The sequence below is a fragment of the Nycticebus coucang genome, chromosome 22 (assembly GCF_027406575.1).
Source record: "Nycticebus coucang isolate mNycCou1 chromosome 22, mNycCou1.pri, whole genome shotgun sequence".
NCBI lineage: Eukaryota > Metazoa > Chordata > Mammalia > Primates > Lorisidae > Nycticebus > Nycticebus coucang.
In genome coordinates, this window is record NC_069801.1 from 28557052 (window position 1) to 28629140 (window position 72089).

Consider the following 72089-nt stretch of genomic DNA (forward strand, 5'->3'; position numbering starts at 1 on the left):
GGTGCCCTGCTTGTCCATTTTAGCTTTGAAAACTGTTGCTGCAGCAAGTGTGGGCTCTGGACTGAATCAGGCCTTAGTTCTAGTTTGGTCTGACAGGCCCTTAAGCTCTCCAAATCCATTTATCCTCCATAGAACAAACTGAAAGACATAAATATATGTTTTTTTAAACTGATATTTAATAATGGCTAGTTTTTACTGATCACATATTATGGGTCAGGCCATGAAATAGTCACCATTATTATCCACATTTTGCAAATAAGCTAGTGGCAGAAACTACTATCTACCCTCCCCTTTTTCCTTGCTGACTAGGCTAAGTCCATCATGAGAATCCTTGCTAGTACTTAATGTAGGAATGGAAATAGGACATAATTCTGGTCAGTGAGAGGTGAGAGGAAAGCTAAGGTCTTTTAAGCCAACTTTCCTCTCTTCAACTGTGGAAGTTGTGTGCAAATTGTGCTGTCGAGCTGCTGTAGCTATTTTGCAGCAGTCAATAAATCATAAGCAGCAGGGCAAAAAGCTGAAAGAATGATGACCCTTGATAATAACCATCTTAAACAGCCAAATAAACCAACATTGAAACCAAAGCTATGTTATCACTGGACCTCTTATGGGAGAGAAGTAATTTCCTTATCCCTTTGAAACTACCACAAGTATTTATGTGGTATCCACCTATCCTTGCTGTAGGTTGGTCACATCACTGTGCTTTCAGACATAAGAAGAAAAAAAAATCCAACTAAGAGCGTCAGCTTGCGGGGAATTAGTATTCTGTGGTGAACACGAAATGGAGTAATACGCAGACTTCTTTCGCTCTTGTGGACTCCCAAAGTCACTGTCCTGTCCCTACCCTCAAAACAATTAGTAGGCCGCTAGCTATAATATTTGCATACATAGAATTCTTTTCCACGATTTTCCGTCAGAGGAGGGACACCACTTCCCAAAAGGCTGCCCACTGGGCAAAGGTGAAATGGTAGGTGACGTGACAGCGGGCATCCTGACATGTTGTGCCTCAAGTGCTGTCATTCACACGCACCTTCCTTAGCCCCAAAGACCTCCGAGCTTCCTCCCAGGCTTTGGGCCCTGCTGTGCTATTTAGTCTCTCATGGAGTTGGCTGACCTCCATCTCCAGGCAGGTGTCAAAGTGCACTGGACTGGGGGCCACATGTCACTACCAGAAATTGGCGTTCTGGTAGAATGACTCACTGCTCACCTTTGTTAGCTCTGCAAATCAAGTATGAGAGAGAAGGGCCAGGCACAGTGGCCCTTCTCATGCCTGTAATCCCACCACTGGGAGGCTGAGGAGGGTGGATCGCTTGAGCTCAGGAACTCAGACCAGTCGGAGCAAGAACAAGACTAAGACTCCATCTCTAAAGAAAAAAATAAATAAATAAAAATAGCCAGGCATTGTGGCAGGCACCTACAGGCCCAGCTACCTGGGAGGCTGAGGAATAGGATCACTTGAGCCCAAGAGTTTGAGGTTGCTGTGAGCTATGATGCCACGGCACTCTACCCAGGGCAACTGAGTGAAACTGTCTCAAAAAAAAAAAAGTGTGATAGAGAAAAAGGAATGGGGGGGAATCTCTCATGTGGTTTGGAGGGGCATAAGCAGTAGCAGGTACTTAAAACTGCCACTAGACTTGGCGCCTATAGCTCAAGTGGCTGGGATGCCAACCACATGCACCCAAGCTGACGGGTTCAAATCCAGCCTGGGTCTGCCAAACAGTAATGACAACTACAACCAAAAAAAATAGCCAGGCATTGTAGCAGGCACCTATAGTCCCAGCTATATGGGAGGCTGAGGCAAGAGAATCTCTTAAGCCTAGGAGTTGAAGGTTGCTGTGAGCTGTGATGCCACAGCACTCTATCCAGGGTGACAGCTTGAGGTTCTGTCTCAAAAAAAAAAAGCAGTTAACTGATGACTTCATACTGAACCTCAGAGTCAAAGCATTCTATAATAGACATACTCTTATCTGACAATGTGAATGTTACTTTCTTTGCACTATTATTATTGCTTAATATTCCAATGCAGCAAAATAGCCGGGTGTTGTGGCAGACGCCTGTAGTCCCAGCTACTCGGGAGGCTGAGGCAAGAGAATCGCCTAAGCCCTGGAGTTGGAGGTTGCTGTGAGCTGTGTGACGCCACAGCACTCTACCAAGGTCGATAAAGTGAGACTCTGCCTCTACAAAAAAAAAATATATATATATATATTTTTTTTTTTATATATAAAAATGCAGCAATCGTCTGATTTCTTTTCTGAATGTATTTATTGTTGTTCATTCTTTACGAGGCTTTTGTTTCTAGTACTTATCTTAAACATTGTTATTGTTATTAAATTTGAAGCCTTTTTAATTCTGTGAAGGCAAAAGTGGAAACCTAATAAACACATGTAAAAAACAAAAAAAGTTAAGTAGGCAAAAGGTGGTTTACTATGAGGTTTACCACAACAAATAATTAAGAACCACCCAAATGTTTCTAATGGGTGGCTGAGCATCCTTACAATAGAATACTATGCAGCCATTAACATCAATGAGGTAAAACAGTCATGGAATGGTGTTCCAGTATATTAGGTTTGAAAAGTAGGTAATAAAGTAGGACATACAGTCTCGTTTTCATTTAAAAAAAAGTATCTGGGGGCGGTGCCTGTGGCTCAGTCAGTAAGGCGCCGGCCCCATATACCGAGGGTGGCGGGTTCAAACCTGGCCCCGGCCGAACTACAAAAAAATAGCCGGGTGTTGTGGCGGGCACCTGTAGTCTCAGCTACTCGGGAGGCTGAGGCAAGAGAATCGCTTAAGCCCAGGAGTTGGAGGTTGCTGTGAGCTGTGTGATGCCATGGCACTCTACCGAGGGCCATAAAGTGAAACTCTGTCTCAAAAAAAAAAAAAGTATCTGCACAGAAAAAAAGTTGAGAGGTAGTTATACAAAGGCATTAAAAGTGGTTCTTTTTGGGCATTAGAATTTTGGTTGATTCAAATTTCCTTTTTGCTTATTTTCTATTTTCATATAAGATGAGGAATGTTAATATGTATAACATGTACCCCTCAAAAAAGACCAGTAAAGCTAAAGAGAGAGAGAGCAGGGCCAGGTAGATGTCTCCTTCAACACTGGACGGCCCTGAATGTATCAGTAACAAGGTGGTAGATTCTGTGTGTTCTACCACGTTCCTGCTGTCATAGCTGCATGGTATGATGGGCAGAGTCTCTCTACTCCCACGATTCTTTGAATGTACTTGGAGTCTTCTTCCTAATGAGTCTGATCACCTTCTTAGTTTAGTCTAAGAACTGGCAGACATCCAGCAGCAGCAGGAACCCCAGGCAGGTAATAGCTGGGATACAGGTGCTTAGTGATTCTTCCAGAGACACCAAGGTGAAGAGAGCCCCTGGAATAGAAAGTGAGGCCCCTGAGGTTCCCTGGGAGAACAAAGGAGATCTAGGAGCTCAGGACTGTCCAGCCTGGGCTGACCCACTCCAACCCAAGCCCTGCCATTAATCGCCTCCCCCCTACACACACATACACACCACTAGTTGCACTTATCACTCATCTCTCTGGTCTCCAAGAGAAAGCAGGACCAGGAATTAGAAGGCTCTTGAACTAATGTAGCTCCACTCAGGTCAAGAGACAAACAATCTAGCAAAACAGAAAAGGGGCTAAAGCGGGCAGATTGGGCTTCTCTGTAATCCTCCTTTCTTAATCCTATGCCTACTGGAGTGAAGGAGGCCCAGGGGTTGGTGATGAAGGTGTGGGAAAGATCTGAAGATGAGAGACGCTCCAAGAATGGGAAGAAAGCCTAGGGGGCAGGCTGGTAGTGGTGCCAGCGATGGTGAACAGGCCAGAGGACACAGAAGACCCTGAAGATGTCTGCCTTTGAAGCAGCAGCAGCTGTCCTCAGATATCAGCAATTCCTGTGGGTGGAGCAGGTGGGCGGGGGACTCTCTGGGGGAAATTCTCTGCCTTCCTGTTTGAGGGCCCCAGCTTCCCTGCTCTCCACACCAAGCTGCCGGACACATAAGTCAAGTGGTAGCTGCTGCTCCATCCCCCTTCCAGGAGTGGCTGTGGAGAGAGGAACAGGAGCCCCAAGGCTACAAAACATTCTCACATTGGAGTACTATGCAGCCGTAGAACTGAGGAGGTACAAGGACTATTTGACATGGGATAGTCTTACAATATATTAAGTTGAAAAAGTATCTGTGCTAGTCTGAAGACTATGGAAACTGCAGTAGAGCAGGAAAGTACTCCTATGCCAGAGAAAAAGGAAGGGTGGCATCTGTAAAGGGAACAGCCAGGGCTTTCCATTGTCCTCCCCCAGAAGACCCCATTTGCTCAGGCCTGGTGGCCCCTTACCCATCATGAGCAGGATCAAGAACAAGTTACTGATCTTTTGCAGCATCGGTGGGCCGGTGACCAGCAGCACCCCAGCCAGCAGTTCCAGCCAGCCCACAGCTGTTTGGTAGCTCACTGGATCTGGCTGGTAGCCAAACACTTTCAACGGGAACACCTCAGCAAACTGCACGAACAGGGCTTTCTAGAGGCAGCAGGGAAAGGCCAGTCAGCCATACTCACGGAGGCATTCTGTGCCTGAACCCTCAACTCCCCAGACATAGGAACAACTACCATTCTAGGTTAGATGTGGGTCTGAGGTCAGCAAGGAGAGGAGAGGGGCTGCCCCGAAGGACTGAGCTTTGGAATCAGGAAAATGCTGTAGGCTCCCAGGGAGAAGGGCTCAGTGGTGGTACAGACTGACTGATGTTCTACCAGACCACTCAACAGATGACAACCCAGTTCCAGTTCCCAAGAGAAGGAGCTGAGCATGGCTCTCTACAGCCAAAGCCTGGGGAACTTTGCAGCTTCTTTTTTTGGGCCTGGCCTGGTTCTTCTTCAGGCTGCTATGCAGGGAATATTTAGAGGAGGGGACAGAGGTGGAAGGACTCATTAAACAGATTCCATCTTGAATCTTCCAGGTTGGGTCCTGGATGCCAGGACACAAGGGCAGGGCTCAAAGTGATTCTTCTGGCTGAGTCAGGTCCTGGGCCAAATGACAACTTTCCCCAGACCCTCAAGGCTATTTTTCCTGCTTCCCACTCCTCAGCTCTGCAGTGGAGGCAGCTCTAAGCTGTGTAGCTGTGGGGATGTACTTCCCAAAATCACCCACCCCCTGAACCCGGAGCAAAGGACTGCCCAAGCCTGGGAGAGGGAATCCAGCAGACGTCTCCAAATCTGGCTTCTTGTGGGGCTGAGAGATTGGTGGGCAGGACATGGACGTCTTCCTGTGAGTGGTGAAACTAGTCAGGCAGCTTCTAGGCTACACTCTGGGTTTTGAGTTAAGAAAGTGTCTTTTGTCCTGCTTGCGTTTAACTGTGCAACCTCAAGCAGGTACACTTCACCTTCAGGGCCGGGTTCAGTTCCAAGAAGTTAATCAATAGAGGGAGGAGGGCGGGGAGGGTTACTTTTCCACTGCACCCTCCTCCTCTATCTCTAAATTTGCCTGTTCCTTTCCCGGCCCTCTAGGGAAGCTCCGAAGGGCTGGAAAAACTCCCCAGGAAGAGGCCCGCGCCTCCGCTGAGGGGCAGGCGCGTCCCCCAGCCGCAGCTGAGCCTCGGAAGCCCGAGGGCAGGCAGGGCCGGGCCCCGCCCACGCCGCACCGCTCACCATCTGCTCCGACGCAGGAGTTGAGATCTGCTCCGAGAGCTTGACCGCCCCCGTGAGCGCGAAGAAGCCTCCCAGCAGGACGCGCAGCGCCGAGAGCAGGAGCGCCATGGCCGCGCTCGTCCGGCGGGACGTGCTGGGGTTGGCCCGGCGAAAACCCGCCCCTGCCTTCCGTTCATTTCCTCCCTTCCCGGAGGCCGGAACACCCGCGCCAGAGCCTCTTCTCCCCTCGCCCGCCAGGGGGTCGCCACCCTGTTCTGGCCCCGGCCCTGACCCTGACTCACTGAACCAGCCCCTTTGAATCAGGGAGTCTTTGTTTCCCAGCCCATACGAGGCTAACACTAACACCCATGGGTATCTGGATGTGATTCGGTAAACTATCAAAAGACATTGGGCTTGGTTCTTGCCTGGGTCACACAGGCTGTGAGATCTGAGCTGTGGCCCAACCCAGTGGGGCCTCAGGGTCTGCATCAGTATATGGGGATAGCACCTTAACAGTTTTCTGGAGTTTGTGAAAGGCCTAGCACAAAACTTGCACAAATAAGAGCTCAGAAAGTTATTTATAGACTAGTAAATTATCAATAACCATAATTACTAAGTTGCTCTTTTCTATCTCTGCCAGGAATATCTCTTCCCTCTAATTTCTCTTCGTTGAAAATGAAATGTGAAAGGTGTTTGAAAATTCAGGTATTTGCAGCCCTGGAAAGAGCACCTTTCACTGAGCAAGTCTACATGCCACTCCTGGCCCATATGCTCTTACCTGGAAATCTGTGCAGAGCTGGGATGGGCAAACTAGGGGCCAAATCTGGCCATTTTTCTGGTATTTTCCACTCTCCTTTGCCCCCCAAGCTAATAGTTTATTTTGGATAATAGATTTTTAAAGAAGCTTGCGCCACACATCAAAACTATATGAAATTCTTATTTCAGTGTTCACAAAAGTTTTATTGAAACAGAGCCACATTCATTTGCATACTGCCTATGGCTGCTGCAACCGCAGAGTTGAGTAGTTGTGATGACATGGCCCTGCAGAGCCTAAATTATTTGCTATTTGGCCCTTTTTGAAAAAAGTTTGCCAAGCCCTGGTCTAGTGAGCCAGACAGGCCCCAAGGAGTTCTCTCAAACTCCCGGCTGCTTCCATTTCTTGTTAGCCAAGCTGCTTAGATTTTGCTTTACCACCTACTCACAACTTTGCTGGTGTAGGGAGCTGGCTGGCTAAAGACTAAAATGTCCCATGTGCTTCTAAAGCCAAACTGTATCAATATCCAGGTTGTGCTATCACCTTATACACTGGGTGGGCCTTTTACTACCTGCTATCTCTGTCACTAGTCCAAATTTATGGATTGATATAATAATTAAATTCTCTATCCTGGATTACAAAATGTATACATAATTATGTACAAATGCATAATTATTAAATTCTTCAATAAAAAAGGAAAAATTAAAACATTATTTAACCACTGAAAACAAATCCACATTAGGAAAATTATATTTTAGGACACTTATACAAAACTGAACACAAAATTATTGACTTTGATGATGAGCAATATACATATTGCTAGTCTTTGTCCTTTACTAATTTTTCTATCCTTGGAATTAAAGATGTGACTGCAAGTCTTACAGCAGGGCCAGAAACCAATAGATTTCTTTGTTTTGACTCAATCAAAGCTGAAAAGGCAGCATCACATAAATAAACAGTTGAAAAAGGTAATAAAAAGTTCATTGCCTTTTCATGGAGTCCTGGGTAACTTCTCTTTGCATTTATCCAAAAATGAGTTACAGACATTGATTTAAATTCCAATTGTAATCCTAAATCTGAAGATAACTGTGTTAGTTTTTCTTCTTCAAACTTGGTGAGATTATTATTTTGGTGATTCTTAAAAGGATTAATTATCCAGAAATTTCCAGAACGCAAGTCTTCATCTGGTGGAAAACAGTCATCAAACATTTGAGAAAGTCCTTCTAGATGTTCAAAGATAATGTTCGTGATGCTGCTCATGTTTACATCTGATGAGTTTGAGAATTCAGAAAATGAAGGAAACATGTTATAATCATTCTCTCGTGTGCACTTCAACCACATTTCTAACTTTTTCTTAAATGCATCGATTTTACTGTGCAAGTTGAAGAAAGTAGTCAAAGTTCCTTGCAGACTTAAATTTAACTCACTTATAAGTGAAAATATATCTGATAAATAGGCCAACTTTGCAACCCATTCCTCATCATGAAAATACTTGGCCAAATCTGAATGTGTTTGATTCAAAAAGATTTTAATCTCATGTCGTAATTCATATAATCTTGTTAAAATTCTCCCTCTTGATATCCAACGTACTTCAGCATGAAGTGGGAGATCCACATGCTCAGATCCCATCTCTTCACACAATATTGTTAACAGACGTGAATTCAATGCATTGCTCTTTATAAAACTTAAAATTTGTGCTGCCTGCAAAAGAATTTTATGTAAGCAGGGAGACAACTTTTCTGCCACTAAATGTTCCCGATGAATAAAACAATGTGTAAATGCCACTGTATTCGTGGCAACTTCTCGAATTTTTGCCCTTAAACCAGAATACCTGCCAGTCATACTTGCAGCCCCATCGGTACAGAGACCAACACAGTGTTTCCAATTCAGAGATTTACTATCAATATATTTATTTATTAGTTCAAATATTTCAAAACCAGATATATCAGAAGGTATTTCAATGCAAAATAATAATTCTTCTTTTATATCACTACAATCATAATCGATGAACCGAATATAGCACAAAAGAAGAGTGATATTTGAGATTTCTGATGACTCATCTATCTGAAGGGCAAACCACTTTGACTCTCTGACCTTTTGAATTAGCTGGTCCTCAATGTCTGCAGATAGTTCATCAATCCTGTGTCCAATCATGTTATTAGAAAGGGGAATGGTTTTCATTTTGTCTCCAGCACTTGAACCTAAAACTTCTGAACACATTTCTACTAAATACGGTTTAATAAATTCATCGGCAATGGAGAATGGCTTCTTGCTGGCAGCAATTTGGAAAGCAATTAAATAAGAAGCTTTCACAAGTGACTTTTCAACCAGTAAACACTTTTTTAAAGAACTATTTTGACATTCCATTTCAAGAGATTTTTGTTCAAAAAACTCTAATGGTTTGTTTCCTAATTCTGAATGTTTTGTCTTCAAATGATGAGAAAGACTTGCCAGCTTCATGTTTTCACTGGCTAAGATCTCTCCACAAATGACACACTGAGGCCTTGGTGAACTTTCTTTCGATCCAGGACAGATAATAAAACCAACTTTTAAATATTCCGCAGCGTAAGTGTGGAAAAAACCCATTCTCTTTTTCTTTGCAGGTGGAGAATCAAGTTCTGTATCATTTTTCTCATTAGACATTGGTAAATCTGAATGAAATATTTGAATCACTGTTATTTTCAAGAACTTACAAATAAGCAATATTCTTTAGGTTTCTCTCCACACATTTAAAATTTATATTTTGTTACTATTTATATTTATCAAAAGAATATACCAATTAAAGTTTAAACACAAACCATATTACCTCCAACAATGCCACTGAAAACTGTATCTCTCCTTTACCCAAGGATTAGTACAGACTGTAATAAAACTGTAGGCTATGGTACACGTACAGTTAATTCCAAGAATCTAATAGATTACTGGAATTAGGCTAAAGTTCACAGAATACATCAAATTAAGAATAAATTAAAATAAATTACTTTCAAAGAGTTTAGAAAAAAAATTAAAGAGTAAACATCTGACAAATCTAGATGAATGATATATTGGTGTTCACTGTACTGTATTTTCTTTTATTTTTGAGACAGTGTCTCACCAGGTCGCCCTCAATAGAGTACCATGGCATCACACCTCACAGCAACCTCAAACTCTTGGGCTTAAGCAATTCTCCTGCTTTTAGCCCCCCAAGTAGCTGGGACCACAGGTGCCCGCCACAATGCCTGGCCATTTCCTGTTACAGTTGTCATTGCTGTTTGAGCTGGCCTAGGCAGGGTTCTAACCCACCAGCCTCAGTGTATGTGGCTGGTGCCATAACCACTATACTACGGGCACTGAGCTGACTGTACTAGATTTTCAACCCTTCTGAATTTTGAATTTTTTCAGAATTGAAGTTGCAAAAATACATAAGGGAAATTATTAATTTTAATAATTAAACATTGTACAGAGAGGTTGTACAGAAATGGATCCACTCAAAACACTACTGGCTGGAGCATAAATTCATGCAACTTTTCAGGAGAGTGAAAATTTTTAAAGCCTTAAAAATCTATGATAACCTTTCTATCAGTAATTCTGCTTAGGATTTATCCTAAGGACATAATTAGACAAGCAGACAAAGATCCATTAAAACTCTTCAAATTGCTTATTTAAAAAATCCAAATCTTCAATTTAGGGAGTTGGTTATATTAATTACATTGAAATCTATGTCTGTTAAGAATCTCAAAATTTTAATATTAATGTGTAATGATGTTTCCAATGCAATGTCGAATGACAAAGCGGTTTACAACAGCATTAGAAAACAATCTAATATTTAATCTAGAGTTCAAAAAAATGTATAAGGCACACACATATAGATGTCCACAGATCTATATGGACATGTGTGTATATAAATTCATGTGCACAGATTATATCATTTTAACAGGAATATAAAATAATCAAATTTCCTGAGGAAGGAAAACAGGATTCTCTTTGACTTTTATTAAAAGAAAGGCACCCTATATAAAAACTCATGATTACATGTTGACAGACTGAGCTTTTAAATATATTACAACGTATGAAGTAAAATTAATTAAAAACAAAAAATAAAAACTGTTTTAGGCACAGTAACTATTAAAATAATTAAGAGCCTAAAGGTAGTAGGATTACAAGTAGCTAACATGGATTGGGACAATATTTCACAACTTTTTCAAGTATAAATTCAAACAGTTTTTCCTGATCACCAACAGCTCAGACTTATTAGTTGTATTTTTTTGGCAACTGATAACTGAATTCGCAATGTTTAAAAAAAAAAAAGGCCAGTAAGGTGGCTCATGCCTGTAATCTTAGCATTCTGGGAGGGTAAGGCAGGTGGATTGCTTGAGCTTGAGGAGTTCAAGACCAGCTGAACAAAAGTGAGACCCCATCCCTACCAAAAATATAAAAAAATCAGGTGGGCATTGTGGCAGGTGCCTGTAGTCCTAGCCAGGAAGGTTAAGGCTGGAAGATCACTTGCGCCCAAGAGTTTAAGGTTGCTGTGAGTTATGATGATGCCACAACACTCCAAACAGGGTGACAGAGTGAGACTCTATCTCAAAAAAGGTGGGGGGGGAAGGTCAGAAGGTCAGGTGTGGTGGCTCATCCCTGTAACTCCAATACTTCAGGAGGCTGAAACCAGAGATCAATGCAGGAGTTCCTGACTGGACAACATAGGGAAACCTCATCTCTACAAAAAATTAGCCAGGTGTGGTGGTGCACAGTATTCCCACCTATTTGGGAGGTTGAGACAGGAGGATCACTTGAGCCCAGGAGCTCAATGTGACAGTGAGCTATGATCATGCCATTGCACTCCAGCTTGGGTAACAGACTGAGACCCTGTCTCTAAAAATATTTAAAGGAAAAGACACAAAGAAAGAACTGAGGTTAAATTGGTAGTGATTTTAATCTTAGTAACTATAATAGTTTGTCTATAATTGAAAAACAGCAGTGCACATGTCTAAGAAATGCCTGTCTATATGTTTTGTGTACACACCGATTCAATTTAATAGTTACAAGTGTCAATAATTATAAAAGGAATAAATTAGGTATTCAGAGCATGTGATCCAAGATAATTTTTGTTTGTTTGTTTTTTGAGACAGAATCTCACTATGTCACACTTGGTACAGTGCTATGGCATCACAGCTCACAGCAACCTCAAACATTTAAGCTGAAGCAACTCTCTTGCTTCAGCCTCCCAAGCAGCTGGGACTACAGGTGCCCACCACAATGCCCGGCTATTTTGTTGTTGTTGTTGTTATAGTTGTCATTGTTGTTTGGCAGGCCCTGGCTGGGTTTGAACCCACCAGTCCCAGTGTATGTGGCCAGCCCAAGACAATGTCTTCACATTCAAAAAACTGTCATTTATTTTCTTTTCCTTTCTTAAAAAAAAAAAAAAAGAAACAACGAATAAACCAGAAAATAAACTTTGACATGGGAAAGAAAGCACAAGGCACATACCTGTCTGACATTCCTTGTGCTGTGTATGTGGTTTGCAAGAAGTGGCCTTGGTCTGGGTGACAGGCTTGCATAATAATGCTTTGTTCTTTAAAAGCCTAGGAGGCTGGCAAGCCTGGGAAGACAGAAGTTTCATGACATCTGCCCGTGTGTTTTCCTAGGTAAAAACAAATTCAGAAACCAAAGAGAGATTTTTTTTAGTATATTTTATCACTTGTTATAATTGCTATCAATTGAAAGGTGATATATATCCAGGGAAATATAATTCCTTTGAAAGAGTGGTGGCAAAAATGATTGGTTGTAATTAAAAAGTCACTTGGGAAAATATATACTAATTTCTAATTCTCCCAGTCAGTATCAGTTCCATTTATTGATTTAGAAAAATATTCTCCCCATAGTTAAAATCAAAACAGTGAAAACAATTCTTGCTGATTAGGACAAAGGGCTAATCAGAAAAATCAGATCCAACCTTAGGACATATGCAAAAGTATATTCTATCTCAATTAAAGACCTCAGTATGAGAAAAAAAAAACAAAACTTAAAATCACTGGAGAACTTTCAAATGACCAGAGCACAGAGAAAATAATCTTAAATAAGACACAAAAGAATAAAAACAAAGTAAAACATATTGATATATTTGATTACCTCAAAACTTAAAACTTTTATAAACTTTATAAAACAAAGTTATAAGATAAACAACAAAATGAGAGGATATACTTTAAACATGTTTATTCACTCAAATATTTATTTACTGAATGTTTCGTAAAAGCTAGGCACTGTTCTAAGCCCTGGGGATACTGCAGAAAACAAGACAAAGTCTTGCTCTTATTGGCCTTACATTTTAGAGGGAAACACAGAAAATAACAAAGTAAAACAAACACGTAATGTATAATTCCAGGTGTAAACCATGGTAAGGGAAAGGAGTGTAACGGCAAGGAGGATGTTCTGGAGTAAACATCTCAGCAGAGATCTTCTGCATTATCCAGAAGAGTAAGCCAAGCCATGCAAAGGCAAAGGTCAGAAGAGTCCAGGTAGAGGGATGGCAGGTGCAAAAACCTTGCAGTGGGAGAAAGCTTGCCATGCTTTAGGAACATCGACAAGAACACGACTGAAACAGAGTAAGCAGGGGAAGAATGGAGAGGTAGGCAGAAGCCAAACTGTGTAGGATCTGGAAGGTCTTAGCAAAATTAGGATTGTATTTTTAATGTGATGGGCAGCAGTTGGAAGTTAAACTTACTTTTACAGTTTTTGGCTGGGGCTGGGTTTGAACCTGCCACCTCTGGCATATGGGGCTGGCGCCCCACTCCTTTGAGCCACAGGAGCCGCCCTAAATGTACTTTTACAGTAAGTAACACATATATGCTCATTGTGAAATTCAAAAGGTATGAAAAGTGTAAACATGAATGACTGCCATCTATCCAGGCTCACCCTTGAACATAACCACTATTCCCAGGACCCCTGGAGGACACATTCCAAGACTCCCAGTGGATGCCCCAAACCATGGGTAGTACCAAAGCCTAGTAACCTATTATGTTTTTCCTATATATACATATGATAAAGTTTAATTTATAAATTAGTCAATAACAAAATAGAACAACTGTAACAATATACTGTAATAAAAGTTATGTGAATGTGGAGTGTGCCTGTCTAACTACCTTATTGTACTGTACTCACCCTTCTTTCTTGGGATCTGTTGATCTCAGAGATGGCTCCTAGACACTAACAGGTGGGTAGCACATACAATGTAGATATGGGGGACAAAGAGATAATTCACATCCCAGATGAGATGGAGTGAGATTTCATTGTGCTACTCTGAATGGTGCACTTTTTTTTTTTTTTTTTTTATAGCTTTTGGCCAGGTTTTAACCCACCACCTCCAGTATATGGGGCCAGCGCCCTACTCCCTTGAGCCACAGGCACCATCCGCATGGTGCGCATTTTTAAAACTCATTAATTGCTTATTTCTGGAATTGTCTATTTAATATTTTTGGACCACAGTTGACTGTGGGTAACTGAAATCTTGGAAAGTGAAACCATGGAAAACAGAGGACTACTGTATATTCTTCTAGAGATGGGCTGTTATTAAGCTACTTCTGACTACTCATGGTAGCCTGTTATTAGCAATATTCAGCATCTTGCTTCTGTCACTTAGCAAACTCTCTTGAAGACACACAGTATTTACTAACTGTGTAAAGCTGCCTAATCACAGCTGCATAGTATTCCACACATTTGTAAGTAATTTGAAGAATCCCTGCTGATAAACATTTAGGATGTTATAAATCCCTTGCTATTAAAACAGAGCTGCAATCTTTACACATAAATTAATTCTACCTGTGCTAGTACAGCCACAGAATAAAGTCTCAGAAGTATTGTTGGGGGGGGGGGTCACAGGGTTCACAGTTTTAATTCTGATGGCACTGCTAAATTGGTCTCCACATAAAGTATGTGACCATCAGCAATATATACACAAGCGATCCTGGCCAACACAGTATTACTGCACTTTCTACTATCTCCACCTTACTGCAGTGTGGTTAGGTATCTTTTCATGTGAAAGCATTATTTGCATTTCCTCTTCCACGAACTCTCTATTCATATCCTTGCCCTGTTTTCCTTTATCTTTAAAAAAAATCCAGGCATATTTTTGAATGGGTAGTGTGATATAATAATAAACAATGAAAAAATAATTTTCCCTCTTATTCTTTTTTTATAATTTTCCTTCTTAAAATTCTTCTTTAGTCATTTAGTTCTCCTCAGAGACAACCACAATTACCCATGTACTGGTTGCCCTCTAGGGATAATCTCTACGTATACACAAGTTATGTGTGTGTGTTTGTGTGTTTAAAGTACAAATGGCAGTATGCCATACATTATTTTCTGTCTTCTCTTCTTTGTTTTTATGCATGAAACTGCTCTATGCCTCTAAATATTGAGCTGCCACATTCTTTTTAAAAGCTGCATAGTATTCCCCTGTATGGATACACCACATTTAATTTAACTACAGCCCCTACAAGGTCACTCTTTATGCTTGTGCAGGGGAGTCCATTTGCCAGGCCATGTAAATAGGGGTGGGATTACAAAGAGGTGCATTTCAGAATCTGCCCATGCAGGGCTACTTTTTTCTAATTCATGTAGTAACTCAAGAATGAACATATCATGCCCCTGACCACTGATGAAACAATCAGGTTGTTTCCAAGTTCCTGCTACTACAAACCATGCTGCAATTAATCCCTGTACATATTTCACTTTGTAAATGTGCAAAATGTATCTGAAGGATAAACTCTGAAAAATAGAGGTCTTAGATAAATGGTGTTTGCATTTTAAGTTTTTTTTTTTTTTTTTTGTAGAGACAGAGTCTCACTGTATCGCCCTCGGGTAGAGTGCCGTGGCGTCACACGGCTCACAGCAACCTCTAACTCTTGGGCTTACGCGATTCTCTTGCCTCAGCCTCCCGAGCAGCTGGGACTACAGGCGCCCGCCACAGCACCCGGCTATTTTTTTGTTATTGTTGCTGTTTGGCCGGGGCTGGGTTTGAACCCGCCACCCTCGGCATATGGGGCTGGCGCCCTACTCACTGAGCCACAGGCATCGCCTGCATTTTAAGTTTTAACAAGTTCTAATAAATTGTCCTCTGTAGCAGTTTTACTAATTTACACTCTCATTGGCAATAATTACTTAATAGTGTTATCCATTGTTTGTGTTTGCCAATCTGATTAAATTATAGTTCTAATCAGGATTTTCTAACTTTGAAGTTGAATACCTTTGCATAAGTTTAAGTAGTACTCTTCTGTCCAGTTCTATAAACTTATGGGTCACACTTTTACACATTTTCCTACTGAGTACTAGATCTTTTTATTGATTCCTAGAAACTCTTTACATATTAAAAATTCACCTTTTGTGACATTATTTGCAACCTTTCATTTTGTCATTTGTCTTCTGACTTTGAAATATGGTTGAATTTTCCCATTGATTCTTTTATGGCTTCTGGGTTTTGTGACATACTTAGAAAGACTCTTCACACTTCTACATTGTTAAAACACTTTCCTGCACGCCTCCTAGGTGAAGGGCTCAACAACAACTTGAACTTTACCTGAGAAATGAAAAGTAACCTAAACATTTGTATCCTCATGTTAATCTGAAATAAGATAAATAAATAAATGTTTTCCCTATATTTTTCTGAGTACTTTTATTATTTCTTACATTTAATTCATTTCTCCAACTGAATTTTATTTTGGTTTAAACTGTGAGGTACAAATCCTATTGATTTTCATCCATTGGTATACTCAGTTGTCACATCATTATTTATTAAATAGTCGTGTTTCTCCTATTCATCTGAAATGCCATCTTTATCATCATTAAATTCACATATATGTATTTGGATCTATTTCTGGATTTCTTGTCTATTGAGTTGTCTGTCTATTCACACACCTGTACCAGTTGTTCTAATGATGGAGTTTTAAAGTATCTGTAGTTTTCCTATAATTTAGTATGTGGAAACTAACTCCTCCCCTTCTTTATTCTTTCTCAGAATTTCACTGAAGGTTTTTGAGCAGAGTAATAACATGATCTGATCTGTGTTTTTAAAAGATCATTGTGGTAACAGAGTGGAGAAAAAGTGAAAGGGCAAGAATGGAAGCAGGAGGACAGGCAGGAGGCCACTGCGATCGTCCAGAAAATTAGACAATGGTGCTCAGGCTAAGGAGACAGCAACAGGGAACACTGAGCAGGAAGTCTGGGAGGCATAAAAGGTACTACTTCAGACGTATTATTTGAGATGGATATTAACCATCTAAGTGTAAATGTCAAGTAGGCAGCTGGATACGTGAATCTGGAGCTCAAAGGTCAAGGCAAGAGAAATAAATCCGGGAATCAGCCACCATCTAGGTAGTTTTTAAAACCACAGGACTGGGTGGTGCCTGTGGCTCAAGGAGTAGGGCGCCGGTCCCATGTGCCAGAGGTGGCGGGTTCAAACCCAGCCCCGGCCAAAAACCACAAAAAATAAAATAAAATAAAACCACAGGACTATATGAGTCCCCTAGGAAGTAATGCAGACCGAGGAAAGAACCAAGTATGATGTCCTGAAGTTGAATGAAGGTATTTCGAGAAGGAAGGTGAGATCAACTGTGTTAAATGTTACTGAAAGGTTGAGTAGAAAAAAACTGACCACTGGATTTGGCAAAATAAAGACCGATGGCAACCTTGACAAGAGCAGTTTCAGTACAGTGGTGTAGACAGAAGCCTGTCTAGAGTGAGCTAAAGAAAGATAACAGATAAAGCAGAGGCAGCAAGTAGAGGAGTTTTTCCACGAGGAGAGCAGGACAGTTATTGGAGGTCATGGTATTAAAGGATGATTGTTTTCAGATAAGGTGTATGACTATTACCAACAAGAAGGGCAGATTTAAAAAAAAAGTATGACTGCATATTTTTGTGTTGATGAAAATAAGTAGAAAGGGGGGGAACCCAGAATACAGAGACCTCCTAGAAATCAGTAAGAAAAAAAACAATTTAACACCAAAATGGAGAAAAACTGAAAACAAGAAATTCAAATTCAAATGACCAGAAACAAATGTAAGCAAACCTGCTAGTATCAGTGACACGCAAAATAAGACAACAGTAAGATGCTACCAAGCAAATTGGCAAAAAAAAAAAAAAAGTTTAAATTTAACAATATTAAAAGATGGTGAGGCTGTGGGAAATGGTACAATCATGAACTGTTGCTGGGAAAAAAAACTGGAACAGCCACTGTATATGGTAATTTAAAAACTAAAAGTGCAAATACTCTTTGACCCAACAGTTCTACTCTTCCATTTCTATACTAGGGAACTACCTGCATACATGCCCAAGGAGAAATATACAAAGGTATTCAACGTAGCAGAGACTTTTAATAATGAAAAACTGGAAACAACCTAAGGTTCACCAATAGGGCAATGGATAAATGAAACAGTGTACCTATAATCCAATATTATACAGTAGTGAACAGGAATGTACCAATTCATGTATCAGCATGAATAGATATGGATTTGTATATATGAAAGATTACAGGCCAGGCGTGGTAGCTCACACCTGTAATCCCAGCCCTCTGGAAGGCCAAGGCGGATGCACTGCTTGAGCTCAGGAGTTTCAGACCAGTCTGAGCAACAGCCAGACCCCATCTCTAAAAATAGCTGGCTGTTGCGGTGGGCGCCTATAGTCCCAACTGAGGTGAGAGGATTGGGAGGCTGAGGTGAGAGGATTGCTTGTGCCTAGGAGTTTGAGATTGCTGTGAGCTGTGACGACACAGCACTCTACTGAGGGTGACAAAGTGTGTGTCTTAAAAAAAAAAATACATATATATTACAAATGGTCTAAAAGGATGCATATCAAACTCTTAACAGTAGTTGTTTCTAGGGATATAAACAGAGGACTGGTGATAGTGATCAATTTTTCAAAAAGGGGGGAAAGAAAAGTAGGAGAAAAAAATGTGTGCAAATAGGGTGGCGCCTGTGGCTCAAAGGAGTGGGGCGCCAGCCCCATGTACGGGAGGTGGCAGGTTCAAACCCAGCCCCGGCCAAAAACTGCAAAAAAAAAAAAAAAAAAAAAGTTTGCAAATAAACTAAATCTAATAATGGTTAATTCTGAGTGGTAGGAACACAGTAGAGCAGGAAAACTATGATCTGCGGGCCAAATCCAGCCCACCACTTGTTTGTAAAAAAAGTTTTACTGGAACATAGCCACTCTTACTCTTTCTGTGTATTGTTTATGGCTGTTTCTGCACTACAATGGCCAAAGTGGCAGTCTCTAGCTGCAATACAAGCCATATGGCCTACAAAGTCTAAAATATTTACTGCCTAGACCTCCATAGAAAAGGTTTGCTGAGTTTTGCAGATCTTCTTTGTACTTTTCTATATTTTTTACACTATTATTTATTATACTTTTTATGGACTAAAATGAAAATATTAATCAGAGCTATTCTGTAACACAATTTAAATGTCTGCTGACTTACAGAGATATCCACATGGGGCAAATATTGGGCAGTCGCATGAAATATGAGGTATATAGTCCTGAAAAACCTAAATAATTCAAAACTAGCATAATTCAAAACTAATTCTCTCATACATATAAAGTAGAAGAGGGATGTGTTATCAGAGTACATAAATCTACAACCAATACCGGATGTTTTTACAAACACATGTTAATACTCATCAATACATAACATAATACATTAACACCTTAACTATATAATTGTGTGCATAATTATTAATTATACAATATAGTAATTTATTAATCATGTAATTCTAAAATATAATTTAATGTACAATACATAATATACAAATAAATAAAAAGTTAATTCAATGACATTTCATTAACTAATGTAATATACTGCCTGAAAATAATTCAGGAGAAATTATCATAATCTTCCAACACAAATAATGGGAAAACAAGATGTACTAAATTAGCAAGCTATCTCTCCACATTATAGTGGAGACTGGTTTGTTTCCCAGGAAGCCTTTTGCTAAAGAACAAATCTAATGTAGTTTTGAGTTTTCTCTCTCTCTTTCTTTTTTTTTTTTACTCAGGATTTCTTGATACACAGACACATTTTCCATCTTTTGCCTTGCCACTGTGTAGCAGCCATCCACATTTGGATCATCTTCTTCAAAAACAGTGTAACTGCTGCTGAAATATGGGCAAAAGCCTATGCTAGTTGTTTTATTGTTATGCGGAACAAACGGAAGGCCCAGGCTGATTGCCAGGGCCCCTCTTCCTGCTGCCTTTATTTTTCTAATTCTAGCAAGTCTTCCTTTGTTAATCTAAGGGGGAAAACCCAAGCAAATTTTCAATATCCCTTTCATCAACTGTGCAAATCCACCTTCTGTTTCACTTCCACAGATTCCTTAATAGCAGGTGTTATGCTGTCTTCCAAGCTAAAGTCTTTTTAAATTATGGTAAAGCTGAAATGTTTTGATAGCTTCGAAAGTTAGCAGATATAGCTTGCCTGCTCACTTTTATATTCTTAAAACCTTGGTGAGCTTTAAAATTGGAAAAGCAGCCATGACTTGTAATAAACCTTTTTCTTTTTTTTTTTTTTTTTTGGTAGTAAACCTTTTGTCTCACTGTCACCTTTGAAATCATCAAAAATACGCATGCGTTAGCACAGATGACAAATTGGCCTTAGGGGTGTACTATATGACAGCATTGATCTTGCAGCTGTGTTACCAGGATATTTTCCACTTATTCTGTTAGCCTTGCCTGGTAATAATTTTTATGAATAAAAGGATATACCTGCTTTAATGCTGCTTTTGGTTTTTTGAGCATTACTGCTATTATGCTGCAGAGTATACTCTCCTAAATTGACAGCATAAGATACCACAGCAGATTAGTCATCTTCATAGATTTTTATCACATTTAACTTTTGTTCCAAAGTTATTGAATTTGAGGTACATATTTTAGCCTAGCCAATTAATAAACATCTGAATGACATTGTTATATAACAAATATTTTTAATTGTATCAAGAGAAAATGTTAACATAGCAACACAACAGTCACTAAAACATTAACCCAAGATCTAAGATAATATCATGAGATACTGATAAAAGATGATGGAAATGGGCGGCGCCTGTGGCTCAGTGAGTAGGGCGCCAGCCCCATATGCCGAGGGTGGCGGGTTCAAACCCAGCCCCGGCCAAACTGCAACCAAAAAATAGCCGGGCGTTGTGGCGGGCACCTGTAGTCCCAGCTACTCGGGAGGCTGAGGCAAGAGAATCGCGTAAGCCCAAGAGTTAGAGGTTGCTGTGAGCCGTGTGACGCCACGGCACTCTACCCGAGGGCGGTACAGTGAGACTCTGTCTCTACAAAAAAAAAAAAAAAAAAAGATGATGGAAATTTTGTTTTCCTGTTAGTGACACTGATATAGGGCAACAATGACATAGTTTGCAATCTTTCCAGCTTGCAGAATGAAATTATACATTTCTTGAAATTTTGCGTTAATTTTGGCAAGTTTCACAATATTTCAAATTTGAGACAAAGAGGTTAAATATATTTCACTTTGCACTATTTTCAGCTTCACATAATTCAAAGTTGCATAAAGCAATACTACACTGAACTTTCAAAAGGTTTTCTACTCTAAAAAAGAAATACATGAATGTAGTAAAAGAGAAAAATATTGTAGTTTTGTTAATTCCAACTAGGTGGCATTAGCCAATATTTACAGAATAAAGAACCTGAATACAAATAATAAAATAAAGAAGAAATGCATTCTCATTAATAATGTAGGGTTAAATTATAAGACTTAAAACAAAGGTTAATAAATAATATATTAATCTAGTTTTTTTGGAGACCAAGGTGCAAACCAAAAACACTGTTTGAATACAATATCCAAAGTGAAAATAAGCTGAAGCGGCATTGTCAGGAAAAATATCAACAAAAAAACTTACATCTTCAGTGATCTTTGCTGCCCCTTTAATAACTGCACCTGTTATAAATTAAAATATGTATTATTATCTCCAGAATATACAGAAGTAAACTATGAGACCAAGACATTACTTCGCTCACTAGGGTGGGAGTCTAGACCAGAATTTCTAAAAAATGGTCCAAGGAAACTCTGCATCATTATCAGCTGAGTACTTGGTAGAGGCAAGGATCCCTGGGCCACAACTCCTTCCTACTGTATTAGAATCTCTGATGGTAAAGGAACGGGTATATTAAAATCATTCAGCTTCTTAAAAAATAACGCGCCTGTAATCCTAGCACTCTATCAGCCTGAGGTGAGTGGATTGCCTGAGCTCAGGAGTTCCAGGCCAGCCTGAGCCAGGGCGAGACTGTCTCCAAAAATAGTTGGGCACTGGGTGGCGCCTGTGGCTCAGTGAGTAGGGCGCCAGCCCCATACACCAAGGATAGCGATTTCAAAACCAGCCCCGGCCAAACTGCAACAAAAAAATAGCCGGGCGTTATGGCGGATGCCTGTAGTCCCAGCTACTAGGGAGGCTGAGGCAAAAGAATCACCTAAGCCCTAGAGCTGGAGGTTGCTGTGATGCCAGGGCACTCTACCGAGGGCAACAAAGTAAGACTCTGTCTCTAAAAAAAAAAGCTGGGCATTGTGGCAGGCTCCTATAGTTACAGCTACTTGGGAGGTTGATGCAAGAGGATTGTTTGAGCCCAAGAGTTTGCGGTTGCCATGAGCTAGGATGATATGGCACTCTACCCAGAGAGACTGAGTGAGACTCTTAATTAATAAATAAATAAATAAAAATAAACGACAGGCCGGGCATGGTAGCTCACTCATCCCTTTAGTGTTGCTAAGAAATATTGAAAATACTAATTAATACCTTAGAAATACTAACTGATCAAAATAAAGTCAAGACCTGGTATAAACAAAAGGGTCGCACACGCTGTTTAAAAACTAGGTTCTAATAGCACTCCAGGAGGCCGAGACAGGTGGACTGCTTGAGCTCAGAAGTTAAGAGACCAGCCTGGAAAGAGCAATACCCCATCTCTAAAACTAGCCAGGCACTATGAAGGGCACCTGTAGTCCCAAGTACCAAGGAGGCTGAGGCAGGATTGTTTAAGCCCAAGAGTTTGAGGTGAGCTATGATGCCACAAGCACTCCACCGAGAGTAACAGACTGAGACTCTGTCTCAAAAAAAATAAATAAATATATATATATATATATATGCATACCACTTCCTTTCCTACTCACATCACCTTACTTGCTACCCACTTCCCTTAAAGAAAGTAGGGCACATTTCTTTATATAATGTAATGAAAGTTATTACCAGTAAGAACTACTTAGGCTAGACAACTCTCATCAGCTCATACCTTTTAAAACACTGTCAGTGATCGCTGTGGGCTGGGCCGCAGGTATTTTTGCCAGTGATACCACATTGGTTATAACTGGTGTTATATTTGTCCTTGCAGAAGGGAGCACCTTGAAAGTGGTTTGTACCTTAGAAATATTAACTGATTAAAATAAACAAAGTTAAGACCTGATATAAACAAAAGGGCCACATACCCACACACCCTGTTTTACAACTAGGTTTTCAAGGAGCAATGCAAATATCTAACTCTGTATAATGTTGGGTTAGGTGATTCTGGTTAGATTAGTGATCACTGGAATTAAAGAGAGCCTGATTCTATAAAATTCTATAAACCTCAAAGGACATTTAACAGGTAAAAATTCAAGTATTAGCTTCAGGACTAAGCAGGTTGTTCTATTAGTGAATATTAAAACTCCTACACCTAAGCTCGCTTTAAATAAAAATTTAACATCACAATTTTTATAAATAACTTGATGAGGGAACCTGTCCACCCACATAAACAATGGTTTTCTTAAACCCACATTACAAAATGAATGTTCTACCACCAACCTGACTGGTCCTAGGCAATGAATGGCTAACAGAAGAGATTAGTACAGGCATGTATGATTAAGATAATGCAAAGGCAGGCAAGGGCCAGACTACAAGGAGCCAAAGCACATGGAAACTGCCAATTAGGCAGCAGCACTCCAGGCTTGAATCCAGACACAATACCAAGGGTTTCAACCTAATATTTAGAAAGGAAAGCTATTTTATGAACACACCACACATCTATCTACTCACCTGGATATTCTGACCACATTAGCTGCCCTACTTGAAAAAATATTTTATTCTTAGCCAGGAAAAACTTTGCTACCCATGAAGAACTGGTCTACTTTTTTTTTTTGAGATAATTAATGTGTTGTTATTCTTTTCTGAGCTACGAGCAAGTTTTGGATCAAATCTTAGGCTAGTCTCAGCAACTGTATTAATGTACTTGTATCTTCGCCTTTGTTTGCCCTAATTTTCTATTCTTATTTCCAGTTTAACTGAATAGCAAATATCCCTTAGGTTGGTTATGTACAGATCAATTCAATCCAAAGCAATCATATCTAATTTTCTTATAAAAGTTAGTGCTTAGACATTTATTGATTTTTGTTGTTGTCTTGATTAAGAAAGCAAAAAGCATTAGAATTTATTTTCCCTCAAGGGCAATCTTTAAGGGTTCTTTAAGGAAATTAAGTCTATTTGAATCAAGAGAAATTTTGTTTTTATTATATTATTTACAACCATACGTGCTTACAGTATACTCTAGCACTGACATAAAGATCCTATTAGCCAAGTTTAATTTTACCTTTATTTTGTGAAAGAGAATCATTCATCATTTGCTGATGACAAAACGCCAAGACACAAAATAGGTTACAGAAATGTTTGATGTTGCCTCGCCATTTTATGGACTCACTTAGCTTACCCTGTCGTTTACAACCATCACACTTGGCCATCTAGAAAGATATAAGACAAGATAGGCTCAAAACTATAAAATAATGAAAAGATAACATTAATCATAAAACCAGAGGCACTATGAAAACAGATTATATAAATCAGTGGAGACAACAAAATGTAAGGTACTCACCTTAAAATATTATCACTAAAATTATATTTAATTACATGTTTCATTTTGATGTCGTAAGTCAAGAGAATATAAACACTGTTTTTTCACTTTCGAAATTACTAATGAAGCAATCTAAAGATAGCTTGTACTTTTAAAAAAAATTAAGAAGCAACTTACTGTAGTAGAAAACAATATAGACTTTGGAGTCATAAAGACTTGATTCATCAACAAATATCTAATCAGACACCCTTTGTCTTAAGCACTCTGATTGGTCCTGATCATATAATGATGAAAAGATATTTACCTCCCTCTCAAAAGAAAATCCTATTTTGAGGAAGAGATAGACAAGTAAACAATGATTTCACTAGAATGTAATAGGTACTGTCCAGATTTCAGCTCCCAGCTTCCTCAAGGGCACATTACTTAACCTCCTTGGACCTCATTTTTTCCCTTTATTTATAAACTGGCAATAATATTCTAACCTCTCGGGACTATGGTGATTAAATGAAATAATACTTATGGAGCACCAGATATGTATTAGTAGCGGTTCAGTTAACTGTAGCTATTGTTATTAGCCTTTCAAAAGGTAATCTTTTTTAAAAGGAGGTGGGTAAGGTTGTCAGTCATTGTCATTTAACCTATAAAGCAAGAACAAGATCTGACTTCAAGTTCCTAAAAGTAACCTGAATGAGGGAGCCAATTAAGGAAAACTGTGAATTTCTAACCTGAAAGTGCCCAGTTATTAACAAGGTCAATGTGCCTTATAAGAAAGTAAAAACAAGGGCGGCGCCTGTGGCTCAAGGAGTAGGGCACCAGCCCCATATACAGGAGGTGGTGGGTTGAAACCCAGCCCTGGCCAAAAACCGCAAAAAAAAAAGAAAGTAAAAACAAAGGGAACATATCTTTAATCAACAGCAAAGTCTCCAGAAATCCTATGCTCTTTTACCCCAAAGACTTCATGTTTATATTCAATCAAATTTTGCTATAGTACCAAATAATTAATTTTACCTAGCTCTAAACACCAAATTTTTCTTTTCTTTCTTTTTTTTTTTTTTTTTTTTTTTTTTGTGGTTTTTGGCCAGGGCTAGGTTTGAACCTGCCACCTGCGGCATATGGGACCGGCGCTCTACTCCTTGAGCCACAGGCGCCACCCACTTTCTTTTTTTTTTTAATACATGCAGAGGGTACAAGTTGAATTTTGTTACATGCATATATTGTATAATGGTTGAATCTCGGCTTGGGGTGTACCCATCACCCAAGGAGTACACACTGTACACTGTACCCCACAGGCAATTTTTCATCCCTCAACCCTTCCAACCCCCTTTTGAATCTCCAATGTCCATTACACCACTGTTTGTACCCTTGTGTAGCCATTGTTTAGTTATAACATGCAGCATTTATTTTTCTGTTCCTAAGTTACTTCACTTAGGATAATGGCCTCCAGTTCCATCCAAGTGGTTGCAAAGAATAAAATTTCATTCCATTTTATGGCTAAGTAGTATTCTATGGGGGGTGTGTATATATACAACACATTTTCTAAATCCACTCATCAGTTACTAGGTACTTAGGTTGATTCTGTATTTTTGTGATTGTAAACTGTGCTGCAACGAACACTTAAGTGTGGATATCTTTTTGACATAATGATTTCTTTTCCTCTGGGTACATACCCAGTTAGTGGAATTGCAGGATCAAACAGTAGATCTATTTTTAGTTCTTTGAGAAATCTCCACACTGATCTCCACTAAACACCACATTTTTCTTCACACAATTTGAACAAATTTGAAATAAAAAACAATTTGCACTAACTTCACCAAAAAAAAACCATCATATTTACCTGATAAAACAGAACTGTAAATTTGGACATGCAATCTTCACAGCAAAACTCTTCTAACTTCCCCTCCAATCGATTTTCTACCAAATTCGGGGATGTTTGTGAACAATAACTACACATCTTACAGTAGCTTCCCCATCGTTCTCCAAAGTCACGGGCAGAAAGGAATTTGCAAACTGAGAACCAGAGGGATGAAAGGAAGAAACATCAAATTTACATTAATGTAAAGGAGGTAAAGTGAGTTTCTATGGTCTTTTCTTAAAAAAGCAAATTTCTAAATTTGCTGACACAATTATTTGTCTCTAAATTAAAGCACTGTCTCTATATTCGTATCAATCAAATATACACATGTTTGTATACATACACACAAATCAAACTGCATACATATATACAAATCAAACTCATATTGCCTTATTTTTTTCACTTTTTAAATATACTTTAAAATACTAGGCCACGTACATTCAGAATCGTTAGATACAAAAGTTTCTTAAGCCAAGAAGCAATAATTGCTTAAGTTCTCGCTTTACAAATGAGTACAAGACGAAAAGTATCTCTGTCATAGTTAAATTTATGAAGAGAATTTTTCATATTAATACCATTGATGTAATTATTTTTGATAGTTTTTTTCTTGAGATTACATTTAAAAACATAGCCTTTAAAGTGAATTAAGTATAAACAATATAAAAGCCTCAAATTATACCTTATGACAAAAATTACTTAAAAATTAATCATGAATTAATAATGAATGAATTATCATGTAACATCATGAATTGTCATATAACAACCACATGCTCTGTGGATAAAAACGAACTTTTTTCTTTACCTTCACTACAGAATGGCTTATCAACCCCTGAGAATCTCACAGTCTCCTTTATAATTTTCTGCAGTTTACAGTAATCACACATTGCCATAACTTTATTTTTCTTTTTGTATTCATCAGAGCAAGTCTTGCCACAGAACAAAAACATTTTACCCTGCGGAGAAATAACAGTCATTAAGATCTAACTAAACAACAACAACAAAAAAGATCTAACTAAATAGTTGCTTTATCTTTAAGAAATCCTTTCCTTCTCATTTCAAAGCAAACTGAGCAACTATCAAAGATGGAAAGACAGAAGTGCTTCCAGGAGGTATGTTTATATTATCCCTTTCAGATCTCTCTTTACCTTGTAGAAAAGAAGTTCTGGTTTTGCAGCAAACAGATGATTACACTGCTGACACTTGAGTTTAACAACTCTGTGGGTTAAAACAACTTGCTGGGATTGTTTAGCAAGAGGCTGGAGACCGGTTGCGGCAGAGCCATTGGAGCCACTGGCTGAGCCACTGGAGCCACTGGCGGAGCTGGGGGAAGTCGCAGAGCTATTACCTCCTCCTGTAGGTACTGCTGACCCAGAGGGTGGGCTTATGACCGAGCGGCCCTGAGATGGGGGCACTGCTGAGGAGTGTGTTCCTTTGGGCTTGTTAAATACGTTCTGAACAAATACAAACAAGGCAAAGATTTTAGCAATGGAGAAATAACACAACTTGGTAATTCTGACTTCCTCATTTTAATAATTTCCTCACATTTTTTAAAAAACTTCTATCTCACAGAGAGTTTAAATGACTTTAAACTTCCATAATAGAAAAGGACTGAGAAATATAACATTAAACAAAAGTTCAAAAACTAGAACTCACGCCATCCAAAGACCTCCAGCACATGCCTCTAATAAATCACAGCAGGCTTCTCCTTCCCCTCCAAATACCACCTGCCCTGCACTCCCATCACCCACCAGCTCCTGATGGCTGTTAAGACACAGTAGCTGCCAGAGTTTCTTTCACCATGATGCCAGGGAGACTGCATCAGGCATCTTCTCACCTGGGGGATCACTAAACTCTACTCTTTCTAGGTGTGTTGCAGAGAGTGAGGGAAAAATGAGACAAGTGGATACTGACAATTCCATGACAGGAATCATTAGGTACCTGGGCAGGAATGAGAGGAAGGGGCATGTGAGCCCCATCTGGCTACTGTTCTTACCTTTACCTGCCCAAATCATATCCCACCTTCCAGTCTTTTGAAAGGGAGAGAGTCAAGGGAGAAAGTGGGAGGGAAGGGTAGTTCAGGGGAGGACCTTAAAAAAGAAAATTCAGAGGCCAACTATCTGGGCTAGGACATTTTGTAGAAATGACCTTCGGGAGTCTGGTTCAACAGACTTTTTATTTATTTATTTATTTTTTTTAATTTTTTTTTTTTTTGAGACAGAGTCCCACTATGTCACCCTCGATAGAGTGCTGTAGCGCCACAGCTCACAGCAACCTCAAACCCATGTGCTTAAGCAATTCTCTTGCCTCAGCCTCCCAAGTAGCTCGGACTGCAGGTGCCCACCACAACGCCCAGCTATATTTTTGTTGTTGTTGCAGTTGTCATTGTTGCTTTACCTGGCCTGGGTTGGGTTCGAACCCACCAGCCTGGGTGCGTGTGGCTGGCACCCTACCCACTGAGCTACAGGCACTGCCCACAACAGACTTTTAAAAAATGTTCTGGGCAGTGCCTGTGGCTCAGTGGATAGGGCACCGGCCCCATATACCGAGGTGGCAGGTATGAACCTGCCTGACCAAACTGCAACAAAAAATAGCTGGGCGTTGTGGCGGGCGCCTGTAGTCCCAGCTACTCAGGAGGCTAAGGCAAGAGAGAATCGCCTAAGCCCAAGAGCTGGAGGTTGCTGTGAGCTGTAATGCTACAGCACTCTACTGAGGGCGATAAAGTGAGACTCTGTCTCTGAAAAAATAATAATAAATAAATAAATAATAAAAAATGTTCTTAAGTATAGGCCAGCAATCAGTATTTTACCACAGATCAATGCCTAAGAAGACTGCAAGGACACAGCACTACCTGAGATCATACCTGGAAAGCCACCACACAGCTGGAGCTGCAGAAGCTGTATATAGTTCCATTTGACATGGCCAGGTGATACTGAGGGATTGCTGAGGTTTTACAACTATGACACAAAACCTGGTCACCTGGGCGACAAAAAATAAAAACCAATAAATAAGTTACACTAATGAACAAATGATCCAAAAATGTATCAGGAGAATGAAAAAATCAAATAACTCAGTAATATATTAAAAAAATCAAACTTTACAAAAATCTGCAAATCTAATTACAACTAACTGCAATTATGTCCCAATGAAACTAGAAAATACTATATATACCTCAATGAAGAAAATCAGTGTAAAACTAAATCATATATTTATCGTTTCTTTAAAAGTAAAGCAATCCTGGGTCTTTATTTAACCATACAGTTAAATTTGGTTTGTAACAAAATGAAAGAAAAGCAGTTACATTCTTCTTCAGTAGTTATTAAATCTATAAAATTATCAAATTTAAGCATTACCTGAAGAAGTAACAGTCTTAACTCTGTAAGCAGATAAGCAATTAATAGAGCAGAAAAGCTCAGTTTTTCCTGAGTCATTGGTAGTCTCAATCATTTCAGCTGAGGGCCTCAATGATTTCCCCAAGGCATATGGAGGTGTTTGGGCTGAATTCTATCAAAATAAAATAACATTTAGATAACTAGTACACACATATTTATTTATATATTGTAGAAAAAAGAAAAGCTACCTACAACCACTGCCTTCTTTTTTTTTTAATTTTTTTTTTTTCTTTTTTAGAAACAGAGTCTCACTTTATCACCCCCCGTAGAGTGCCATGGCATCACACAGCTCACAGCAACCTCCAACTCCTGGGCCTAGGTGATTCTCTTGCCTCAGCCTCCCGAGTAGCTGGGACTACAGGCGCCCACCACAACGCCTGGCTATTTTTTGGTTGCAGTTTGGCCAGGGCCAGGTTCAAACCCGCCACCCTCGGTAAATGGGGCCAGTGCCCTCCCCACTGAGCCACAGGCATCGCCCCAAATACTGCCTTTGACTGAAAGAAATATTTGAGCATGACAATGAGATCATACTATTGGGATGTGAGATAAAATAAGTTGTGCCAAAAAATAATAAAATATAAACTAAAAATACAAACTGAACAAAATTAGTTAACTACTCAGATATCTTAGCAAAACACACAAAAAATTTACAAGTAATGAATTATTCCAAGTGCCCATCGATCCACAAATGGATTAATAAATTGTGGTATATGTACACCATGGAATATTACACAGCCTTAAAGAAAGATGGAGACTTTACCTCTTTCATGTTTACATGGATGGAGCTGGAACATATTCTTCTTAGTTAAGTATCTCAAGAATGGAAGAAAAAGTATCCAATGTACTCAGCCCTACTATGAAACTAATTTATGGCTTTCTTTTTTTTTTTTTTTTTTGTAGAGACAGAGTCTCACCTTACCGCCCTCGGGTAGAGTGCCATGACATCACACGGCTCACAGCAACTTCTAATTCTTGGGCTTACGCAATTCTCTTGCCTCAGCCTCCCGAGCAGCTGGGACTACAGGCGCCCGCCACAACGCCCGGCTATTTTTTTTGTTGTTGCAGTTTGGCCGGGGCTGGGTTTGAACCCACCACCCTCGCCATATGGGGCTGGCGCCCTACTCACTGAGCCACAGGCACCGCCCAATTTATGGCTTTCATATGAAAGCTATAACTCAGTTATAACCTAAGAATATGGGGAAGGGGAAGAGGGAGAGGGAGGGGAAGGAGGGGGGAGGATGGACAGGGAGGGAGGATGATTGGTAGGATTACACCTACGGTGCATCTCACAAGGATACATGTGAAACTTACTAAATGTAGAATATAAATATCTTAACACAACAACTAAGAAAATGCCAGGAAGGCTATGTTAACCAGTGTGATGAAAATATGCCAAATGGTATATAAAACCAGTGTGTGGTGCCCCATGATTGCATTAATGTACACAGTTATGATTTAATAATAACAAAAAAAAAGTAATGAATTAGGTGGTCAAAGCATACTTTTTTCATCACAGATAATCAAAGATAACCAGCTAATTCATAAATCAAAGGGCCATCCCCACTGCTGACTCAGACATCAATCTAAGAGAGTCTACCACACCTTGAAGGTGTAAGACTTATGAGGCTCTTTAGCAGAAGATAGAAATATTTAATGTATATTTGAGATCCTGTAGAACTATTTGTTTTTGAAGCTGAAATTCATAATAAAATTTGCCTGAAAGCTTACCCATGTTTTAAGAAATAATAATGGGGGCAGTGCCTATGGCTCAGTGGGTAGGGCACCAGCCCCATATACCGAGGGTAGCGGGTTCAAACTCAGCCCCGGTCAAACTGCAACAAAAAAATAGCCGGGCATTGTGGCAGGCTCCTGCAGTTTCAGATACTTAGGAGGCTGAAGCAAGAGAATCACCTAAGCCCAGGAGTTGGAGGTTGCTGTGAGCTGTGATGTCACTGCACTCTACCAAAGGCAATAAAGTGAGACTGTCTCTTAAAAAAAAAAATCTATAACAAACAAATGTTGCCCAAATAATTATAATTCGTCCCAAAACACTTTTTAAAATGAAAAAGATATACTTCATTTAGATTCACCAATTTTATCACCTTTTAACTTTCCCTCAGGGTTTATTTATAGTATGACATTTTCTTGGCTATCAATATATCACAAAAAACTTCACACAGCAAATCATGAAATTACATTTATGAATTCTTAGCCTTGAAAAGAACCTTAAAAGGGAACTTAGTTTACCTGTATCATCTCACAACCACAATCACTTCTTAGGCTTAACACTATCAGAATCTATCCCATTTTTCTGGAAGGGAAATCACACACCAGGATGAACTGATGGGAGGAGCTCACTGTTTGACTTTGCCATTCATCCCTATATAACCAAGGGAGAAGGAGTGATCCTAATTGCATGCAACAGACTGATATTCATACCTGTTTATATGCTGTGACACTTGTTGAACTAAAAACCTTCTGAGATTGGCAAGGACCAGAGCTACTATAGCAATAGCTCCCACAGTTCTCACAACAGTTCATAGTGAGATTGTTGGTAGAGTGAAATTTTGAAAAACAGGCATCACTACAAAGACCATGTAGCACATTTTGATATTTGACTTCAAACCGAATCTAGGAAATAAGCATACATATTTAAAATAAGCAGAGTCAGTTTAAAACATCTCTGATCCTTGAGCAGAACCCCCATAAATGTGAAAACGTAACTCACATCAGCATTCTTCTGACACATACTGCACTTTGTCGAAAAGCTATTGGTGTAGATGGTAACAACAGGTTTTTTCTTTAACTCATAAGAAGACAGGCATGACTGGCTGCAGAAATCTTTGCTAGGAGAATTTTCGAATTGGGTTGTGATCACATCCTTTGTATTTAATATGTCTCTAAAAATAAATAACAAAGTCAAAATGAAATGTGTCCTTAACAACCATAACTTCTTCCTCAGTGTGAGCTAAAATAACATTTACTAGAGGCAGCTACTGTACAGTAGAAAAAGGCTTTGGGCTCAGCGCCCGTAGCTCAGTGAGTAGGGCACCGGCCACATACACCAAAACTGGTGAACCTGGGCCAGGCCTGCTAAACAATGACAACTGCAACCATAGCACTCTACGAGGGTGACAAAGTGAGACTGTCTCTTAAAAAAAAAAAAAATTAGAGCCGGGAAGGACGCGTTCAGGTTAGCATACCCATCAAGGACAGTGACTACCATGGCTTCCAGTGCTTTGGCCAAACCTCAGATGCGTGGCCTCTTGGCTAGACACCTGCGGATTCACATTGTTGGTGCATTTGTTGTATCCCTGGGGGTTGCAGCTTTCTGTAAGTATGCTGTGGCTGAACCAAGAAAGAAGGCATATGCAGATTTCTACAGAAATTATGATTCTGTGAAATACTTTGAGGAGATGAGGAAGGCTGGTGTCTTTCAGAGCATAAAGTAATTTTGGAATATAAAGAATTTCTTTGGGCTGATTAACACAGATGTTTGTCACTGACCCGTGTTCCTGAGCTATGAATATGAGTGATAAATAAACTATTAATAAATAAAAAAAAAATTACAAAACCATTATGAAGTGTATCATTTAGTTTCCATTTTACGGATGAGACTGAATCAGAAGATAAACAGCTTGTAAGAGTCATACTGCTGGTAAGCAGCAAAGGCAGAATACAAATCCAAGCGATCTGATTCTACAGTCCGTGGAGATAATCATTCCACTATCCTGCCTCCCATCCTGATCTCTACTATCCAGGACTGTTAAACTGGTAAACCAGGAAAGAATAATAACAACAACAAAATTACTTTAATTTTCTAAAACTCACTTAACCAGAAAAATATGACACTGAATCTTGCAAACCAAGTGAATATGCTTATACAGAGATGTATTAATTCTGAAAAGATATGTTTTCTATCTAAAATGGAATAAAAAAATTTTATTTAATTAGGTGAATCTCCCAGTCACATAATATATATTTGAGTATGACTTTATAATGAAAATCTATGCACCTAAGTGTACTCTAAATCATATGCATTCAAATGAATATTATACCATTAACATTTACCTTGGAAAAACCACAGCTCTTCCAACAATAATGTAGCTCAAAAATTTTCTTCTAATTTATTTTTTAACTTATTAAGAAATCTAGGGCAGCGCCTGTGGCTCAAGGAGTAGGGCACCGGTCCCATATGCTGGAGGTGACGGGTTCAAACCCAGCCCCGGCCAAAAATAGAAAAACCACAAAAAAAAAAAAAAAAAAGAAAAAGAAATCTAAGCACCAGAGGCAATGACTCACGCCTATAATTCTAGCACTCCTGGAGGCTGAGGCTGGTAGATTTTATTCTGGGGCTTTTCAAATAAGATTCCTTGATAATCTTCAAACAGGTGACAAGGAACTTTTAATCGAAACCGTATTTATCTTATAGCTTCTTTTAGATGATGATGATGATGATGATGATGATTATTGTTGCCTGGGCACAGTGGCTCATGCCTGTAATCCTAGAACTCTGGGAGTTCAAGGCAGGAGGTTGGCTTGAACTCAGGAGTTTCAGACCAGCCTGAACAAGAACAAGACCCCGTCTCTGCTAAAAATAGAAAAGTTAGCCAGGTGTTTGTGGCAGATTTCTGTACTCCCAGCTGTTGGGAAGGCTGAGACAAGAGAATCACTTGAGCCCAAAAGCTAGAGGTTGCTGTGAGTTATAATGACATGACCACCCTCAACCCAGGGCAACGGAGTGAGACTCTATCACAAAAAAAAAAAAAAAGAAAGAGAAAATCTAAGAACAACGTTTTTAATTTTATAAACCTCATATTTCCAGTATTACTCAGTTTAATCACCTACTATATTGATTTGATAGGGTGTCAAGTAGCCAGCCGTTGGCAATTTGTAAAAATCCAACCCATGCTGCAAAGATAAGATCTGTCACTTTGACCTAATCCAAAGGAATGTTTCATAGGCTCTGAAGACAATGCCAAATCAAGAAATCAAAAAAAGGGCGGTGCCTGTGGCTCAAGGGGTAGGGCGCCGGTCCCATATGCCGGAGGTGGCGGGTACAAACCCAGCCCCGGCCAAAACCCAAAAAAATAAAAATAAATAAATAAATAAATAAATAAAGGTTGCTGTGAGCCATGTGATGCCACGGCACTCTACCGAGGGCGGTACAGTGAGACTCTGTCTCTACAAAAAAAAAAAAAAAAAAAGAAATCAAAAAAAATTTTGAATAAGAGCAGCATTATGGCAAAAAGTCACTGATAAGGGTGACTACTTATAAGAAAACATGGATCTGGGCAGCGCTTGTGGCTCAGTCGGTAAGGCGCAGGCCCCATATACCGAGGGTGGGGGGTTCAAACCTAGCTCCGGCTGAACTGCAACCAAAAAAAAAAAAAAAATAGCCGGGCGTTGTGGCAGGTGCCTGTAGTCCCAGCTACTCGGGAGGCTGAGGCAAGAGAATCGCTTAAGCCCAGGAGTTGGAGGTTGCTGTGAGTTGTGTGATGCCATGGCACTCTACCGAGGGCCATAAAGTGAGACTCTGTCTCTACAAAAAAAAAAAAAAAAAAGAAAACATGGATCTGTATGTATGTATTGTGTGTGGTATGTTCTTTAAAATTCAATTCCGTTTATTTATTTATTTGTTTATTTTTTTTATTTTTTTTTGAGACTGAGTCTCAAGCTGTCGTCCTGGGTAGAGTACCATGGTGTCACAGATCACAGCAACCTCAAACTCTTGGGAGTAAGCGATTCTCTTGCCTCAGCCTCCCAAGTAGCTGGGATTACAGGCGCCTGCCACAATGTACGGCTATTTTTTTGTTGTTGTTGCAGCTGTCATTGTTGCTTTTTTAGCTGGCCCGGTCTGCATTCGAACCCACCAGCCTTAGTGTATGTGGCTGGAGCCCTACCCACTGAGCTACGGGCACCACCTAATTCAGTTTATTTTGATGTTTGATATGTTGAAACAGAGTCTTTAAAAACAGAAAACTAGGAAGCAGAAAGAGGGAAGGAGGGAGGGAGGTGGGGCCTTGGTGTGTGTCACACTTTATGGGGGCAAGACATGACTGCAAGAGGGACTTTACCTAACAATTGCAATCAGTGTAACCTGGCTTATTGTACCCTCAATGAATCCCCAACAATAAAAAAAAAAAAAAAAAAACCCAGAAAACTAAATTTACTCTTCAGTTAAGTTTCATGTGAATGACATAAAAGTGTTAAAGTAAGGTGTTAGAAGGGCATTTTACAACAAAACTAATTTTGAATACATAAGTAAAATATAAAGTCACCCTCGGTAGAGTGCCATGGTATTTCAGCTCACAGCAACCTCAAACTTTTGGGTTCAAGCGATTCTTTTGCTTCAGCCTCCCAGGTAGCTAGGACTACAGGTGCCTGCAATAGTGCCCAGATGGCACTTTTTTAGAGATGGGGTCTTGCTCTTCCTCAGGTTGGTCTGGAACTTGTGAGCTCAGGCAATCCACCCACCTCGGCTTTCCAAGTGCTGGGATTACAGGCTTGAGCCACCATGCCCAGACTACTTTTTCCTTTTTATCGTTGGAAATTTCCATTTTAGCTGGATCTACTTTTATCTAATTTAGGTCAACACACTAAGCAGATTAACTCTCATATACCTCTATCTCTAAAGACAAAATGAGACCTAGATATTATACATTTGTGTACATATTAATATTCATTGTAAACAATAATACATAATGATATGCATTTTATTATTTTCACAGGATCCCATTTATCAAGCACTTACTATATGCCAAGCCATCTGCTATCATTGTCTCATTAAAATCCCAAGAAGCAGGTATATTTTACTGATGAGAAAGTGAGACTTAAAACAGTTAAATATCAGGCCAGCATGGTGGTGGCTCACGTCTGTAATCCCAGCACTCTGGGAGGCTGAGGCAGGTAGATTGCTTGAGCTCAGGACTTTGACACCAGCCTGAGGGAGAGTGAGACCCCCTCCCAACTGCCTCTAAAAACTAGCCTGTCACACCTGTGGTGCATATTACAGGGGTATTTGCGAAACTTGGTAAATGTAGAATGTAAATGTTTTGGCACAGTAACTGAGATAACGCCGGAAAGGCTATGTTAACCACTGTGATAAAAATGTGTCAAATGGTTTATGAAGTGAGTGTATGATGCTCCATAATCATATCATTGTATACAGTTATGATTTAATAAAAAAAATAAAAATAAAAAAAAATAAATAGACCATACCTACATATACCTCTATGCAATGATCATTTTAACTTAATTTTTATTAAATCATAACTGTATACATTTATGGGGTACAACATGATGATTTGAGATACAGTGTGGACTGCTTAAATCAAACTAATTAACATAACTATCACCTCACTTATTTTGTGAAATGGCATTTATTAGTTGTTTTGAAGCAATAATCATTTTTATAGACTAAGATAAATTAAAACTATATTTTTAAACTAAAAAAATAAAAACTAGCCTGACGTTGTGGTAGGCACCTATACTCCCAGCTACTAGGGCACCTGAGGCAAGAGAATCACTTGTGCCCTAGAGTTTGAAGTTGCTGTGAGCTATGTAATGCCACGGCATTCGACCAAGGGCAACAAAATGAGACTCTGTCTCAAAAAAAGTTAAATAGCCAAAGGTCACAAAGATAACAAGATACAGAGCTGCACTCTAAACCCAAGCTCTTCTTTTGCTATATGTTAGTGACTACAGACAACACACTGTATTCCTGGAATTATACTACCACAGAAATAGGCAAAACAAATCAAATTCTTCAAATGTCCTAAAGTTGAGAATGGTTTTTGTGACTTTGGTGCTGTTTTTTTACTCTCTACATCTAAGCATTATTATAAAGCAAAAATGATCCAAACAAAAGCTCACAAGGACATGAGAAATAAATGGATATTTCTGTGACTACTTAACCTTATAAAAAATTAAATAATTTTAATTATTATTAAAAAAGAGGTATTATTCTGTACTTCAACAACTTTTTTTTTTTTTTTTTTTTGAGATAGAGCCTCAAGCTGTCACCCTGGGTAGAGTGCTATGGCATCACAGCTCACAGCAACCTCCAACTCCTGGGCTCAAGCGATTCTCCTGCCTCCGCCTCCCAAGTAGCTGGGACTACAGGCGCCCGCCACAACACCTGGCTATTTTTTGGTTGCAGCCTCCATTGTTGTTTGGTGGGCTGGGGCTGAATTTGAACCCACCAGCTTAGGAGTATGTGGCTGGTGCCTTAGCCGCTTGAGCCACAGGCACTGAGCCTATACTTCAACAACTTTCAAGGTAACTGTTAAAATACTTTTATATGGTTATTGCCTACAATTACAGGATGCTTTGTTGTTTCTTTCCATAGCAAAATTTAAACCAGGGAGACAGAAAACTGGTTTAGGCAATACTCCTAACACCAAGTCACTTATTACTGTTTCAAACTAGAATGTGGGGCGGCACCTGTGGCTCAGTGAGTGGGGCGCTGGCCCCATATGCCGAGGGTGGCGGGTTCAAACCCAGCCCCGGCCAAACTGCAACCAAAAAATAGCCAGGCGTTGTGGCGGGCGCCTGCAGTCCCAGCTACTCGGGAGGCTGAGGCAAGAGAATCGCGTAAGCCCAAGGGTTAGAGGTTGCTGTGAGCCGTGTGACGCCACGGCACTCTACCCGAGGGCGGTACAGTGAGACTCTGTCTCTACAAAAAAAAAAAAAAAAACTAGAATGTGCAAATTCCTCTATTAACTAAAAAGCTATTTCCAAAGAAATGTGCTAAAGATATTCAAAGATATTCAAAGTAGCAACAGCATGTTTGAACTTAACTACATATACACTTTAAAAAGTAAAGTAAAGGCCGGGCGTGGTGGCTCACGCCTGTAGTCCCCACGCTGTGGGAAGCCGAGGCGGGTGGATTGCCTGAGCTCAGAGGTTCGAGACCAGTATGAGCAGCAGTGAGCCAGAGTAAGACCCTGTCTCTACTAACATCAAAAACAGCCAGACATTGTGGTGGGCGTCTGTAATCCCAGCTACTGGGGAGGCAAGGGGACAAGGCAATGGGACAGAGCATCAGCAGAGGAAGAACATTTAAAAAAAGAAGAAAATGAACAAAAAAAAAAAAGTACTTCAAACGAAGACGAATGAACAAGCAAGTTGAAATTAAAAAAAAAAAACAATAAAAGAATTAAAAAGTAAAGTAAAAAAAGGATGTTATTAAGAATTTTATACTTGGAGCAGTTTGCGCAGGTCTTCCTGGGTGGAGGTGGTAGGCAAACAGGTGAAGAATATCCCGTGATACATCGTGTGGAACAGAAGAGCTGAGTAGATCCCGTCTTATGATAAGCAGTTTGACCCTTATACAGCATTTTTTTACAGCCAGAACAAAAAACCTGAATAGCTACAGCTGGAACTGAAGGAAGCAACTTATTTGGGCCAGATGATGCAAGAGAAAACTGAAAGGCTGGGGTCAACTGCTGAGCTATGAGAACAAAATGAGAAGGAAAAAGTTTTAGTATCAACACAAATGCACACACATTCTCCTTTTTTAAGAACAAATTCCCCGAATCTTGAAACCCAATACTTGTGAGGCAATAAGCACTCTAAAAGAGAGGGATTTAATTTGTTTTTTTTATCATGAGCCATAGGAAGAACCACATTTAAGGGCAGCACCTGTGGCTCAGTGAGTAGGGCGCCAGCCCCATATACCGAGGGTGGCGGGTTCAAACTCAGCTCCAGTCAAACTGCAACAAAAAAAAAAGCCAGGCGTTGTGGTAGGTGCCTGTAGTCCCAGCTACTCGGGAGGCTGAGGCAAGAGAATCGTCTAAGCCCAAGAGCCAGAGGTTGCTATGAGCTATGATGCCAATGGCGCTCTACCGAGGATGACAAAGTTAGACTTTGTCTCTAAAAAAAAAATAAATAAAAAAGAACCACATTTAATTCTATAACCCAATTCTCACATAAATATATATTTGGGTACATGTGTATAACTTAATAAATGGAACAGAGATTTCATGAAACAATACATTTCCTTACTACATGTATCACATTCTGATATTCTATTTCATTTCTTTAAATGCTGGTGAAGACCAGCAGCTACCCACAGCTCAAAAAATTTAACTCTAGGCTCAGTGTCCATAGCTCAGTGGGTAGGGTGCTGGCCACCTATACCAGGGCTGGCAGGCCTGGCCCAGGCCTGCTAAAAAAACAACAATGACAACTGCAACAAAAACGTAGCTGGGCGTTGTGCTGGGTGCCTATAGTCCCAGCTACTTGGAAGGCTGAGAATCACTTAAGCCCAAGAGTTTGAGGTTGCTGTGAGTTATGATGCCACAACACTCTACCAAGGGTGACACAATCAGACTCTGTGTCAAAAAATAATAATAATAATAATTAACTCTAAAGGAAAGGAAAGGCATACATGAAGAGGTACTTTGCCTCAATTTTACTAATCACAATAAACAAATATTAATTATAATTTACTATACTTCTATTTCTTACCAAGAGGACTGTCACTAACTGAAAATACAGCACTAATTTTCAGTTCACTTTCTTGGGGTTTTGGCTGCTGGGCATGTCCATACTCCTTTCAAAAAAGAGGAAAAAAGAGAAATGAATATGCAATGTATCTAAGTAAACTAGAAATTCAAGCAAAAAAAATAATTCTACTGTATTCATGTGTTATATTCTAATCATAATCATCTTCACAAATTTCTCAAAAGTCAAAATTTGCAAGTTGTTAGATGAGATTTAATCTTTACAAACAATCTTTCAGAATTGGAGAATCTTTCATAAAAGTTATATCTTCTATTCAAATGTAACCTTGATATATGGGTGTAATATAAGGCTTTTCTAACACTGAGCACTCCATGTTTTTTAGTCTATTTTAAAAGAAAGCAATAAGTAAAATTAAATCTGAAGGATTTAGAGTTTGGATCTAAATTAGTGATTTTAGTGAAAAGATTCACAAGCTATTATATCTGCTAATGCCAGAAAAGATACAAGAGTTTCAATGCAATTACTCATTATACGTACAATCATCATAGCCCAAATCATATTTACCCTTATTATTTCAAATGTTTTAAAATAAAATATAATCACAAAACAAATTTTTAAAAATATAAATACCTATCTTGAAAAGGACTGTCCTTTATTCTAACATCACAAGATCTTTATTTTTTTTTAAGTCTTACTTGTTTAGAAACAATAGTGATAAGATTAAAAAAGAAAAGAAAACCAAAAAAAGGAAAAAAATTTTTAAATAGTGTTAATAGGGCAGCACCCATAGCTCAGCGGGTAGGGCGCTGGCCACATATACTGAGGCTGGCAGGTTCAAACGCAGCCCAGGCCAGCTAAAACAACAACTGCAACAACAACAAAAAATAGCTGGGCATTGTGGCTGGTGCCTGTAGTCCCAGCTACTTGGGAGGTGGACGCAAGAGAATCGCTTAAGCCCAAGAGTTGGAAGTTGCTGTGAGCTATGACATCGTAGCACTCTACCCAGGGCGACAGCTTGAGACTCTGTCTCAAAAAAAAAAAAAAAAAAAAAAAGCATTAATAAATGCTAGTTGTATTTTTAGTCTCCCTATACTTATGAAAATAAGTGACAATGTCAATCCAAACTTAGTTAAGAAATGACTCTAGACTATTAAATGCCAATAACTAGAAATCGTTGCATTAATTCATTACTTTCCATGAGAGGTGTTGCCTATAAGAAAGAACTTATACTGTCTTTGTAGATGAGGAAAGTAAAGCTTAGACATATTTAGCAACTTCCTCAAGCTTACAAAGGCACTAAGAGCTGGAAGGGAATCAAACCCTTGTTTCAAAGCTCATGCTACCACCTCATAGATATGCAAACATAACATGATTACTACCATTAATTCAAACCCTGGCCCCCAAGTGAAATTAAGTTCCCCTGCTGTAGTAACCTCCATTTCCTGTTTCTCATAGCACTTACCATAACATACCTTTTTTTTTTTTAGACAAAGTCTCCCTCTGTATGAGAGTATGTCGCCCTTGGTAGTGTGCTATGGCGTCACAGCTCACAGCAAACTCAAACTCTTGGGCTTAAGCGATTCTCTTGCCTCAGCCTCTCAAGTAGCTGGAACTACGGGCACTCCCCACAACACCCGGCTATTTTTTGATTGTAGTTGTCATTGTTGTTTGGCAGACCTAGGCTGGATTCGAACTTGCCAGCTCAGGTGTATGTGGTTGGTGCTAGCCACAGATGCCGAGCCAACACATCTTTTTTTTTTTTTTTTTTTGAGACAGAGTCTCTATCTAGGTAGGGTACCGTGGTGTCATTGTAGCTCACAGCAACCTCAAACTCTTGGGCTTAAGCAAACCTCTTGCCTCAGCCTCCCAAGTAACTGGGACTACAGACACCCGGTTGGTTTTTATATTTTTAGTAGAGAAGGGATGTCACTCTTGCTCAGACTGGTCTTGAACTCCTGAGCTCAAGCAATCCACCTGCTTGGGCCTTCCAGAGTGCCACTGCGCCCGGCCTTCATCTTTATTTGGATGATAATTTGATTAAGGCCTAACACTCCTCTACTCCACTGTACACACACTAACCTAAAAGGACCATGTCCACTATGTACACAAACCATATCTATTTTTCACCTCTGTACTCCCAAAGCGTAGCATAGTTAACACAACACAGTGAAGAAGACTGTGGGTTCCAACAACAGGCAGAAACAGATGAGACATTAGCTCCTTACATATTTAATCTTTCTTAGTTTCCAATTTCCTTATCTATAAAATAAAGATAATATTAACTAACCCACAGAGGCATGGTGGGTTAAAAACCGAAACAGTTTTAAGAGGGGTGAGGAACCTGCAACTTTGGGGCCACGTGTGGCCTTTTGGATCCCTGAGTAAGATCTTTTGACTGAATCCAAATTTTACAGAACAAATCCTTTAAATAAAGGGGTTTGTTCTGTGAAGTTTGGATTCAGTCGAGAGGCCACACTTGGGGATCTGGAGGGCAACATGTGGCCTTGGGAGCCCAGGTTCCCCACCCCTGCTGGGTGGTAAGCATCTATCTTAATTGACTTCACATATATCATCTCATATATATGACACTGCCAATGTCTTCTTGGTTCTGTTACTTCTATTCATTTCTTCTTCTTAGTAACTGTAATCAACTGAATTGTCTCCCCAAAATTCCTATGTTGAAACCCTAATTCCTAAAGTATTTGGAGGTGGAGCTTTGGGGAGATAATTAAGGCATATGGGCAGAGCCCTCATGAATGGCATTAGTGTCATTATAAGAGGAGGCAAGAGAGCTAGCCAGGCTCTCTCCACCTTGGAAGGCTACAATAAGAAGTTGGCTGTCTGCAGGCCCTAACCAGAACACAACCATGCAGGCACCCCAATCCCAGACTTTCAGCCTCCAGAACTGTGAGAAATAAAATTCTGTTGTTTATATAAGCTACCTAGTCTATGGTAATTTGTTATAGCTGCAATGGCTATGACAGTAAGACAGTATCCTTCACGGATCTTCCTATATTCACCCTTAAAATCAATGGTTCCCAAATTCAGTGGCATAAGAACCTCCTGGCGGTCCTGTTAAAACATAGATCCTTAGGCTCCAGCCTCAGAGTTTCTGAATCAGTAGGAGAATATACATTTCTAACAGGTTCCCAGGGAATGCTGAAGCTGCCGGCTGGGGGACTACTTTCAAGCCTTAAATTAACCCAGTTTACAGATTTCTACCCTGAGCTCTACTCTTTTTACTCTTGTTCTCTGAACAATCTCATCCACATCCGTGGCTTCAAAATCACATATAGGGTTGCTAGATTTAGCAAATAAAAATATAAAATGCCGGGTGGCGCCTGTGGCTCAGTGAGTAGGGCGCCGGCCCCATATGCCGAGGGTGGCGGGTTCAAACCCAGCCCCGGCCAAACTGCAACAAAAAAATAGCCGGGTGCTGTGGCGGGCACCTGTAGTCCCAGCTACTCGGGAGGCTGAGGCAAGAGAATCGCTTAAGCCCAGGAGCTGGAGGTTGCTGTGAGCTGTGTGATGCCACGGCACTCTACCAAGGGCCATAAAGTGAGACTCTGTCTCTACAAAAAAAAATATATATATATAAAATGCCCAGTTAAATTTGAATTTTGACTAAATCACAAATAATTTTTAGAAAAAGTATGTTCCAAGTACTACATGCAGAATACTTACATAAAAATTGTCATTTCTGTGTGATAGTCTGTGTGACAGTCAAATTTAACTCAGCATCCTACATTTTATCTGGGAGCTCTACACTTCCAGGTAGCTAACTTTTCTAATTTATAAATCCCAGGTGCCTCCTAGTACAATTACCAATTGAATGTCCCACAACCCCCTTAAACACAACAAATCCCAAACTACTCTTATTATTTTCCCCAAAATCTGTTTTAGCACCTCAGTAAATGGTATCACTAGAAACCCATAAGCATTCCTGGACTCCTCTCTGACCCTCTTGCTCCATATACAGTCTCTAAATTTGACCAACACTACCTAAACATTTAAAAATCTATTCTTGGGTGGCGCCTGTGGCTCAAGGAGTAGGGCGCCCGTCCCATATGCTGGAGGTGGCGGGTTCAAACCTAGCCCCGGCCAAAAAATAAAAAAAAATCTGTTTAAAAATCTATTCTTTGGGCTGGGAGCAATAGCTCATGCTTATAATCCTAGCATTCTGGGAGGCCGAGGCACAAGGATTGCCTGAGCTCAGGAGTTCAACAGCAGCCTGAACAAGGGTGAGACCCCATCTCTACTAACAATAAAAAATTATCTGGGGAGCGGCACCTGTGGCTCAGTGAGTAGGGCGCCAGCCCCATATACGGAGGGTGGTGGGTTCAAACCCAGCCCCGGCCAAAAAAAAATAGCCGGGTGTTGTGGTGGGCGCCTGTAGTCCCAGCTACTCGGGAGGCTGAGGCAAGAGAATCGTGTAAGCCCAAGAGCTGGAGGTTGCTGTGAGCCGTGTGACGCCATGACACTCTACCGAGGGAGGTAAAGTGAGACTTTGTCTCTACAAAAAAAAAAAAAAAAAAAATTAGCTGGGTGTCATGGTACATACTGTACACATCAGCTACTCAGAGCCTGAGGCAGAAGGATTGCTTAAACCCAGGAGTCTGAGGTTACAGTGAGCTATGATGCCACTGCACTCTACCAGGGCAACAGAGCAAGACTGTCTCAAAAAAAAAAAAAAAAAAAAAAAATCTGGCTCAGTGCCTATAGCTCAGTGGGTAGGGTGCCGGTCACAGGGCAGGTGGGTTCAAACCCGGCCAGAGCCTGCCAAACAACAATAACAAGTACAACAAAAAAACAGCCCGGCCTTGTGGTTGGTGCCTGTAGTCCCAGCTACTTGGAAGACTGAGGCAAGAGAATCACTTAAGCCTAAGAGTTTGAGGTTGCTGTGAGCTGTGACACCATGACACTCTACCAAGAGCAACATAGTGAGATTCTGTCTCAAAAAAAAAAATCTCTCCTCTTCTCCCACTTTATTATTGAAATACTCAACTGTTACACACCTTCTCTTGTCCTTCCATGACTTGGCACATGCTGTTTTCTCTGTCTGAAACTCGTAATCACTGTTATAACTCAATTGCTACTTGTCCTGTGAATCCTTCCTTTCCAGACAGATTTAGGGTTCCTTCCCCTATGTTCCCAAGGCACCTTACACAATTTTTGTTTTATGAGCAATAAGGTAATACTATGATTCTGTATCTGCATAGAGGTGGCAGAAAGCAATAGAAAGAATACTAATTTAAAACCACCTAAAACTAAGTTCCTGGCCAGATGTGGTGGCTCATGCCTGTAATTTCAATACTCTGGAAGGCTGAGGCAGGAGTATCACTTAAGCTCAGGAGTTTAAGACCACCCTGAGCAAGAGTGAGATCCTGTCTCTACTAAAAACAGAAAAAAATTAGCCAAGCATTGTGGCAGGTGCCTGTAGTCCCAGCTACCTGGGAGGCTGAGGCAGAAGGATCACTTGAGCACAGAAGTTTGAAGTAGCTATGAGCTAGGCTGATACCACAGCATCTAGCCTGAGCAACAGAGTTGTACTCTGTAAAAAAACAAAAACAGGCCGGGTACAGTGGCTCATGCCTGTAACTCTAGCACTTTGGGAAGCCGAGATGGGTAGATTGCTGGAGCCAAGGAGTTCAAGACCAGCCTGAGCAAGAGCAAGACCCCATCTCTTAAAAAAAAAAAAACAGCCGGGTGTTGTGGCAGGTGCCTGTAGTCCCAGCTATGTGGGAGGCTGAGAAAAAAAAAAACAAAAACAACTAAATTCCTATTCCAGCTCTGATGATCTTTTGAGTTTGGATAATACTTAACTTCTTCTTTTTTTTTTTTTTTTAATACTTAACTTCTGCTTGCCTTTGTCTCCTCATTTGTAAAAGAGGGTAAGGAGGCTCGGTGCCTGTAGCTCAGTGGCTAGGGCGCCAGCCAATACACCAGAGCTGATGGTTTCAAATCCAGCCCAGGCCTGACAAACAACGATAACTACAACCAAAAAATAGCGGGGCATTGTGGTGGGCACCTATAGTCCCAGCTACTTGAAAGGCTGAAGCACGAGAATCCCTTAAGCCCAAGAGTTTGAGGTTGCTGTGAGCTGTAACGCCATAGCACTTTACCAAGGGTAGCTCTGTCTCAAAAAAAAAAGAAAGAAAGAAAAGAAAAAAGAGGGTAAGGATACTCCCCTTCTATGGCTCTAGGGTTTGAATGAGTATGCATAAGACATGCTTAGCACAGCTTCTGGCAAGGCAGTCAATAAATACTACCTCTCTCATTCCCATAACTTTTCCTCTCCATTACACAATCAATTGCCTTGAGAGTATTTGTAGCTCCTCTGAAAGCAAAGTAGCTAATACAGTTTACCATTCCTGGTTAAGAGTTTGAGCTCTTGAACCAGACTGCTGGGGTACAAATCCTGGCTCAATCATCCACTAGTTGCAAATTAGTATCTGTGTCTCTGCTTCCTCATGTGTAAGATGGGAAGAGAAACAGGACTTAGGATTGTGAGCATCAAATGTAAACTGCTTAAACTTAAACAGTGTTTAAGTGTTATAGATTATAGTAGGCAGGAATAAAACCTCATTGAGTAAATGAACAAGAGCTTAACTACAAACAACTTTAATATCCAAAATAGACTCTTATATGTAGCATATCAGAAAATATTAAACTTTTTTTTGTTGTTGTTGTTGAGACAGAGTCTGATTGTCATCCTTGGTAGAGTGCCATGGCATTTTAGCTCACAGCAACCTCAAACTCCTGGGCTCAAGTGATCTTCTTGCCTCAGCCTCCAGAGTAGCTGCGACTACAGGAGCCTGCCACAACACCTGGCTAGTTTTTAAGGAGGGATCTCGCTCTTGCTCAGCTGATCTCAAACTCCCAAACTCAGACAATGACCCGTCTTGGCCTCCCAGAGTACTAGGATAGGTGTGAGCCACCATGCCCAGCCTATCCTGAACATTTTTGAGCTCGTCTATGTGCCAATATTCAAATGAGATTTCATCAATGCAACATGGAAAACAACATACATAATTTGTTCAATTGGCCTTTCTATCATACTCTGCACCTTCAATAATGAAAAAATATAGCCTATTCACATGGAAGAATCAATATAAACAAATGAGAACTAAGGAGGTCCCTATCCATGCCAATTTATAATCTAACCTGTTAGGGAGATGAACATTATCACAATTTTTATATGCAGAAAGAACAATGAACTTATAGCACAATACATGCATATTTGTTAAGTTTATATATTTCAGACAAGGTATAATGAATGAAATACTGGGTCTGGAATAAGAACAAAGTGGTTTGTCCCTATCTCACCATGCAACACTGGTGCAGTCACTTATTCATACTCAGTTTCCTTATCTGGGAAACAGAGGCTCTTTCATTCCAATTATTGAACAGGTACTTTGTGCCATGGTAGAAATTGGGGATTCAGGTCAAATAAGACCAATATTCTCTGGCTTAAAGAAACTGCTATCATATGAAAGTGCGATGGTACTACATAATAGAAAAAAAGAGAATGGCTAATTCGACTTCCGAGTGACAGCATTTAGACTGTATCTTAAAAGAGGGGAAAAAATTTGCCAGCCTAGTTTATTTCTTTTTTCACAGGGAGCAAAGGCAAGGAAATAAAATCCAAGAGAAGATGACTTTGAGTGAACTTCAAATAGTCCACAACAGCAGATTACAAAAGATAGAATAAGGGATGACACTGAAGGGGGAAACAAAAGGCTATGCATGATAGCTGGATGGCACGCTAAAAAATGCATGCTTTATGAAACAAGAGGAGACAGGGTCTTTAAGAGGAGTAGTATCATCAGACTATATGCAATGGCATCACACGGCCATGTTTCGAAAGGGTATGTGATCAAGGGAAGGAGAATGAGCAGGGAACTATTATAAAAGTCCAGATGAGAAATAATGAAATAGGGAGAAAAATAAAAGGAAAGTTACAAAAAAATTTAAAAGGCAGAATCCACAGAACCTGGCAAAAGAATGGTTACTTTTGGCAGAGAAAGAGGAAGAATTTACCATCTGGAGGGAAAATAAGTGCCATGGATGCCACCATTCCCTAGCCACATCCTATAGATACTATCTCAGAACCCTTCTCACCCAGCACTCTAGGAAGGCATGGAGTTCAAGAGTGAAACAAAACCTATCGGACATCCCTGTGCTGGAGTGATACTGCAATGAGGGGGTATAAAAAATAATTTTTTTAAATTATTTTAATTATATATATTATCTTGTATTTATGTTACTATTATAGCTATCTTTTTTAAATATTGTTGCTTTACTTATACAATAAAGTCAATAACTATAAAGCTAAAGAATTGTCAAAGACGGAAAAAAAGATGTTTTTGCCAAAACAATTAACTAGTCTCTCCTCACTGATTTCTGTACTTTCTAATCTGGATCTCTGAGGGGGAGCCAGAATGATCTTTCCTAACACAAATCTTTCATCTTACTTTCCCCCTTAAAACCCTACAATGGCTCCCCAAATGCTTTTAGGATAAAAACTAAAATTCATTCCAATTTTGAATTGGAATGAGGCCTACTAATAAGGCCTACTAAGTTCTGAATAATCTGGCTTCGAACTATGTACAGAGCCTTCTCAAACAAGCAGGATAGCACAGGATAGAAATGAAAGCTTTTCTTTCATTTATTGTTATTAATCAGGCCCAGGTGAGGTTCAAACTCGCCACCCCAGGTGTGGGAGCCAGTGCACTAACCACTGAACCACAGTGTCCAGCTTGGAGTATAACTACCTGGATTTGAATCTAGTCTTTGTCATTTACTACAATCTATGGTAAACTGTTTGATCTTTTTGTGCTTTATTTTCCTCCTTGGTAAAATAGGGATAACAATAATGGGGCTTTTCCATTTATTTTTATATACATATATTCATGGGGTACAAGTGCAATTTTGCTACACTGATATATTGCATTATAGTGAAGTCAGGCCTTCACTGAACCCATCCCTGGAAAAAAGGTACCACATGGTACCACCAAGCAACCTCCCATCATCCACCCCTCACTACCAATCTCCAGGTTTCCACTGTCCTTCATTCCAACCTTTACTTCCATGTAAACAGATTATTTAGCTGCCACGCATAAGTGATAGCATGCAGTTTTTGTCTTTCTGTGTCTGTTTCACTTAAGATAATGGCCTCCAATTCCAACCACATTGCTGCAAAAGACATGATTTCATTCTTTTTTATGGCTGAATAGTATTCCATGTATATAAATACCACTTTTTTTATCTAGTCCTCCATTGATGAACGCCTACATTGATTCCATATCTTTGCTATTCCAAACAGTGCTACAATAAGCATCAGTGCAGTTTTCTAATAATATGGTTTTGAAAATGATGCTTGACATTCTTAAGCACATGTAAGTATAAATAAGTTAATATTAATGTCACACACTACATATTATAATGATATTTACTACATATTAGAATATTAATATTTTCTATTATTATTATTGTTGTGATCTTTTCTGTTCCAGGCTTACTGGTCCTGCAGTTCTTCAAAAGAACCATGCATCTTTGCAACTCAGAACTTTCCTACTTGTAATTCCTTCAGTCTGGAACACTCTCCTCCATGACTTAAGCCTATCAATTCACTCTTTATAATTCAGCTCACAAATCCTTCCCTCAGAGGCCTTTCCTAGCCATCCACAACCCCTCAGCCCCAACCAAACCTAGGTCAGATTCCCCATTTTAGGCTTCTTTTCCAGAGCAACTATCACAGTTTGTAATTATACAGAGGGTGTCAAATATATATACATTTTAAGAAAGGAAAAAACTTTGACTTCTGCTTCTGATTGATTTCTGCAATCACAAGAGATGTTCAACATGACTTGTATTCATCTTTTGTTATCTTTGGGTATTACAATTTTAATAGTTTCTTCCTTTCTTAAAATATAGAACGTGGCTTTTTGCCTGTGGCTCAAGCGGCTAAGGTACCAGCCACATATACCTGAGCTGGCAGGTTCGAATCCAGCCCAGGCTGCCAAACAATAATGATGACTGTGACCAAAAAATAGCCGGACGTTGTGGCAGGCACCTGTAGTCCCAGCTACTTGGGAGGCAGAGGCAGGAGAATCGCTTGAGCCCAGGAGTTGGAGGTTGCTGTGAGCTGTGATGCCACAGCACTCTACCCAGGGGGACAGCTTGAGGCTCTGTCTCAAAAAAAAAAAAAAAAGTACAACGGGCGCAGTGGCTCACGCCTGTAATCCTAGCACCCTGGGAGGCTGAGGCTGGTGCATTGCCTGAGCTCAGCAGTTAGAGCCCAGCCTGAGCAAGAGCAAGACTCCATCTCTAAAAAATAGCCAGGCATTGTGGCGGGCACCTGTAGTTTGATTTTGCTGTGAGCTGTGACACCATGGCACTGTACAGAGGATGAAAAAGTGAGACTCTGTCTCAGAAAAAAAAGAAAAAAGCATACTTTTTTTTGGCACCATCTGTATATATTATTTGATCAATTACTTGTGCACTCTCTCTCTCCTCTACTAACCTATAAGCTCTATATGGAAAAGGACTAAGCTGACTTTACTCACTTCTGGATCCCCAGAGTTTGGCAGAGTAGACCAAAAATATTTAACTTAAAGGAAGCTATTATCAAATACAAGAGAATTTTTTTGGAAGTGCTAAGTATGGAAAAATGATAACACACATTACCTTCCTTTTACAAAAAGAAATACCACATAGTTACCAAGATCTTTCATTCAAACAGCAGAAAATCTGATTTACCTACTCAATGGGGGAAAAAAATCAGTTTGCTTTGTTTTGACTTATAAACCAGAAACCGACTAATTAGTATTTTTCAATTCACCAAACAGTAAAGGGAATTAAAAAAAAAATTTTAGATCAAATTGAAATGCTTACTTGGGCATTGTCAGGTTCTTCTTTAATTTTGTCCAGAAGCCCCTGCTGTGGTGCCATTGCTTTGTCTTGTTCACCATCCAAAGGTTCTTTCATTCTAATTTCTTATGTAAAGGAGTTCCCCAGGCTAACCCTAACAGATTTCTTCAGGGTAATCAATAACTGAATACCTAAAACACAACATAAAGAATTGGTACTCGGGTGTATTCTTTCTTTCTTCTTTGTGTGTATCTATATTAAAAGCTTTGGGTTGAGGACACGGCATCAGGGCTCAGCATTTGAAAAACAACTCCATTGGTTTTCCCTCTTTTCCTGAATTTTGCTCCTTTGGTACGTACCTCCATATATGACAATAGTGTTCCAACAATAGCTCTCACTTTTCTATTATCTTTAGGGACCAGCAGTCTGGTCTTTTATGTATGTTGAATGTAGTTGAGGGAAGTTAGATTGGCAGACCAAAACATGGGAGGAAGGTACCAAGCTCTAAAAAGAACGGATTCAAAAAACACAAGTTTCCGACTCCATGAAAATGAGTCCACACCAGCTATTATTTCTCAAGCGGGACACAACAATCTCCCTTGCCCTTGCCTCTAACTCAACCCTCTCTGGAAACTTGCCGAAGGACCCCATTTCTTGGCCTAACGCTGGATCAGAGATCAAGATGCCATCCATCGCAAGTGAACAATAGGTATGCCCTTTCTTAAAGTAAGTCGCTTGCAACTTTCAGAGTCTCCGTGGGGGTCAGGCCTCTCTGAACCCCGCTTCTCAATCGCCTTCCTGGAGACAAGAAACTCTACTTGCCTTTCAGTAGGATCCCTTCCCCTAAAAGTAAACGTACTAATGACAACGAATTAAACCTGAAATTTAAATAAGAAAAACTCTGCAAAGTTGTCTTTAACCAGTCAAGTCAGGCACGGAAATGGGCGACTGGTTTAAGATGCAGTTCTGAAAAAAAGATGAGAACTTTTGACCACTTGCCACAGTCACAATCTAGGCGCGTTCATCCCCCCTCCGAGTATCGCTTGCGTTCGCAAATCCTCGTTCCCACCAAGAATTCCCACGTCCGTCACCGAGGACGTACGCGGTAACGCAGACTCGGAGGGAGAGCACGAGACCCGCAAGCGCCTGTCACCCCCGTCCCTGAGGCGAAATCTGCAGCCCAACCGCACAGCCCTCCTGGCGCCGCCCCCTCCCGCACCGCCTGGTCACGTGGCGCAGCCCCTGCCCCGCCCCGCTCGCCCCTCCCGTTGCCAGCGCTGTTGCACCTATTTTCTGTTGCCTCCTTGCGCCCGGAGATGCACTGGGCGGGGAACGATTACTAGAATTCAAGGACTCCGCACCAGTACAAGGATTTTTTTCTCATACTGGAATTCCGACGGATCCATCGAAACGCAACACCGAAACAACCGCGCGTGCGCAGGCTTAGTCTCCGCCCACCTTTCCCGTCATGCCCCCAAACAGGGTTGTGTGGCCCTTCCCAGCATTCCTCTTTCCTCAGAAATCGTTGACTTCTTAAAGAGACCAAGGCTCAATTGTGAAATGGTGAAGGAAAGAAAGGGTTTGGAGAAGAACATCAGGAGTGTTGGAAGGACCTGTAAGTTTGCCGCACCATTCTTTAATGCCCATTTCCAGTAAGGTGGCCTGCTGAGAAAGCAGGGTATTAAATAATACCTGATATTTATTAAGCCAAATGCTTGCTAGGCTCTTGACATGTATTATCCCACTTAATCCTCACCACAGCCCAAAGAGGTATATACATTTTTATCTCTGAAGAGATTAACTTATCCAAAATCAAGATTTGGCTTCTATTATTATCATTATCATTATCATTATTATTATTCAACATCATTGTGGAGCTACGTTCATGATTTGTGTGTCTGTTCGTTTTGACTGCTGTATAATATTCCCTTTAATGAATATGCTACAATTTGATCATTTACTATTTGTGAACATTTGAGTTGTTTTTAAATTTTGGCTATTACAAGTAATGCTGCTGTGAACATTCTTGTCTTTTGTAGTATTAAAGGACAAACTTACAACAAATTTAAAGATTTCACGTATGATTCCAGAATCAGGCAACACTTCCTTCTGTAACAGAATCATTATGTTGATCAAAAGTGGCCTGTTTCGGGCAGCGCCTGTGGCTCAGTGAGTAGAGTGCCAGCCCCATATACCCAGGGTGGCAGGTTCAAACCCGGCCCCTGCCAAACTGCAACAAAAAAATAGCCGGGCATTGTGGTGGGTGCCTGTAGTCCCAGCTACTTGGGAGGCTGAGATAAGAGAATTGCCCAAGCCCAGAAGTTGGAGGTTGCTGTGAGCTGTGACCCTAGGGCACTCTACCAAGGGCAACAATAATAAAATAATAATAATTAATAAATAAATAAAAGTGGCCTGTTTCGGGTGGTCAAGGTAGCTCACATCTGTAATCCTAGCACTCTGGGAGGCCAAGGTGGGTGGACTGCTTGAGCTCAGGAGTTAAAGACCAGCCTGAACAAGAGCTACACCCCATCTCTAAAAATAGCTGGGTGTTGTGGAGGGTGCCTGTAGTCCCAGCTACTCGAAGGCTGAGGCTAAAGAATGACGTGAGCCCAAAAATTTGAAGTTGCTGTGAGCTATGACACCACCACAGCACTCTACTGAGGGCGACAAAATAAGACTGTCTAAAAAGGGGCAAGGGGCTGTTTGTGATATTCCGCAAACCATTATTTCTCTCCCCCCAATTTCTAGGGAAGTCAAATAATAATTTAGCTCCAGTTACTGCAGCATGAGTGATTCTATTTTGATTTTTAGTCTGGTCTGTTAAGACCTAGTTCAGGAGCTTTCTCTCAACAGCCTCCTAAAATATTTTAGTTTTTTTGTTTGTTTGTTTGTTTGTTTTGTTTGTTTGTTTGTTTGTAGAGACAGAGTCTCACTTTACTGCCCTCGGTGGCATCACACGGCTCACAGCAACCTCCAGCTCTTGGGCTTATGTGATTCTCTTGCCTCCTCCTCCCAAGTAGTAAAATTTTTATTTAACTGTGGCACATGTGCACACATTTCTGTTGGGTTTACATCTAGCAGTGAATTCATTTGTTATGTATATGTGAAACTTAGGTAATAATGTCAAACAATTCTAGAAAGCAGTTGTTTCAGTTTATACTCACCACCAGTTAAATATGACTTTATTTATTTATTTATTTCCTTATCTGAGACAGAGTCTCACTTTGTCACCCTGAATAGAGCACTGTAGTGTCATAGCTCACAGCAACCTCAAACTCTTGGGCTCAAGCAATTCTCTTGTCTCAGCCTCCCCAGTAGCTGGACTACAGGCCCCTGCCACAACACTGGCTATTTTTTTCTTTTTTTTGTAGAGACAGAGTCTCACTATATGGCCCTCGGTACTCACACAGCTCACAGCAACCTCCAGCTCCTGGGCTTAAGCAATTCTCTTGCCTCAGCCTCCCGAGTAGCTGGGACTACAGGCGCCTGCCACAACGCCCGGCTATTAGCACTGGCTATTTTTAAAGATGGGATCTCACTCTTCCGCAGGCTGGTCTCAAACCTGTGAGCTCAGGGCAATCCACCTGCCTCCGCCTCCCAGAGTACTAGGATTACAGGCTTGAGCCACCACACCTGGCCTTATTTATTTGTTTATTTATTTATTTATTTATCGGTAGAGACAGAGTCTCACTTTATTGCCCTCTGTAGTGTGCCATGGCGTCACACAGCTCACAGCAACCTCCAGTTCCTTGCCTCAGCCTCCCAAGTAGCTGGGACTACAGTCGCCCGCCACAACGCCCAGCTATTTTTTTGTTGTAGTTCGGCTGGGGCTAGGTTTGAACCTGTCACCCTCCGTATATGGGGCCTACTTCACTAAGCCACAGGTGCCGCCATATTTATTTATTTTTTTGAGACAGTCTCACTCTGTTGCCCTGGGTAGAGTGCTGTGGCATCATAGCTCACAGCAACTTCAAACTCTTGGGTTCAAGAAATCTTGCCTCAGTCTTCTGAGTGGCTGGGACTACAGGTGCCCACCACAACACCCAGCTAGTTTTTTCTATTTTTGGTAGAGGTGGGGGTCCCACTTTTGCTCAGGCTGGTCTCAAACTTTTGAGTTCAGATGATCCACCTGCATCCACCTCCCAAAGTGCTAGGATTACAGACATGAGCCACCGTGCCAAGCCTGTATGACTATTTTAGTTGCCCAACATCCTTGCCAATAATTACTACCATACATCTTTTTTATTATAATCATTCTGGTGGACGTATAATGGTATCTCACTGTAGTATTAATTTGCATCTCCCTGGTTGCTAATGGTTTTAAATTCATTTTCATATATTTGGATATCTGGCTATCTTGTCTTTAAAGTTCCTGCTTAAGGCTGGGCATGATGGCACACACCTGTAATCCCAGAACTCTGGGAGGCCAAGGCAGGTGGATTGCTTGAGTTCAGGAGTTCAAGACCGGCCTGAGCAATAGCGAGACACCGTCTCTACTAAAAGTAGAAAAAACTGAGGCAAAGGGATCTCTTGAACCCAAGAACTCAAGGTTTCTGTGAGCTATAATGCCACAGCACTCTAGTCAGGGCACCAGAGTGAGAAAAAAAGGCAGCAGTGGCTTGGCACCCATAGCTCAGTGAGTAGGGTGCCGGCCACATACACTGAAGCTGGCAAGTTCAAGCCTGCCCAGGCCTGCCAAGCAACAATGACAACTGCAACCAAAAAAAAAAAAAAAAAAATAGCCTGGCGTTGTGGCAGGCACCTGTAGTCCCAGCTACTTGGGAGGCTGAAGCAAGAGAATTGCTTTAGCCCAAGAGTTTGAGCTGTGATGCCACCAGTCTACCAAGGGTGACATAGTGAGACTCTGTCTCAAAAAATGAAATAAATAGGCAGTGCCTGTAGTTCAGTGGGTAGGGCACCAGCCACAGACATGGAGGCTCGTGGGTTCGAACCCAGCACAGGCCAGCTAAAACAACAATGGCAGCAACAACAACAACAAAAATAGCCAAGCATTGTGGTGGGTACCTATAGTCCAAGCTACTTCAGAGTCTGAGGTAAGAGAATTGCTTTTTTTTCTTTTGAGAGAGAGTCTCACTATGTTGCCCTCAATAGAGTGCTGTGATGTCATAGCTCACAGCAACCTCAAACTCTTGGGCTTCAGCAATTCTCTTGCCTCAGCCTCCCGTGTAGCTGGGACTACAGGAACCCACCAAAATGCCCTGCTATGTTGGGGGTTGTGATTGTCATTGTTGTTTAGCAGGCCCAGGCCAGACTTGAACCCACTAGCTTTGGTGTATGTGGCCCACACCCTACTCACCAAGCTACAGGCACCAAGCCAAGAGAATCGCTTAAGCCCAAGAGTTCGAGGTTGCTGTGAGCTATGACACCACAGCACTCTACTCAGGGTGACAGCTTGAGACTCTGTCTCAAAAAATAAATAAATAAGTAAGTAAATAAATATAGCCAGGCAGTGAGGTGGGCTCCTGTAGTCCCAGCTACTTAGGAGGCCGAGGCAAGAGAATCGCTTATGCCCAAGAGTTTGAGGTTGCTGTGAGCTGTGACACCACAGCACTCTACTGAGGGCAATAGCTTGAGACTCTGTCTCAAAAATAAATAAATAAATAGGCAGGCAACTGGGTCGGACTGCATGAGGTGGAGGTCTCCACAGGAGTTAAAGTTCCTCGTAATTTTCGCTTGTTGGAAGAACTTGAAGAAGGACGAAAATGAGTAGGCGATGGTACAGTTAGCTGGGGCCTTGACCTACAAGGTGGACAGGCATGATTATGGGGCCACCAAGGACAAATTACGAAAACAGAATAAATAGCTTGCAAGTAGAATGTGGACCTAAATACCCTGACGCTCCTCCATCAGTTTGATTTGTAACAAAAATTAATATGAATGGAATAAAGAATTCCAGTGGAAAGGCGGATGCACATAGCGTACCAGTGTAAGCAAAATGGCAAAATTCATATGCCATTAAAGTTGTACTTCAAGAGCTGAGACAGCTAATGATGTCCAAAGAATATATGAAGCTTCTACAGCCACCAGAAGGACAAACATACAACAATTAATTTCAGTGGATCTCAAATTTGTCTTAAATCAACAATGTTTTACTCATGTTAATGTCTTAATTAAATATCACAATGCAAAATACCCACACATTAAGTAAAGGTAAACATGACCTGGACATTTATAAGAATATATTTAATATACCTACACCCATTATGTTTTCAAGTAACAGAAGGAAAAATGCAACATGTTTTTTCTCTTGGTAAGGCACCGTCATTTAAACATAAACCTGGAATATATTCAAAATAGAATTCATGTTTACTCCACGAAAGTGTGAAGAGGGGTGTCGGATGGCAGAGGAAGCATGTGTGTTTCTGAAAAGTAAAAATCTCAAGATGGAAAAACAGAAATGGAAAGCTTTATCCATCTTGTTTGGTGAAAGAGCTGTAATTGAAATTGTTTAAAGTAACAGGTATAATGAATATTGTCGCAATTTGTGTTAATTTTTGAAGCAGTGTGGATACTGATTACTAGTAATATCAAAAATATGTTCAGGATTGTTTTGATACTGTATTTGTTTATTTAATTTTTTTTTCTTTTTTTGAGACAGAGTCTCACTCTGTCGCCCTCTGTGGAGTGCTGTGGCATCACAGGTCACAGCAATCTCAAACTCTTGGGCTTAAGTGATTCTCTTGCCTCAGCCTCCCAAGTAGCTGGGACTACAGGCACCTGCCACAACGCCTGGCTATTTTTTTGTTGCAGTTGTTTAGCTGGCCCCGGCCAATTCAAACCTGCCACCTTCGGTGTATGTGACTGACGCCGTAACCACTGTGCTTCGGGCACCAAGCCGATAATACCTGTATTTATATTAAAATGTTGGGGGACGTTGATGAGTTTCTGTTAAAAGCTGTTCCTGTGTGTTACATGTGACAGACATGATAAATATTTGTTTACAGTCTTTGTTTAACAAACCATGCATTTAAGTTCAAATGAAGTCAACAAAAAGGAAATAGGTGTATGGATATGTGATTTGCAGATTAAAGTTAGTCTTAAAATGTAAATAAAATGTGGAACATAAAAATAAATAAATAAAGTACTTGTTCAAGTCTCTTACTCATTTTTGTACTGGATTGTCTGTCATTTTTTGTAGTACATATGTATTTTAGATATGAGTCCTGCTATGGTTTATACATGACTGTTCCTTCAAAATTGATACGTTGGAACTTAATCCCAAAGGTGATGGTATGAGAAATCGGGCCTTTGGGGGATGATCAGGCCACAAGGACTCCACACTAATTGTGCTGGTCCATTTTGTGTTGCTATAAAGGAGTACCTGAGACTGGGTAGTTTATAAAGAAAAGAAGTTTACTTGGCCCATGGTTCTGCAGGCTGTACAAGAAGCCTCATACCAGCATCTTCTTCGTCTTCCTTTGTTTGTTATGGTGTGTTTTTGTTGTGGTTGTTGTTTTGTTGTTTTTTCAAGACAGAGACTCATTCTGTCATCCAGACTAAAGTGCCCTGGGATCAGCCTAGCTCACACCAACCTTGAACTTCTGGGTTCAAGAGATCCTTGTGCCTCAGCCTCCCAAGTAACTGGTACTACAGGCACCTTCCACAATGCCCAGTGAATTTTTCCTATTTTTAGTAGAGACAGGGTCTCACTTTTGCACAGGCTGCTCTTGAACTCCTGAGCTCAAGGGATCCTTCCACCCCCATCTCCCAGATTGTTAGGATTATAGGCCTGAGCCCCTCCACCCGACTGGCCAAGTGAAACCACTTTAGATCCTCCAGGTTACTAGATGATTGTAGCATCTATTGCTACATAACAAGAGGTGCTTTGTTATGCAGCAATTGATAACTGTTACAGAATTGATATCTAGAAATGGCATACTGCCATAACTAAAATTTAAAGCATGTAGCATTGACATTGGAACCAGGCAGCAGGCAGAGTTGGGAAAAACCACAAGGAGTCCCATTAGTGGAGGCTCGAAGGGCAGTGAGGAAATTGTTATTGGAGCCTGAAGAAAGACTAAACCTGTGTGATATAGAAGTAAAATGTTTGGCAGCACTGTCACTTGCAATGATTTAGAAGTTGGAAAGCATACCTCACAACCTTGTAGATCTGGCTTCCATGCAGAATATTTAAAGTGTTTATTGATTTCTTTCAACCATCTATGATGTGCTATGTGGGTCATACAAAAGTTTTCAGACATACTGTGTTATGGTCCATTATTTCACTTCAAATTATCACAGTTAACAGCATGCTTTCTTGATTCACTGTGCAAGTTTCAACTTGCTCAGCTTATTGATGTTGCTGCAAGGGCTTCATTTCTTTCTCTCCACATGGATTTTACTTTTCTTTTTTTTTTTTGCAGTTTGGCCGGGGCTGGGTTTGAACCCGCCACCCTCGGCATGTGGGGCCGGCGCCCTACTCACTGAGCCATAGGCGCCGCCCGATTTTACTTTTCTTAATTTTTATGTATCTCAAAACTATCGTAACGACCCTCATGTTAGTAAAGAGAAATAAACTAAAGAAAGAACTATCCAGGGTGGCACCTGTGGCTCAGTGAGTAGGGCGCCAACCCCATATACCGAGGGTGGTGGGTTCAAACCCCGCCCCGGCCAAACTGCAACAAAAAATAGCCGGGCATTGTGGCGGGCACTTGTGGTCCCAGCTACTGGGGAGGCTGAGGCAAGAGAACGCCTAAGCCCAGGAGCTGGAGGTTGCTGTGAGCTCTGATGGCACACCACTCTACCAAGTGCAATAAAGTGAGACTCTGTCTCTACAAAAAAAAAAAAAGGATCTATCCAATTTTTAAACAAAAGGTAGACAAAATGGGCGGCGCCTGTGGCTCAAGGAGTAGGGCGCCAGTCCCATATGCCGGAGGTGGCGGGTTCAAACCCAGCCCCAGCCAAAAACCACAAAAAAAAAAAAAGGTAGACAAAATATGAAGGGCCCACAACAGTCTCTCCATCTAGCAGAAGTTCATCATAATAAGAAATGGCTTCTGGCTTGGCACCCATGACTCAGTAGTTAGGGTGCTGGCCACATACACTGAGGCTGGCAGGTTCAAACCTGGCCTGGGCCTACTAAACAACAAGGACAACTACAACAACAACAACAAAAAATAGCCAGGCGTTGTGGGGGGCACCTGTAGTCCCAGCTACTTGGGAGGCTGAGGCAAGAGAATCACTTAAGCCCAAGAGTTTGAGGTTGCTGTGAGCTGTGATGCCACTGCACTCTACCAAAGGTGACATGGTGAGACTCTGTCTCAAAAAAAAAAAAAAAAAAAGGAAAGAAAGAAAGAAAAGAAATGGCTTTATAACAAAGATCAAATTTAGGACATTGCAGGTAAAAATGTTGCCTCAATGTTAAGATCAAATTAAGAGTGGGCTGTGGGGCTCAGCACCAATAGCACAGTGGTTAGGGTGCCAGTCACAATGACCAAGGGTGGCAGGTTCAAGCCTGGCCCGGGCTAGCTAAGCAACAATGACCAATTGCAACAAAAAAATAGCCAGGCGTTGTGGTGGGTGCCTGTAGACCCAGCTACTTGGGAGGCTAAGGCAATAGAATCCCTTAAGCCCAAGAGTTTGAGGTTGCTGTGAGCTGTGACACCATGGCACTCTACCCAGGGTGACAAAGTGAGACTGTCTCAAAAAAAAAAGTGGGGTGTAAAACCTCATAAAGAGTTAAACAGTGCCTCAGCAACCATCTCATCTAGACAAAAGGGCATTGTGCCACAGCAATCTGACACATCCAAAGTAGAGCGGCTTCTGTCTCAGAAAGAAGTGTGAATATGGTTTGGAGAGCAGGCAAATCCCAGTAAGATTCATAAAGCACCCATAGATTTTTTAAGAGAAGTATATTGGCAAAACCAAAACCAAAGATGACGAGGGGCAAAAACAGTTTGAAATAAAAAAGATCCCTTGGGGCCCCAACTTTTTATGGGCAGAAAGAAGTTGAAAAAATCAACTCAGCTGTAAATATGGAGCATAGTTTATGGAAAAGATTTTCTCAGAGAGTGAAGCCGAGAGTCTAGAGGACAGAAGTAAAAGTCTCTGAAAAAATGGATTCGTGAAACTATTCCCAGAAAACAAAACAAGATAGAAGATTCCTAGATTTTAGTTTCTATCATAATATTGTAGGAAAGAAGCCCCAAGCTAATCTAATTTATCTTCCTTTCTCATGCCTGGAATCATATAAACCTCTTTTCTTTATCCTTGTTTCATTTAGGATTTCTCCCCCCTTTGTATTCATACTCTTGCCACTATGCTGGGAACAGGAGAGTTGCCTGTCACTTTCCAGCAACTTGTTTTTAAGCCAGCGGCACTACAGAACCAAATATGTTATTATTCTTAATGAATATTTATCCTAAATAGAATAAATAAGAAATAAAAATAGCCTCACATCAGTTTGAGTCAGTCTTTACTGCTAAAAGAGTTTAGGTCAGGTCATTTTATGCCACCCACTGAATCTGAAAATCTTTCTACTTTTGGAGCCTTTGGGATTTTAACATTGTTAAGACAGAGATTATAGACCTGCAAATTTAAGTTTAAACTTTTCCTACTTTCTTGTGAAGATTTTATTTACAATGGTAAGAATCAGAGACAAGATTTTTCTTAACATGCACTTTACAATACCCCTTTCCTGTGAATTTGGGAGCACTGAGTTTGCACATGTGGCCTAAAAGGATGGAAATTTATTTCTCTCTTACGTAGATATTCACATCATGTTGGTTTGCAGATCCCTAGACATTGGAAAAGTATATAGATCATAAGTGTACAGCTCCATGAATTATTACAAAATGAATATAGTCATTTAATAACCACATCAAGATACAGGATATTACAAGCTCTCCAGAGTCCCTACTTTTGGAGAAAGGAACTTTGGAATCACTCCTCCGTGAATGCTAAATTTTCAATTAGAAAGATAAATTATCTTCTGGCAACCGGACAAAAGAGTGGACTTCAGGGAAAAATTGAGGTGACAATGGTGCCAACATGAAAGTTACATAACCGATAGCAAGACCAGGTAGGAGGCTGGGCACGGTGGGTCACACCTGTAATCCTAACACCCTGGGAAGCCAAGGTGGGTGGATGGCTTGAGCTCAAGAATTCAAGATGAGCCAGAGCAAGAACAAGACCCCAGCTCTACTAAAAATAGAAAAACACTAGCCATCCGTAGTGGCTCACACCTATAGTCCCAGCTACTCAGGAGGCTGTGGCAAGAAGATCACTTGAGCCCAAGAGTTTGAGGTTGCTGTGAGTTATGAGTCCATAGCACTCTAAGCCAGGGCAACAGAGTGAGACTCTGATTAAAAAAAAAAAGACCAAATAAGAGCTTGGAAATAAAGGTTAAGGAATCCAGCTTTGCATTGTAGCAAAACAACCCCAACCCAACACCAGGCTCCTGGCATCAGGACAGAAAAGCATTTCAATGCAAGGGCTCTACCCAGAGGCAGCTCAAGAAGACTGAAAGTGTAAATTGAAATGTCCCAGGAACCTGGGCTCTAATAGAAAAATGTTGAGTCAATATTCTCAGTATGCCTCCACTCTAGGCTTATTCCAGCTTTCAAAGATTGGACCCAGAGCCCCAGCCTCCCCCCCAGAAAGAGGAGAAGGAATACATCCATGGAATTACATGGCTTCAAGCCATGGAAAACTCACTGGCTACATCTTCTCAGCAGCTACCACTCCACCTGACCTGGCTCCCGCTTCCCTCCAGCAGGGAGAACAATGCCCGATTACTGCTCTTGCCCTGCATACCCTTTGGTCATGCCCTAAGGCTGTGAGGTCAGGACTGGTTCAGGGTCTAACCCAGAAACTTGTAATTCCCAGAGACCACAGGGATACACTCATTCTCTTAGTCTCCCTCAGCCTTGACCACCCATTCCCAAAACTGGCCTAGACCCTCTGCTCTGCACACACTGTACTCACCAGCCCAGCATCCTCTCTGCCCCTGCCTACTCTTGCCTGGGTCCTCACCCTCACCTCCTGCTCCACACTACTTGCTCTACAGACCTCGGAAGTGGGTGTCTCTCTTTTCTCTCCCTTGATTTCAGACCTGGAAGCACTATCCCTGCGCTGTTTTTCTGACTTGGCTTCTCCTTCTCAGGTCACTAGAGGAGGAAGACAGTTTCCCCTATGGACTTCAGAGATCCTTTGTGACATTAAGTTGCCTTTATCTGACTCAGAAACCATGAGATTCCCTTTATTATCTGACCTCTAGTAATAGAACCTCTTTTCTGTAATAGCGCTGGTTAGAAAGGGTTTCCTAGGGTTCTCTCTGAGACTGCCTCTTCTGGGCCTCTCTGGGGCTTTTCCTGACTCTAAATAGAGCAGGTCCCGTACGTGGCTCTCACAGAATGTGTTTCTTCCCTCAAAACTAAATTCATAACAGCTTTATTGAGATACATTTCACATACCACACAATCCACCCATTCAAAGTGTACAATTCATTGGATTTTGTATATTCAGAATTGCACATGGCTCGGCGCCTGAGGCTCAAGTGGCTAAAGCGCCAGCCACATACACCTAAGCTGGCAGGTTCGAATCCAACCCGGGCCCACCAAACAACAATGACGGCTGCAACCAAAAAATAGCTGGGCGTTGTGGCGGGTGCCTGTAGTCCCAGCTACTTGGGAGGTGGAGGCAGGAGAATCGCTTGAGCCCAGCAGTTGGAGGTTGCTGCGACCTGTGATGCCACACCACTCTACCCAGGGTGACAGCTTGAGGCTCTCTCTAAAAAAAAAAGATTTTCATTGTTCCAAAAAGTGGCCTTGCTGCCTTCTATTGTAACTCTGTGTTTAACTAGTTGAGGAACTGCCAAATTCGTTTCCAAAGTGGATTTTGGATGCATTATTTTACATTTCCTCCAAAGTAATATTGAGTTTCATTTTCTCCTCATCCTTACCAATATGTGTTATTATTTCTCTTTTTCTTTTCTTTCTTTTTTTTTTTTGTTTTTGAGACAGAGTCTCACTATGTCGCCCTCGGTACAGTGCCATGGCATCACAGCTCACAGCAACCTCAAACTCTTGGGCTTAAGTGATTCTCTTGCCTCAGCCTCCCAAGTAGCTGGGACTACAGGCACCTGCCACAATACCCAGCTATTTTTTGGTGGGGGGTGGGGTTGTAGTTGTCATTGTCGTTTGGCAGGTCCAGACTGGGTTTGAACCTGCTAGCTCCGGTGTATGTGGCTAGCACCCTGGCCACTAAGCTACAGGCACTGAGCCTGAGTCAATGATTTTCCTGTTTCCTGTATTATCTCTGTTTACTCCAGTTTTCTTTTTCTGGCTTATTAGTTTTAGTCTTTCCCTTTCACCTTAAAAGTTCCCTCATGTCTATGATCCTTGGTGCACTATTCATTTTTTAATGAAGCCCATGAAGACCTGGGCTCCACTGGACTTTTTCATTGAAGGGGTCTCCAAATGGTCCATCTAAAGATCTTTATCTCTAGAGTCATTCGGTTTCTTAAGAAAACAATTCTTCCGGTTCTTGCATTATAACCAGTAATCTGGAAGCAACATGGGGGAATAAGGCTTCAAGTCTTATCATTTGCAGACTGTCACTATTTTCATTCCTTCTTTTCATCCCCACTCAACATCCCTACATTGCGCAGTACGTCCCCAAACCTGAGCCTCTTTGGTTCAATTTCTCTGAGATGACAGATAGTCACCTGGATCTAAGGGATTCTGGGGTGATTATTAGTGGATCTATCTGTCCCACATTTAGAGTTTATACCAATTCCTGTGTTTTCATCCCTATGCTACCACCCACCAACTGAGATGCCTGGTCCCTCTCCATATTGAGCCTTTCTGGAATCCTACCAAGTGGATTGACTTCCTTCAAAGGAAATCTACTTCTGCGGGTGCACAGTAGTTTTCTCTTTCTGTAAGTTTTCAATCTTCCACTCTTTAATATCTCCTTTCCCATTTGTTTTGCTCTTTTGTATTATTTTTAAAAATTACTTTATGTAATTTTAGTTGACTTTTTGGAAGAAGACTTTGTGTGCATATGTGTAGACAGGATCTTGCTCTGCTGCCCAGGCTGTACTCCTAGGGTCAAGGAGTGATCCTCCAGCCTTGGCCTCCCAAAGTGCTGGAATTACCAACATGAATCATTACGCCCAGCCAGGAAGACATTTTTAATCAGAATGTAGACCTGTCAATTCTGCTCCCAAATATTGTTCACATTTTCACTTTCTAAGGGGAGCCGGAGGGTCTGTGAAGGAGGATCATTTCCTGCCATTCGGCCCCAAACTAAAAACATGCCTGTCACGATTGGGAGTTGGGGATCCCAGGGGGAATGTTGATCCTGAGCCTGATGAAAGTCAACGCCATTGCCATGCACTCCCAGCGTGCATCCCAGGAAGCAGCAAGAAGTGCTCTGGGAGGGTGGAAGAGGGCCCAGACCCTCCACTCATCTTGGTTTTTTTGTTGTTGTTGTTTGTTTGTTTGTTTGTTTGTTTAGAAACAGAGTCTCATTTTGTTGCCATCGGTAGAGTGCTGTGACATCCCAGCTCACAGCAACCTCCAGCTCTTGGGCTTAGATGATTCTCTTTCCTCAGCCTCCCAAGTAGCTGGGACTACAGGCGCCTGCCACAATGCCTGGCTATTTTTTTGTTGCAGTATGGCTGGGGCCAGGTTTGAACCTGCCACCCTCGGTATATGGGGCCGGCACCCTTCTCACTGAGCCACAGGTGCCGCCCTCATTCTGTTTTAGTGGGTGATGGGATGGGGTTTTCTTCAGAAGCTGCTCCATTTCCACTTAGAAAGAAAGATTCTGTGGCATTGGTGAAGCATGTCTGTCTGTCTCTGTGGGCTTACTATTATTCCTCCCTGGTATAAAGGGCTCTGTGTATGCTTGTCTTCCCAAGACCCTCCCCATCTCCAGATTATTGGTCTGGGCCTCAGAGCCCCCTTCCTCCCTCAGCTATATCAGCCTTGCTAGCTTTGAGAGTGATTAGGAATTTAATTATTTCATTATGTACTTAGCAGATTAATCCTATTCATCACAGACAGGCCTTCTCCCCTTGTTCCTCTCTCAGGCTGCCTAGCCAATTCCTAGAGGAAGGAGTTCCGTAGCTCCCTGGGCCTGCGGGCAATGAATGAAGTTTTAATGAAGGTGAGGGGGTGTGTATAAATTTAAGCAAGGGAGTGTTTGTTTAGTGATGAGCACAGGGTTTTTGTTGTTGTTGTGACACAGTCTCTCTTTGTTGCCCTTGGTAGAGTGTCATGGTGTCATAGCTCACAGCAAACTCATAATCTTGGGCTCAAGTTATCCTCTTGCCTCAGCTTTCCAAGTAGCTGAAACTACAGGCACCTGCCACAACACCCAGCTATTTTTAGAGACAGGATCTCACTCTTGCTCAGACTGGCCTTGAACTCCTAATTTCAAGTGATCCAACCGCCTCAGCCTCCCACAGTGCTAGGATTACAGGCGTGAGTTACCATGCCCAGCAAATAATAAACATAGGTTTTAACACATTTATCTGTGACGACTGTATAATGAAAAATAGTCAGGCCTTTTGATAATCTTATCAATGGTCTTGGCCTCAGAAGAGGCCAAGGTGCAACTTTCTTCTATCATCCTGGCACCAGCTGCATACTACCTAAATTTAACCCTAGCAAGATCAAAGTCTTATACCTAAGGTACATCCATGGGAAAGTCATGGTCATATCTGCCCTTTTTCTCCCAAGATTGACCCTCTTGATCTATATCTTAAAAACACCGGTGAGGGCGGCGCCTGTGGCTCAGTGAGTAGGGCGCCGGCCCCATATGCCGAGGGTGGCGGGTTCAAACCCAGCCCCGGCCAAAACTGCAACAAAAAAATAGCTGGGCGTTGTAGCGGGCGCCTGTAGTCCCAGCTGCTCGGGAGGCTGAGGCAAGAGAATCGCGTAAGCCCAGGAGTTAGAGGTTGCTGTGAGCGTGTGACGCCACGGCACTCTACCGAGGGCGGTACAGTGAGACTCCGTCTCTACAAAAAAAAAAAAAAAAAAACACTGGTGATAACATATATAAAGGTATGGTGACAGTAGGGTGTGAGGATTACAGTGAAAATGCACCTTTCTGAAAAGACAAGCCCAGATTGAGCTGGTAACTTCTGCTTTTGCCCTGATCATCAAAGCCCCCAAGGGACCTCCAAGAGACAGAAAGGAAACAGAAAAACATCAAACACAGAGAAACTATCATTTTTGATGAGATTGTCAATATTGCCCAAAGGGACAGCACTTGTCCTTAATCAGATAACTTCTCCCCAGCCCCATGAAAGAGAACTGCCCAGTCAGTGGGCTGTGACATTATCCTGAGTATCCTTCAGGTAACCTTAACCACCATAAGACAGACAGTTTTCAGCACTCTGCCTCTCTGGGACCAGCTTCATATTCTCCCACGATCTTAGATTTCGGGGTTTTAAGGCAACTTGGTGGTTCCCTGATCTGAGGCTTGTGTAGAGCTTGACCCCCTGCTGTAGCATTCCAAAAGAAGCCTTCAGTCTCTGTTTGCACATTTTTCTTTCTTTCTATTTTTTTTTTCCTTTCTTTTCTGGAGACAGAGTCTTGCATTGTCATCCTGGGTAGAATGCCAGGCCATCATCATAGCTCACAGCAACCTCATAACCTTGGGCTCATGAGATCCTCCTGCGTCAGCCTCCCAAGAAGCTGGGACTAACTACAGGCGCTTGCACAATGCTCACCTAGTTTTTTCTATTTTTATTTTTATTTATTTTTAGAGACAGAGTCTCACTTTATTGCCCTCGGTAGAGTGCTGTGGCATCACAGCTCATAACAACCTCCAACTCCTGGGCTTAGGCAATTCTCTCGCCTCAGCCTCCAGAGTAGCTGGGACTACAGGTGCCCACCAGAAGCCCAGCTATTTTTTTGTTGCAGTTTGGCTGGGGCTGGGTTCAAATCCATCACTCTCGGTATGAAGGGAGGGTGCCCTACCCATTGAGCCACAGGCACCGCCCAGTTTTTTCTGTTTTTAATAGAGATGGGGTCTAGCTCTAGCTCAGGCTGGTCTCAAACATGTAAACTCAGTCCGCACGCCTTGGCCTCACAGAATGCTAAAATTACAGGCGTGAGCAACTGTGCCCCGCCTGTTTGCATATTTTTCAAGATAGAGAGTTAACTCCTCCCTGGCAGCTCCTTCCACAATAGACAACTCTGCTGTCAGAAGGTTCTCATTACCAGCCCTGGCCTAGCCACAGGAAGATACTTTCCATCTCTCTTTTCTGCCTTCACTCCTACTTATATAATTCAGCTCTAGACCTTTCTTTTTTCGATCACTGAGCCTAATACTCAAGTCAGTGAGTATTGTTGAGCCAGGGCTGGTATTGGGCACTGGACATGTAGATGGATGAGATAAATTTTGGCCTTTGCACTAATAGTAAGGTAGACCTGGAAAAAAAAGTTTTGACAAAAATAGAGGAGGGCGGCCAGGCATGGTGGTGTAGAGACAGAGTTTGGAGGTTGCTGTGAGCTGTGTGACGCCACGGCACTCTACCAAGGGCGATAAAATGAAACTCTGTCTCTACAAAAAAAAAAACAATAGGCAAGTAGGGGCGGCGCTTGTGGCTCAGTGAGTAGGGTGCCGGCCCCATATGCTGAGGGTGGCGGGTTCAAACCCAGCCCCGGCCAAACTGCAACAAAAAAATAGCCGGGCGTTGTGGCAGGCGCCTGTAGTCCCAGCTGCTCGGGAGGCTGAGGCAGGAGAATCGCGTAAGCCCAGGAGTTGGAGGTTGCTGTGAGCCGTGTGACGCCACGGCACTCTACCGAGGGTGGTACAGTGAGACTCTATCTCTACAAAAAAAAAAAACAATAGGCAAGTAAAAATAGAGTTCAACAGACTATTCTTTTTTTTTTAGAGACAGAGTCTTACTTTATCATCCTCAGTAGAGTGTCGTCGCCTCACAGCTCATAGCAACCTCCAATTCCTGGGCTTATGCGATTCTCTTGCCTCAGCTTCTCAAGTAGCTGGGACTATAGGTGCCCGTCACAACACCCAGCTATTTTTTGTTGCAGTTTGGCCGGGGCTGGGTTCGAACCTGCCACCCTCGGTATATGGGGCCAGCATCCTACCCACTGAGCCACAGGCAGTGCCTTCAACAGACTGTTCTTTCTTTTTTTTTTGAGACAGTCTCATTATGTCACCCTTGGTAGAGTGCTGTGGTGTCACAGCTCACAGTAACCTCAAACTCTTGGGCTTAAGCAATTCTCTTGCCTCAGCCTCCCAAGTAGCTGGGACTACAGGCGCCTGCCACAACGACTGGCTATTTTTTTGTTGAAGTTGTCATTGTTGTTTAGCTGGACCTGGTCAGGTTGGAACCGCCTACCCACTGAGCTATGGGTGCCACCCATCAACAGACTATTCTAAGTGTAAGAAAGGTGAATCAATTCTTCATCTCTTAGGACATAAAACAATAAAATGGCCCTACTCATTATAATAAAGTACAGAGAAGAAATCTATGTTTCTTCCATATCACAGACCAATGGTGTGTGATGCCAGGATAATTATGCTGTTCACACAAATCTAAGAGCTTACATCATTTCTGGGATGGATACTAAGCTTCAACAATTAAAAATCATAAGAAAGATGAAGACTTATAAGTCCTGTGATATAAAACATTCAACATTTATTTTTTTTTTTCTGCAGTTTTTGGCCAGGGCTGGATTTGAACCAGTCACCTCTAGCGTATGGGGGTACTGGCGCCCTATTCCTTTGATCCACAGGTGCCGCCCCTCAACAATTATTATTTCAAAAAGGTTTTAAATTAATGATCTTAATCACTTTGGTCCCAAAACCAGGCCTTATATCCCAACCGCAAGAAATTATTTGATATCACAGATTCTGTTACCTTAATCAATCTAAAATTATATTTCTTTATCTATTGGACTTGGTAAGATTTCTGAAATCTCAGAAAATAATTAAAACAATATTACTGAAACCTTAAAAGACATTAAAATAAATATAGGTATAATCTTCAGAGATATAAAAGCAGTACAAAAATAATGCAGATATATTTAACCCACGACATTGAATAGGTTTAGATATGGTACAGTCATTGTAATCTTCATTATTTGTGCATACTTTACTGATGCTTAAGGCGTTTGAAGTGTTCAAATATATCAGACATAACAATTCTGTAATTGCAGTTTAAATTGATAAGAGAATTAAATCAAATGTGTATTACATGTTTAATGCTCGAGAAAAAATGGTCTCAATGTTTTGTTTATTGGAAATATGACTTTAGCAAATTGGACATTAAATAACAAAAAACAGCTGTGAGTATTTCTGTCCAGGCATAAAAGCTCTTTGGACATAAAAAAAAAAAAATCAAAAATACTGAGTCATAAGGCAAAAAGTAGACAGTGTGCTTTTTCTACTCCTTAAGAAGACATGGGGCCAGGTGCGGTGGCTCATGCCTGTAATCCTTACACTCTAGGAGGCTGATGCGGGTGGATTGCTTGAGCTCAAGAGTTCAAGACCAGCCTGAGCCAGAGCCAGATTTCATCTCTAAAAAAAAAAAAAAATTTAGCCACAGGGGTGAAGCAAGAGGATCACTTCAGCCCAAGAGTTTGAGGTTGCTGTGAGCTATGACACTACAGCACTATACTGAGGTTGACCAAGTGCCACACTGTCTCAAAAAAAAAAAAAAAAAAAAGAAGAAGGAGAAGAAGAAGACCTGGAAATAACACATAGATAATACATAGGGAACAGGAATAAAGGGTTGGTTGAAAGAATTTAGGAGATTGTGGCCCAGACACTCTTTGAGAAGACAGACAGACAAACAGATAATTAGATCACAGTATGGCAAATATTACAGAAGGGATGCTGAAATATAGCACAGAGGGAAGAGAAGGTGACCTAGGCTGGGAAGGTTAGGAAAGAGGAGAAACAACCTTCACTATGCATTAATTCTAACTATACACAGTGTTCTATAGAATACTATGCAATTTACTAGATCAGTGTTTTTCAACCTTTTTTTATCTCATGGTACACTTGAATAGTGTTAAATTTAGTAGAAATAGTTAAATTTAGTTAAAAATAGTGGAAATAGTTAAATTTCCAAGGCACACTTAAATTATGTTAATTTAAAAAATTAACAGTCACGCTGGGTGTGGTGGCTCACACCTGTAATCCTAACACTTTGGGAGGCTGAGGCAGGGAGATCACTTGAGCTCAAGAGTTCAAGACAAGTGTGAGCAAGAGCGAGACCCATCTCTACTAAAATGGAAAAAATTAGCTGAGTGATGTGGCAAGTGCCTATAGTTCAGCTACTTGGGAAGCTGAGGCATGAGGATCTCTTGAGCCTAAGAGTATGAAATTGCTGTGAGCTATGATGATGCCACATCACTCAACCCAAGGTAACAGAGTAAGACTCTATTTAAAAAAAAAAAAGATGGAGGGGGTTAAAAAAACAGAATATACTTATTGTGCTTTGAACTTCTTTTGAAAATAATTTAATTAATAATCTTTAAGGGCGGTGCCTGTGGTTCAAAGGGGTAGGGTGCCAGCCCATATGCTGGAGACAGCGGGTTCAAACCCAGCCCTAGCCAAAAGCTGCAAAAAAAATAAAAATAAATAAATAAAATAAATTGTTTTTAAAAAAATAATAATCTTTAAAATTTTTCACAGCACAATGGTTGAAAATCGCTACACTAGATATTTGTGATCAAATATCATGGAAAGCTCATATCAGGTCTAATTCCAAGCATTTTCACAACAAAGAGAAACCAGATTAAGCATGTCCCCATAGCTAGGATCCAGATTCATCCACCAGGCCTACCTAACCAGTAGGATATTTTCTTAGCTAAAAGCTGTTTGCTAAGGGGACATCTGGGTGAGAACTGATGGGGAGAGGAAAAAATAAACCAGCAGGGTAAACTTGGTCAGTAACAAAGATTTCGGGACAGAAGAGAGGAGACTGACCAGAGTGTTGCAGGAATGTGAGGCCCAGTGGAGAGAAAGAAACACCCAAATATCCATGTTTCAAAGAGAAGGGGCTTTATTTCAGTGGGCTGAGCTACATGGACTACAGTCCAAAAATGGCCAAGCTCCCTGACTGGCTCTGTCCTTTCCCTTTTATCTCCAGCCAGTGGTCCTAGTCCACAGGTACCCTTCTCATTGGTCAGTTTGAATTGAGCTAGAGAAGCAGCCTAGGGCTTTTACATAAGTGGAAGTAAGCGGTAGTTTCAAGGTCCCAGGAAGTTAAGTTTCTACAAATTCCTAAGAGCTGAGTCACCATGGAGAGGACTTCCTAAGAGGTTCTTTCAGACCTAA

At 41.0% G+C, this 72089-nt stretch overlaps 2 protein-coding genes across 4 annotated transcripts in view; both read right to left on the reverse strand.

Annotated features, from left to right (window-relative positions):
* The window catches only part of TMEM35B (transmembrane protein 35B), an 11366-nt gene extending 5574 nt beyond the window's left edge, over positions 1 to 5792 (reverse strand). Inside the window, exons 1-3 of one of the 2 annotated variants that reach the window (XM_053575162.1) lie at positions 5642 to 5792; positions 4337 to 4517; positions 2232 to 3374 (exon numbers count right to left, since the gene is read on the reverse strand). In XM_053575162.1, coding sequence (XP_053431137.1) covers positions 3265 to 3374; positions 4337 to 4517; positions 5642 to 5749 — 399 coding nt within the window. In that variant the 5' untranslated portion in view covers positions 5750 to 5792 and the 3' untranslated portion in view covers positions 2232 to 3264. Of the gene's footprint in view, positions 1 to 2231; positions 3375 to 4336; positions 4518 to 5641 lie in introns of those variants that run through there. The other variant, XM_053575163.1, reaches the window with a different exon arrangement.
* A 1278-nt stretch (positions 5793 to 7070) lies between these two features.
* Positions 7071 to 51994, reverse strand: ZMYM6 (zinc finger MYM-type containing 6). Of its 2 annotated transcripts, XM_053575155.1 has the most exons (16): positions 51158 to 51994; positions 50823 to 50989; positions 39930 to 40014; positions 38661 to 38910; positions 32185 to 32356; positions 31896 to 32087; positions 29418 to 29568; positions 28928 to 29043; positions 27213 to 27518; positions 26870 to 27020; positions 26050 to 26222; positions 23958 to 24105; positions 22629 to 22769; positions 21248 to 21285; positions 11841 to 11994; positions 7071 to 9025 (listed from the first exon to the last, which is right to left on the reverse strand). In XM_053575155.1, the coding sequence occupies exons 2-16, from the start codon at positions 50913 to 50915 to the stop codon at positions 7194 to 7196; spliced, it is 4002 nt and encodes a 1333-aa protein (XP_053431130.1). In that variant the 5' UTR covers positions 50916 to 50989; positions 51158 to 51994; the 3' UTR covers positions 7071 to 7193. The 2 variants fall into 2 exon arrangements, with proteins under 2 accessions (XP_053431130.1, XP_053431131.1); XM_053575156.1 differs by lacking the exon at positions 7071 to 9025 and having other exon boundaries at positions 11853 to 13164.
* Between the last annotated feature and the right edge of the window lie 20095 nt (positions 51995 to 72089).

Excerpts from the sequence above, each read along its gene's own strand:
- ZMYM6 (XM_053575155.1), bottom strand. The coding sequence starts at position 50,915 with ATGAAAGAACCTTTGGATGGTGAACAAGACAAAGCAATGGCACCACAG. Across the intron at positions 29,569-31,895 it reads GTGTCACAGCATATAAACAG|AATTCAGCCCAAACACCTCC; the intron begins GTATGAATATCA and ends TTATTTTGATAG. Across the intron at positions 27,021-27,212 it reads CAGAACTTCTTTTCTACAAG|GGTAAAATGTTTTTGTTCTG; the intron begins GTAAAGAGAGAT and ends ATTTCTCCGCAG.